This window comes from Micropterus salmoides, unplaced genomic scaffold (assembly GCF_014851395.1).
Source record: "Micropterus salmoides isolate LMB-PRFRI ecotype aquatic unplaced genomic scaffold, ASM1485139v1 Ms_hic_scaffold_11, whole genome shotgun sequence".
Lineage (NCBI taxonomy): Eukaryota > Metazoa > Chordata > Actinopteri > Centrarchiformes > Centrarchidae > Micropterus > Micropterus salmoides.
This window is the reverse complement of record NW_024040152.1, coordinates 9,692,406-9,754,328: the sequence shown is the minus strand read 5'-3', so window position 1 is coordinate 9,754,328 and position 61,923 is coordinate 9,692,406. Positions and strand designations below refer to the sequence as shown.

Genomic DNA, 61,923 nt, shown 5'->3' with positions numbered 1-61,923 from the left:
GATATAGGAAATCATACCGCACAATTAAAATATTAAGACAGTTCCCAGGTAACATACCTAGCAATTCAATGCTCTTCTGTCATTTGCTGTTTTTTTAACAGACAATGTGCATCACTTACATAAAATGTTGAATATTATTTGCCAACTTTCTGTGAAGGTTCTGAACTGTGCAGAACATCTCATTTTGCTGTTATGCATTTCATATGTTGCTAGTCCATGCAGCGTCTCAGTGTACAACCATTGCCCCTTTCCTTCCTTGTTGAAAGCCATTAAAGTGTAATTTTCCAGAAAGGGACTTCTGATCCAATTAAGGGATGGAGGTGAGAAAGGGCAGGAATAGTTTATGCTGCAGTTAGCCTGGAAAATTTCCCCATCCACTATTTGCTTCTGAATTGAGATTATAGGTGCTTTTCTCTCTGAAAGTCAAAACACAGTGATACACAAAAAAACATTTTTATAGAATAACAGTTATATAAAAAAATTATGATTTATATTACAGAAATGGTGTATGTGAATTTTATTTATGGGTTATAAGGTTTTCCCATTGCACTACATTAATCACAAATTCGATTTCCTAAATCACATGTACGTTTACAAATGCTTACCAACAAAGATAGTTACAGTTTGATCATAGAATTTCTGACTTGCTGCAGAGTCTGGGTTGATCCAAACATAAACTTGAATGTTGTTGTCTGCTGACTTCACATTATCAATCATCAGGGTGCAGTTACCCTCTGCAGCTTTACCAAGTACTGAAGTGCGTCCTCTGAACTGGTGGTCCACTGTATGACGGCTGTCATACACCACAGGGTAACATATTTTATCGTACTTGTACCAAGTGACCCGAGAATGAGGTTGTGTCTGACATGGTACTACAACACAGGTCCCCTCTACTGCAGTAACTGTTTTTGGCACTGTGATGCTCCAACTTCTCACCTCCTGGAGCACTGAGTGGGGTAAGGAGGAGGAGGGAAGGGTGACAGGGGTAGTATAGAAGCAAACAAATGTTAGTTGTGGTTGTTCTGCTTTTGTGTTTCCATTTTTTAGTGATGAATGAGAAAATGAAATACATGAAACAATATTTGTGCACAGAGAGATGTTACTGTCAAAGCTGATTAACCACAATTCTTTTTGTGGTTAATCAGCTTTCACAGTTGCTGCAGTATTTAGACCCATTCATTATTAGTGACATGAAAATACAATGACTTCTCAGAAACAAAGTTAACAAATTTATTGCTGTAACATACCATATTGAATGAAAGGTACAAGATTGTGATTTTTCTTCAAGAATATATTACATACAAGAACCATACATCACCATTTTTCTTATGTGCAAACACTACATTGCAAAAACTGTGGAACAATACTTTTTACAATATCAAAAAAGCTGCAAATACTTTAAAATACTTTTTTTTATCAATTACCATTTTATCAAACAATCTGCAGGTCCATGGTTACACAATTATGAATTTTTGTGTCAGGAAGTGAAAAGTATCCCCGTGAAAAAAAGGTACCTCATGGTTCTAATAGTTATGTTATGAGGTTATGAAGAGCGCCAGTAATTGATATATTGTTTGTATATGAGAATTATCCAGGTTTGAAACTGTTTCTTCTTTTATTTTTTCCTGTTCTAGGCCCAACTCTCAGAATTTTTTTATTGGGCTTTTTAAGATGACACTAAGATGTGAAACATTAGCATTTTCTTTTATATGTTTGAAATGTTACTCAGCAACAGAACCAGCAATACAAACAGATAACATTCAATATTACCAGTAAACAAGCTTAGCAGTCTAAGCAGATGAGCAGTCCCCATGAAGAAAGCAGTCGCTGTACACCATTCAGTAAGTCACAGTTTGACCTCTTAATTTCTGAAACACATCAGCTGTAACAATTTTACTACAGTTAGATTTTGGTGATCGTGTATTGAATAATCTTTACACATACCTATGCTCTTTTACACCGTGGCACAGGTGTTGAAAATACTGAACAGATGTTTAATGGCGAGTCATAATCTATCACTATACTACATATTTTTTTATATATTTTATATTTCTTAATTTCCAGTTAATACCAGCCACAGACCATTACTCTGTAACATTTCATCACAAAGTGAGTACTGTCGAAATAACTTTGAGAATGTGAAAAACACTCTGGATTCATATTTTTCTTTGACTGATATGGAGGAGGAAGAGGGCTTACCTTACCAGCTGAGCTGCAGCATGAACGTGTATGTGATGGCCCACTGGTCTGTTACTGTGGTCAAGTCTACTTTACCACCATCTAATCCCCTCTACACCTCCTCTGTTCTATTCAGTCAACAGGAAACTTGCTGAGCTCATTTAAAGCAGTCAGCCTGAACGTTGAAAAAGTCTGAAAGAGAGACTCTCTTGCTGTTTGTAAAAGCTGGTATTCTAAACAATCCACCACTTGTTGGACAGTACATGTTAGAAAGTGTAAAATACATTAAAAGATATATTAAATTAAAATTGAACATTGATGCAAACATTCAACTATTGTCTTGAAACAGATGCAATTCTAGAGATATACATTCTCTTTTGCTCTGTTTTCATGTTTATACATCTATAGCCAGTTTAGATTTAGCAAAAAGTAAGTGATAAAAAATATGTCACACAACCAAATAAATGTAAAACAGCAAGGACTCTCTCAATGTACACATTATATTTATTCATTTAGCTGACGCTTTTATCAATTGCTATGTACGTCAAAGGTCGCACACCTCTGGAGCTATGAGGGCTCAGGGAGACATTGGTGGATGTGTCACAGTGGGGAATTGAACCTGGGTCTTATACACTTTTTCCATCACGACCCCATATACCCCACATACCAAACATTATTATAAGTAAAAATAAATGTGAAACCACAATATATTATGCACTTAAAACAAAATTCTTAACAGACAAAAAATCTGTCAAGATCTTAAAAAACTTAACAAACAAACTGTTCATCTGAATGTCCATGTCATAGCTGAATTGAAAGCAACAACAAAAAAACAAACAGTTATTTTTCAAAATTAGACACAGCAAATAAAACTGATCTAATGTTTGTTTTTAAATTTAACACTGGCATATTCACATTCCACTTTCTTCTTCACATTTCCTTCACCATATAAGCTTCCCATCTCCAGCGCGCTGCTCACAAAATCTCTGCACGTGGCTCCCACCATGCACCTCTCCTCCAAAGAGGAGCTCCCAGGCTGATGCGTGTCCACATAGTTTTCTCTCTTCTTTTTTTTGCCCTTCCACGTCACAGTAGAATAAATCAGATTGCTGCCTTCCTCATTCTTCTCCTCTGAGCTTTTCTTGACTCCTGCATCGTTTGGCCCAGAGCTTGGCAAGTAGGTGCTGTTTGGCTCAGAGATAGTTGCCTGGTGGGCGACATCTGCCAGTCTCAGCACAGTGGTGTTGACATAAATGTCCTCTTCTGTTGCATAGGGTACCTGCAATTAAAGAGGAATGTCTGGTGTACATATACTCTGCTAAGCTGGTTTAAGAAAGTAGAAAACTGCATGGCTTTAAATCAAAGTACCTCATTTTCCTCTGTACTTGTTAGAAGTTGGTTCATAGAAGCTGTGCTCTTTGGAAGGTTATGGTGAGTCTTCTGAGCCCTGAAACGCACAACAGAAACCTTTTAATGAACATGGTTATATTTATATAACATCTCATGGGAATGGACTTACACCATGTTGCAACTTTCTTATCAAAAGCTGCTACAAAAGTGACAAAAGTCATATTAGGTTGTCAGTTATCAAAAGTAAATAAAGTCTGAGGTGATGGCACAATGGAGAAGACATATGCCTTTGGTGTGGGAGACCAGGGTTTGATTCCCACTGCGACACATCCACCAACGTGTCCTTGAGCAAGACACTTAACTCCTAGTTCCTCCAGAGGCGTGTGACCTCTGACATAGCAATTGTAGGTCACTTTGGACAGAGGTGTCAGCTAAATAGGTAAATGTGAAGTCTGGCAATCAGCAGCAACTGGTAAAAGTTTTAAGAAAATCATGTTAAGTCAGAGAATAGTCTTGAAAATCATGTTGTTTGATTTTGTTTGATTTTGAAACAACATATGGCAAACACAATCTGCAAGAACAGATTGACAAGAAATCTTATATTTCTTATCAGTTTAGTAGTGGTGATTTACCTAATTATTGATTAATTGATTAAAGTAACTTTGGGACCGGACCTGGTCCACTCATAGAACCGATATAACTCAACAATGTGAAGTGAAACAGTTTTCCTGATGGATGAAGAGCAAGCAACACTGTGTAGTGTCAGATTTTGCACTAACAGAGTTAAAAAAAATGAGTCAAAGTTAGTAAAACTATAATGGTGTCTATGTGGTGGGGTAGTCTGAACATTTTAGTGTCTCAAGCTGTTGCCCTACCTGATCACTGCAAGCAGAGCACACACTAGCACCAGTAGTGCGACAACTGTGGTGATGAACAATGTCAACATCCCAAGGTCTGAAACATACAGGGGACAATGTAACATTAGGATAAAGAAGTAATAAGGGATACTTCTGGTAAAAGTTTAAAAATACTGTGTAAAGAATTCAACTTGGTGAATTGTTTCTTCAGGTCATATTAAACACACTAAAACGTAGTAGAAGTTAAGACAACTTGTTCATTTATATTTTCTAAAAGAAACAGGTATACATGACTATATAGATATCAAAGAAAAGGAAAGAAAATCCAAATAAATATGCAGTGCATTCATTTTGTTTGAGTCATTTTAAAAGCAACATGTAAAACATGCACATAATGCTGTAGAAGACAGGATGCATTGCTCTCACAAATATATTTACACACATCTGCCGCACACAGTATTGATAATTGATGGATTTTGTCAATTTGTGTGTGAGAGTGTCCCGCTCCTATCTCATGTGTCACATCACATAGTTACTTAGCCATCCTGAAATAATGTAATAAACTGCTGGTACCACAAACCTTGCTACTAATTTAAGATGATTACATGGGCACTGGTGGTAAAGTTGCAGACATGAGCAGTCAGTAAAGAGAAGTAACTCTATTTGGTAGCTAATGCATCTATCGAAACACCCTGGCTGTTAAAGCCTTACTGAAGAACAAGCACCAGTTTAGCATTGTTGCTTTTTGATGTAAATTAGCAGTTGATCACTGTAACCCGTGATCACTATAAACTAATATAGTTTCCACTGTATTGGCAGTAGAAATCGAAATTTGTTATTCACTATTTGAAGCAAAAATATTATATAATGGAAACAAGTGTTTAAACCAACCCTGGTTTCCAGTACAGTACGTATATGAGCAGTGGCACCGCCAGAAACTTTGGGCCCCATGACAAAAAATCTAATTGGGCCCCCTCTGCGCAGCTGTTGTCACCACATCTCTAGGACCTAACTGTCCCATCAAAAGCTTTACATAACTCTAATTAAAGGCTTGCACCTGTCTTGCTTCTTGTTGTTCAATACTACTACTGGAACAATATTTACTGCTAGTGATTTGTACATGCATGTCTGCATACAGCAGGGGAGAGCCGGGACGATTGAAACACTTTTCAGATATACATCATTTTAAAATAACATTACAGACAGAAATCATTTGTTGTTGTCTTCAACAACTCACGTGTGTGCTCTGTCAATAACAGGTGTTATCTTAAGGTTTTATCTCTCTAAAATGTGGAACGACTTATGTATAATTTCACTTTGAACGAAAGGTGCGCATTGTTTCATTCGTCCCTACCGTGCGGGACGGAAGAAACACAATGATATACATTTAAATAGTTTAAGTTATTCTTGTTTTTATTTAGAAAGCTTGACACTGCCCTTCAAAATACATAATTGCAAACTCATATACTATAAACATAACTAGCTAGCTAACTAGAATATTCATCAGTTAATGTATCCCTGCACTGATTAAATGTTGATGAAATGTAGGCTAACACTAGTCTGTAGCTAGCTAGCTTATTTCACTGTGGACATTAAAGAGGTGGTATTATGCTCATTTTCAGGTTCAAAATCTCATTTAGAAGTAGTACCAGAACAGGTTTACATGGTTTAATTTTCAAAAAACACCATCTTTTTCTCATACTACACATTGCTGCAGCTCCTCTTTTCACCCTATGTGTTGTACGCTCCGTTCCCCTTCGAGGGAACTCGAACTGCGTCGGTGACAACACTGTGGGAACGTGTCTCTCTGGGCGTGGCAGGGCTGAACTATGAATGAAACTACTCCAATCCTACTGGTGTTACTAGAACGGTAGTGTGTGACGGCATAACCGGAGGGGTATATAAGCACGCCAGCACACAGGACACATTAGCTTCTTTCTATTCAGCAGGCACTCTGGCTATGTTTGGAAGCTCCATCATCTTACCTGAAGTCGAGACGAAGCAGCAGATCATGTCGAAGCGACAGTGTGTCTTTCCCTGTCCGTCTCATGCCTGGGGATGATGCACGCCCAGGCATCTCTCAAGGGGGCTGCCTGAGGCCCCTGAGGGGTCTGAGGTCTTGAGCGGCAGCAGTCCTGGCAGCAGCGTCCAGTATAATACCTTCCGGGCAACTGCACATGAGAGCCCTGCAGTGGTGGCTAAAATCCAAGGGATTCTCCCTGAGGGGAAATCCGCTCCGTCTGATACGGGTTACGAGCAGGTGCCTTCGTTCCCTGTCTGTATGGAGGAAATCTTGTTGTGTGCGTGTTGGGAGCAATCTGACGCCGAACAATTATTTCAACGCCTCACTCAGGGGATGGGGCTTCGCGAGAGACTCCTGGGAGGAGCATAATTTCTCTTGGCACATAAATTGCCTGGAAAGGGTTTTCAGAGCTCTGAGGAGTTTTCTGCCCGCCCTCTGCGGTCGCCACATCCTTGTCAGAACCGACAATACGGCAGTGGTGGCCTATTTCAAGTCAGTCTACTATTAGTAGCCCCGTTTTGGCCGGCACGAGTGTGGTTCTCAGATTTAATATCGCTCCTCGAGGGCCCGCACTGGCAGGTCCCTCTGAGGAGAGACCTGCTGTCCCAGGCGGAGGGCCGGATCTTTCACCCACACCCCGCCCTGTGGCAGCTATGGGTCTGGCCCTTGAGGGGGCGCAATTCCTAGAGGCGGGCCTGACGACAGGAGCAGTCGAGACGCTGCTCAGCTCCAGAGCCCCGTCCACGAGAAGGATGTACGGCCTAAAGTGGAATGTGTTCACCACCACGCTTAAAGTGTATGCGGCTGCCATTGCAGCATTCCACGTCCCTCTGAGCGATGGGCCCTTGGGGAGGCTTCCACTGGTCGTGCGCTTCCTCCGTGGAGCCAGGAGGATGAGACCCGTGACTCGTTCCAGGGTTCCCATCTGGGACCTGGCAGTGGTTCTCGAAGCTCTGGCTGAGGCCCCCTTCGAACCCCTGGAGTCGGCTGAGGCCAAGCACCTGACCCTTAAGATGACCTTTCTCCTCGCTATCACCTCTCTCAGGAGGGTGGGGGATCCAGGCACTTTCGATTTCTCCCCGATGCCTGGAGTTTGCCCGGGGAGGGTCAGGGTCGAGGGTGCGCTCTCCTCCTAGTCGTGTTGTCAGGTTCTGCACGCAGGCGGGGTTTCGGCGCGGCCTAAGTGGGTATCTCGTTCCCATAGTGTCGTTACGTATGTAACCCTTGTTCCCCAAGAAGGGGAACGAGACACTGCGTCGGTCCGCCACACCTCACCCCGCCTGCAGTGCCTTGCTTCATAGAAAGGGCTTATGTGTCCTGTGTGCTGGCATGCTTATATACCCCTCCGGTTACGCCGTCACACACTACTGTTCTAGTAATACCAATAGGATTGGAGTAGTTTCATTCATAGTTCAGCCCTGCCACGCCCAGAGGCGTTCCCATAGTGTCGTCACCGACGCAGTGTCTCGTTCCCCTTCTCGGGGAACAAGGGTTACATACATAACCCGAGACGTTCTTGAGTGATGCATCTTACTTGTACAAAATCTTTGTTGGGAGTTGCACATGCGCGGTTCCCATGGAAGGACTACTAGCCAATCAAAAGCAGAGAAGGGCGGGTCGTAAGAAACAAGGTAGTGTGATCCAAATCAAAGCCACTTCAGACTGCGACCTAACCTAGCAGATGGTGTAAGTTACATAAGTCCACAACTGTACATCATTTTTCCACATCTTACCATAAACCACTACAAAAATCACCATATTTCAACTCAATTTTACATAAAAATTGGCCAAACAATTAGATCGTTTGCTCAGTAGCTTTCACATCAGGTGTAACATTAACATTATAGCTATAACTTTAGCTGTGTTAGCCAACGTTTACACTTGAACAGTCTGTAAAGTTACATTGCCGTGTTTATTTTAAATATAATTCACAACCAATAAAGCAAATAATAAAGATAACAATAAAGAATAAATAAAGGTTGTGATTGTGAATTTCCAGGCAATCTATTCTGCCTTGCCGAAAAATGCTACCATAGCGCAAATCGATAGACTCGACTCTACTCGGCCCTGCTCCGTTTTCCGTTGCAGATAGTACCCAGAGATAGTATGTAGCTTGTCGTCATAGCGACGCCACACACAACTCCCGCAACGTAATGTTCAATGTGACACACACACCAGTGATCCACACAGCTTTCTCTTTTTTAAGTTAAAACGTTTCAACATTTCTCAGAATGTGAAGACATGTAAGCGGATTGAATTACTTTCCAGCTTTGTTTCCTCTGCCGTTGTTGCAGCGTAGTGTAGTTAGAGTCACAAATGACCTCCTCATATCATCCGATGCTGGCTCTCCATCCCTCCTCATCCTTCTTGACCTTTCTGCTGCATTGATACTGTCGAACATGGCATTCTTTTAAACCGGCTCCACCTCACACTGTCCACTGGACAGAATACATCTCCCTGGGCCACTCCAAATCAAATCCACACACAGTTACTTGTGGTGTCCCCCAGGGGTCAGTCCTTGGCCCCATCCTCTACCTTACCCCCTTGGCCAAATCATCAGCCGTCACAAAATTTAATTCCACTGCTATGCTGATGACATACAGCTCTATGTAAATGCTACAGCTGAAACCCCACCCACACAGTCATCCCCATCAAAACTCACCACCTGTCTAGAGTAGATAAAGGTATGGATGGAGCAAAACGTCATTCAACTCAATAGCTCCAAAACCAAAGCCATCCTGGTTGGAACTCCTCACCAGACCAAATCATCATCCATAATCAGCATCACCTTTTCTGGCACCAACATCCTCCTCTCATCAACAGCCACTAATCTTGGTGTTAAAATGGACTCCCAACTCACTTTTGAAGCCCATATAAATCACCTATGCAAGACCTCTTTCTACCACCTCTGTAACATCCAAACTCCGTCCCATTCTCTCCCTCCCAGATGCCGAAAAGCTGGTCCATGCCTTTGTCTCCTCCAGACTGGACTACTGTAGCGCACTTCTCATTGGGATTCCTAGAAAGAGTCTGCAGAGGCTTCAGTACATTCATTGAGTACAAGGTTTCCCTCCTCACACATCAATGCATCCATAGACATGCCCCCCCCCCCCCACCTCAAAGAAGTTATGAACCCACAAAACATAACCCGTTCCCTTCGCTCCACTCACTCAAGCCTCCTCCACATACCCAGAACCAGACTCAGGACAATGGGAGATAGGGCATTTTGTGCTGCTCCCCCACATCTGTGGAATGCCCTCCCTGACACCTTGAGGGCACCTCAATCCACTGACTGTTTTAAAAAAGGCCTTAAGACATATCTTTTTAGCAAAGCTTTTGGTCCCCTTTAGATGTTTTGTTTTCTAAAGAACTGCTCATTTTTGTTTTTTTCTAACCTGTAGCACTTAATAAAATGTATTATTATTATTATTACATTATCACATTTAGTATCCCCCAGCTCGCTTAGAACCTCGACAGAGGTGAGGTGATACGAAAAAAAGTACCTGGAAGCAGGTACAGGTACAACATTTCTACAATGGAAAACCAAACAAAGATGAGTCGAGCCAAAGGGCCTCCGCTCAGACTAGCTTGGTTTGAGGACGTGCCTGACCCCACTAGCTGCTTGGCAAGCTTTATGATGCTTTTTCATTGTGAGGTCACAAGTAAAGGAAGTGAAGGGCTGGACTACAAACGAGCTGTTTTCAAGCGGTTCAGATAATTGCTTTCTGTGGGAGATGGGAACTGCCTTTGGGCTGGACTTTGGGCTTTTTCACTTTGCAAACCTGTTACATGCACAAAGAAGAGATATAACTCAATAAAGCAGAGGGGAAAAGCCAAAAAGCATAATACCACCTCTTTGTTTAACACCACTCACAGACTAAAGGCTGCCCACCTTGGTGAAAAACGTGGTTACTGAGTGACATCCTTTCCTTTGTCTTTCCTCTCTCTCTCTTTTCTCTCTTTCTTTTTTTGAAAACCAGATTTTGGTTTACTATGCATCATTGTGATCACTGTATTTCTGGCGCATCTACTAACTGCAACTAAACACCTTCACTGATACAGTGCGCTAAGGCATAATCAAACCATTTCATTGTTGTGAACAAACATTGTGGATTTGTGCATTTTATATCAAATAAATTTGGACAACTCCAAATTCCTTATCGCTCCCTGGGAGAAAGAGGAGGGGGTTTGAGATATCAACCCTCAACAGACAGCTGAAGCGACCAAAGGAGGAGGTGAAAGGTTTGCTTTCCCTAAGTGCTGTTTCTGGGCAGTTCGATCGGAAAACTGGCCACCTTTGGCCTGCACTTTGACCTTGTACCTGACTGTTAAAATTACAAAGAAAGACTAACCTGCCCTCTCTTAGGCAGGAAACCCTAAACTGCCCCCCACACACGTAACCATGGCAATTGACCTCCCTCTTTGTTTAATTACCTCACATCAAAGGGTATTCTCTTCTTCACGCCCAGATCTGAATTCGTGAGAAACTCCAGGACACCAGAGGACAGCCCTGAACTCCTTTGTGTAAACACAGAGTACTGTCTCCTCAAAACTCATAGCATTACCTTGTTTAATTAAATAATCTTTAAGTTACTTACTAGGTCTCTCCACTCCATTTCAGTAGTTATGATACCATGTTGATGTTGATATTTGTTGCTGAAATCTAAATAAGTTAATTTTGCAGTGTTTTAATTTTCAGCAAGGATCCCTGACACTTGTTCCTTTTATGTTGTAATCAATGCTTTGTTCCCCACATTTTCTGACATTTCCTTTAGAAAGGATATGATAAAGAAATGTCATCCTATACTTAATATTAATATAATATAATTTTCCAGCTCAAATTTAATGTTAAATCACTAAACTCAGTTTAGGTCAAGTAAAGAAGCTCAAAGTTGAATATCTACTCCTCATGTAACCAGAGCTCCCCCAACTGGACAAAATAAGTATTACATGCCATCGTTCTGAAATGCCGTTTTAATGTTTAAATGTCACTCTGTCTTCAGCCAATATATCCAGAAAGCTAGTTAAGTTCCTCTCATCTGATGTGATTCTGAAATGCTAACCTTAAGGTTTAACTGACAGTTGTTTTCCTTTTTATCAAATGCTTAAAACTAAGAACGGTATACCCGTTTGACAATTAAGGTTTGATTGTGGGAAGATATTTGATTACAATACGTGCAAATTGGTTTTTGAATAGACATATTAAAAGTTAAAGAAAAGACGGTCTCCCAGGAAATCGGAAACAAGCCCTCAGGGGAACAAAGTACTGCCCTCTGGGAAACACGCCCCAACCAACAAAAGCAGCGATACACACTCGCTCTCTCTCTTCTCTTGTCCTCTTGACCTGCACTTCCGCACGCGCCTAGCATGCTCCCTCTCCCGGCAATGCCCAAAGAAGTTCGACCCGGCGCAGCGAAGGGTCTTTGTTCGTTCGTGCTGCAACCTCGACTTTTCCCTAGTTCACAGCAACTTACTTGCTTTTTATTTAATTTCCTTTTGTTTGTCAAAAGTTATCAGTCCGTTTCACAATTTTAATTCAAGAACAACCAAGTTCTTTTAAGCTTTATTCGTCGAGCTAACTTATGCTGCTCCCACCGACGCCCGGACCCAGCCACGTGGGCCCGCCAGCAGTAACCCAAAGGACATCCTAACAGAACAGCCTAATTGCCAGGCCGAGGACGGTCAACACTGGAGTGTTTTTCTTCATTCAGACACAGAGAACCCCCGGAAAATTCCATAGCAGAAAGCCAGGAATCGGGCAGCTAGCGTGGGGACCCGTGCAACAGGCCAAGGCAGGCCGTTGACCAGCAACTCGGCTGGGAGAAACGACAAGCAGTAACACCAAACCAAGGCATTCTGTGAACAGTGATGTCCAATAGTTGTTAATAGATTATCTTTAACTTTTAAAACTCATAGCTTGCGTTCATTAGATGCCCGTGTGAATCAAATTCTCCCCACAATAGAACTCCACAATCTCATTGTTTAGCCATTGCTTATTTCTTGGATGTGTATTTAACCACATTTATGTCACTTTAGTTAGTTAATAAATTTCACTGTAATCACAGGAATTGTGTGTGTGTTTTGCCTACCTCCAAGTCCGGAGACTCTGGGTGAATTAAATCTCCGGGTCTGTGCTGGTACTGGATTTGGATCAACTGTGCTTGTACTGGCTTATGATCCAGCATCTACTTTACCGATAAATTTAAGCATAGCCCCTGAAATTATAAATATCAATACTTGCTAGATATTAATGTTGCAGTGGCATCAGGCCCATTCAAGCTGGCTCCCAGTTTTCCTTTAACACTTTTTAAGCTAAAATACTATTTATACTAGGGCTGAGCGATATGGAAAAAAATGTTATCATCATAAAGATTTTCATATCATTCGATATTGAAAATGATCAGGATTAAATGTCACATCATTACTTCTATTGAGTTTAAAGTCTGATTTTGGATACTTTGGAAACCAGATGGTTAATTGATGTTTTCAACAAATGTACACAAGTAAAATTAAGTTAAATATATTTTGTGTTCCTTTTTCCTCAACAAAATATATCTTAACAGAAAAAGTAAGTGCTAATTCATTCATGATTCAGATGAATAAGAGCAAGCATTTATTGAATATTTATTGAACATTTGTTATATTGTTATTGAGGAAAATTATACTTAATTATTGTTATTGTTTTATTGTCCAGCTCTAATTTATACTATGACTTGACCGAATAAGTGATGTTTTTTATTTACTGAGAGATGTACATCCATAGCCTATTGCCCAGTCTGAGTTGCTAATAACATTTTAATAGTCAGTGTGAATCCACTGCTTTCCTTCTTGCATTAGTCCAGAGTTGTAACTAAACCTTCACTGAGAGACAGATAATCATTGTTTTAAAATGATGTGAGCCATCACATCTGTGAGCTGTCTGGACTGGTCCCACTAATGTTACTGCTGGAATGCAATAAGGTCGAGTTTAATTTCGTGCACACACTTACGAGCGCATGTTCACGCGTTTCATCATTTCCTTGCTGCAGTTTATAAACATTGCCCGTTGCCGTTTATCAAGCTTAATAATTAGTACTGTTTCACTCTAAAATTGTTCAGCTACAGTCTGGCAAGCTACCAAGACACAGACTGACGTAGCTGCACTGCCCAGTTGGGTTAGCAGGACAGACAGAGAAAGATTCACTGCAGCTGCACATGAACCTGCTCACATCAGACTTTCAGAAAAGAGGACACAAGTTTACGTGACTGCTGTTCACAAAAGTCACGCTCATTGGGTTTTTTTTCTCTTCTTGTGCACAGAAGGATAGTCCCCGTTTGTCCTCTCATCACTGTTATAAACACCCGCTTTCAACAATGACTCGTTTTTTGCGACGTTTCATTTCGTTAACTGGCTTACCCTCTGCTTCACATTAACCAGTAGTTTTATTTTGAAAGTGTAACCGGACGTTGCAGATGCAGCCAATTGTTGCTAACTTGACCGCAGAGCACTACACGTACAAAACCAACGCCAAGGGGTCTTGACAATTTCACTGGGGCACAGCACATAGAGACAGGGGCTCGGGCCCCAGGAAAAAGGGTCCAGCAACACCTATGGTATAAAGTGTGATCGTATTTAGTTTTTGTAAGAGTGCTCAGGGAAACTTGATCAAAGAAAATTGCTTTATAGCAAATACACTGTAAGTTTCGGAATGAAATAAAATGTCATGGTTTGTCTGTCAAACTTGCTATTTCTGTATGCATTGTGTGTCTGCAGACTGTATTCGCCTGCTTCACGTAACACATTATCTAGTTTGGCTAAAACTTGGTGAAATGGTTTCACTGTCTATCAGTACTTTTCGACATTTTCAGCACATTTGAACAATACCACCATAATACTGATGAGAGTGATAATTTTGGTCACCATAATCATGATGGGAAATTTTCAAACTGTTTCATCTCTAGTAGTCATTAGCTAAATTATTTATACATTTTTAGTTCTGACAGCTTCCAGCTAACCAATAACATTTACAATCCGTACACATAAGATGGATCCTGACCTTCTGCAGATGTTTGAAGTTGAAGGATGTAGACATAAAATCGCTGAGTAGCAGATCCCAGGGAGTTGGAGCTGCAGCAGAGCAAGGTGGAAAGATTTGGCTGACTCACAGTGATGAAGCTCCTCAGGCTTGTGTCATTTAGAAATTCATTGCTGACTGCAATCTTGTCAGAGTGATTGACATGTAATCCATCCAAATACCACTGTAAAGTGGGAGAGGGGTTCCCTGAAGTCTCACAGGAACAGTTGAACTGACTTGCAGTTTTGGTTTTAGTGCAATCAGATGAGGGCAGGATCTGTGGTGCAACTGTAATGAGAGGACAGACACGTTAAAGGTGCAGTGTGTAAATGAGATTACTCTGAATTCTAACTCCAAAAAAATAAGGGGCAGCATATCACATATCTATTACTGCTGCAAACCGCCATTCGCTAGTTATCTCAGCTGAGCAGCTAACTTAGCAGCCCTAACACTACATGTCTAAATTACTGTAAGTAATGAGTAGATAAAATTAAGAGCTTTACTTGACTATAAATACCTGAATGATGTGATACTTAAGCTGATGATACACAGAGCAACTTTTAGAGCAGTGGTGCTGGGCAATGGTAATGGGTAAAGATTACTACCATAATCCCCTTCCCACAGCACTCCGCCACCCGCCCCGCGGATCCATTCAAAACATAGTGGGACTTGCCACCAGCGAGATTGCCCAGCAACATTGCCCAGTGGAAATTTCCAACATCAAAGTGTTCCAGGTTCCAGGTGTATGAGGCCAAACGTAACAAAATACATTGCTGATGTGACAAACTGATGTTTCTTTGTCAACACACAATTGAACCCTCAGCAGTGCTTTTGGTGTTAATTTAAAAGATGACAAGTGATAAAAATATATGTAACTGTTTTCCCATCTAGTTACATTGGCTGTTAATCTGAAAAAGTGTTGAAGGCCTATATTTCCTAATGTTTTGACATTTCTTGTCATCTTTAATGTTTTATGAATAACTTGTGTGCAGAGAAGATGACTTTCAGAGATTGTTTACTGTAATCAGCATCCTAAGAACATTTATGACATATGTTGATACCAATTTACCTAAAGAACAGGTTTTAATATATGATAGTGTTTATCTTAATTAATGCAAATAAATTTTGTTGCCTTTTAGTTGATGGTTTACCATTTACACTATTCAATTTTATTTATATAGCGCCAAATCACAACAACAGTTATCTCACAGCGCTTTTCATAAAGAGCAGGTCTAGACCGTACTCTGTGATGTTATTTACAGAAGCCCAACAATTCCCACCAAGAGCAGCACTAGGCGACAGAGGCAAGGAAAAACTTCCTTTTAAGAGGCAGAAACCTCGAGCAGAACCATGGCTCAGGGTGGGCGGCCATCTGCCTCGACTGGTTGGGGGTGAAGGAGAGAGAGAGAGAGAGAGGGAGAGGGCAAGAGAGGAACAGAGAGAAAAGAGAGGGACGCAAGGAGAGAGGGAGGCAGCCTACACAATACACACACAGAGGTACAGACAGTAAAGGTGATGTTGCTATAGACTAAATGAAAAATGGTACAGATATTTATAGTAGTGTTAATGATAACAGTCGTAATATTAATGATTATAATAACAATAATAACAATAGGACTAGTAACAATAGTCGTTGCAGCAGAGGGTGTTGAGCAGGAACACGGGGGCAGCAGGTGACCCGCAGCCACAGATCCAGACTCCACAGCTCCAGAGCCAGAAAACCTGCAGGAAGTGATAGGAGGAGAGAGGAGAGGGACGAGAAAGCACAAGACTACCGGAAAGGGGAGAAGTTGTGTTAGTAACATGCAATAATGGGATGAGGTTGCATACAGAGGGAGAGAAAGTAGAGGAGAGAGGAGCTCAGTGCATCATGGGAAATCCCCCGGCAGTCTAGGCCTATAGCAGCATAACGAAGGGATGGTTCAGGACTCACCTGAGCCAGCCCTAACTATAAGCTTTATTAGAGGAAAGTCTTAAGCCTACTCTTAAATGTGGAGATGGTGTCTGCCTCCTGAACCCAAACTGGAACCTGGTTCCACAGGAGAGGAGCTTGATAGCTGAACGCTCTGGCTCCTAGTCTACTTTTGGAGACTCTAGGAACCACAAGTAACCCTGCATTCTGGGAGCGCAGTGCTCTGGTGGGGTAGTAAGGTACTGTGAGCTCTTTAAGATAAGATGGTGCCTGACCATTAAGAGCTTTGTAGGTAAGAAGAATGATTTTAAATTCTATTCTGGATTTTACTGGAAGCCAATGCAGAGAAGCTAAAACAGGAGAAATGTGATCTCTTTTCCTGGTTCCTGTCAGAACACGTTCTGCAGCATTCTGGATCAGCTGAAGAGTCTTAATGCACTTCTTTTTCGAGCAGCCTGATAATAAAGAATTGCAGTAATCCAGCCTAGAAGTAACAAATGCATGGACTAGTTTTTCTGCATCATTTTTAGACAGGATGTTCCTGATTTTCGCAATATTACGTAGGTGAAAAAAGGCAGTTCTTGAAATTTTCTTAATGTGAGACTTAAACGACATGTCCTGATCAAAGATAACTCCAAGTTTCCTCACAGTGTTGCTGGAGGCCAGGACGATGCCATCAAGGGAAACTATATCTTTAGATAATGCGTCACGGAGGTGTTTGGGCCCCAGAACAATAACTTCAGTTTTATCTGAGTTTAACATTAGAAAATTACAGGTCATCCAGGTTTTAACATCCCGAAGGCACATTTGAAGTTTAGCTACACTATGCGTTTCCATGGATGCTGCCATTGTTGTTTGATGTCAGACAACTGCCTTTTCATGAAGTCAGGGTAGATGGATTTATTAATTTTTACCATCTATCTTGTAAAAAATTACCATGACCGCTTATCAGAAGTTGATCGACTAATGAATTAATCGACTAATTCAACCCTAATTCAAACTAAGTCAAGAAAACTAAGATCAATCATAATTTTTATAATTATAATGAAAGAGGAACTCACATGAAATATCAGCTGTTAATCTTGTGGTAACAGATGACTCAGTGCTGCCATCTTGTTTGTTGTATACTGCGGTACAGGAGATTTCTTGTCTGTGACGGAGGTGAGAGGCAGTGAAGGTCAGAACAGAGGTCTTGAATTTAGTTTTGTCCTGATTCTCCTGCAGTGTCTCATGAATGTCACCAAGGCTGGGGGTCCATGTCAGAGTTGGAGGATGAGACAGACAGGGAGCTGGAGCAGAACACGTCACATTCACTGAGGTTCCCTCCTTCACCTTCAGTGTGGACGGAGTCAGAGTTGGTCTGGGAGGACCATCTGGTGGGAAGGTACATTTTGACCTGTCAAAAAAATCTTTAATACTATTTTCAAAATGCAATAAATGCAAATCAAGGCAAGTAATTACGGAAGTGTGAGTATTTACCTTGGACTGCAATTTCCAATTTTTGGAGAAAACCATATTTTAGGGCGTTGTTGCATTCCACTCTGAAGGAATATTTCTTGCTGTGTTCAGGTTGCATGTTATTCAGAGTTGTGGTGCAGTCTTTTTTTATTAGGTCTCCTGTCAATTCTCCTTTTATTGTAGTTTGTTGTGGAGCACTGCTATTAAACACAACAGTGTCTTGATCATTTTTCCATAATGCTTTACATGTGTTATCCAAGTTTGATTCATAGTTGTTCTCTACATCAAAAGAGCAGGGGATGGTCACACAGGATCCTCTCAGAACCTGTATAGTCTGCGGCACAGTGACCCCAAACTGTCCACACAAGGCACCTGAAACACAAAACACAAATCTTTGAATAAGAACAAGTGAATACTACTTTACAGTGATGAGGACATTTTACTGTTAAGTTGTTTGCTAAATTCTTAGCACAGTACCTTATTAATTAAATAATTCAAAATGATGACTGTAAACATTCTGATTTGTTTGTTTTCTAAATGTTTAGATTAAAATAACAAACTTAAAACCCATCAAATTAAAGTTTTAATAAAAAGTCTGCTGAACACTTCTTCTCACTGTGTACTTCATGCTACAGTATGTATTACAGATATTGTAGTACTATGGAGTGAATGCTTGACAAACATTGTGTTGTTTTTAATAGTCATTACTCTAAATGTTATTAAACGTCAACTCACTTTGCAGCAGACAGCCAATGAGATGGAGAGTCAGACCTGCAGCCATCTATGTGTTAGGAAAGGCAGAAACTATGGAGGTTACACATGGAACAATTCAGGTTTTGTGCATTTCGTCTGTAATTAATTCTCATTTTAAGAGAATGGTTTATTTGGAGGCCACTATCTAATTCAATATTTGCAGCCCTTAGTAACATTCACTTTGTTAAAACATGCTGCTTTTCTTACACTAGACAAAGAAGATGAAATGGTGATAAAAAGATAAAACAGCAAGCTTTACTGTTTGCTAAAGACAAAAGTGAGAAACATGGTGTCTTTCATTTGTTTATTTTCTATTTATTTACAAAGCTATATTTAGTTTTAGGCAACTGATATATGCAACAGTAATAATGCCCAAACACCTTAAAATTTCTAAAGTTTTAAATAGTCAAATGACTTATTGTTTACGTTTTGCAGAAGTGTGTATTATGTATTCAAAATAAATGTTTATGATTTCATATAAAAGTTATGATGACTTACATTTTGTTCAGGTCTTTTGAGCAGATGAAAGATGAAAGTGTAGAGAGGTGAAGTTCCTTCAAAGTTGTGCTGCTTTTTCCAACAGCCTGCAAGAAATAACTTGTAAATGAGGAAGTCACAAAAGTGTACACGCATGTCACAATGAAATGTACTTTTATCAGAAACTGTTTTCAACAGGTTGGTTCCGTAGTCTGTTTGTGAGTCTGCCTGAGGGGAGGGTGGTGAAGAAGGGGTTTCCGGGGTGTGAGGAGTCCTGCTGGATGTTTTTTTGTTATATATTATATTATATGTATTATATAAAGATCTCAGGGTCCTCAGAAAGAACAGCATTTAAACGTTGTTAAAGAGTAACACCTATTTCCAGGGAATTGGCAATAATAGATTTCTTGAATATCAACAGGTTAAATCCATAATGGGTACTAGGGGCTTTGTGCGTCTGGTGGCCTCCTGGGGCTGGGGGCTGTTGCTGCTGTTGTGGGGTGGCTGCTGTTCCTTTCCTTTGGGGGGTGGAGGGTGTGTGTGTGGGGGGTGCTTTTTCACTGCTGGGGCGGAAGGGGAGCATGGGTTGGGGTTGGCGGGCTTCTGGCCTGGGCTGGGTGGCCTTGCTTCCTGGGTTTGGGCGGGGCTGCAGGTCTGGGCCCTGGGGGCTGTTGGGACACTCTGTCCCTGGGCGGGGTTCCTGCCTCTCCGGGCCTTTTCCTTTGTGGAGGGGCTCGTGCCTGCCCCGATAGTCTAGTGGTAGTGCTCCGGGGTGTGCTGGCATGCCTGCAGATTGTGTGGGGAGGTAGGGTGGGGGGCTGACTGACTGTCGGGGGGGGGCCCTGGCGAAAGGGGAGGTTGGTTGGCTTCAGGTGTGGGGCTGTGCTGAGCTGCCTCGGGGATGTGTGGGGTCCATTTGTTCGGGGCTTTGGATCTCTAGGTCTGCACACTGGGGGGCTGGGATCCCCTGGACCTACCCTATAGGGCTCGGCAGGGTTGTCGCTGGCTCATGTTAGCGGTGTTCAAGGGGCTCGTGCTACAAGCCCTGGGCTGGAGGGACCTGGCATCCTCTTGCATAGGGGTGTGGGGGATGGGGCTGAATGCTGGGGCCAATCAGGAACCTGGTCCCTGTGGGGAGGACCAGTCTAGCCTCCCTATGACCTCCTCCACCTTACACCTTTGGTTATGTCGCAGGCTGTGAGGCGGTCGGTGGGCGGGGCAGTTGGGGGCTGCTGGCTTTGCCTGCACTGGGCCTCTGGCTGGGTGGAGGGGCTGTCGTCCCTGGTTCTCCCGCATTCTTGCTCCCTGGTGAATGGGGAGGAGCTCCTCATTACAGCTCTCTGCTGTTCTCCCTTGGGGCAGGGTATAGCTGTCTCCAGGACATGTGGTCTCGGGTCCTTTGCACTTTCGGAGGATCCCAGGGTGCCCTGGCTACTGGATGCGGAGCTGTTGTGGCTTCCTATTCTCACTAACAACTACATTCTGCGACAGGTTTATGCGCACACACACACACACACACAAACAAATTTAGGTTGTCCATGGCTGTCACAGGCAGAACACTATTGTGTTTGTAAGAAAACATGTCTATACAACCACGTTATAAATAACATAAAGTATCCAAAATATTAATAAATACAACATTGATCAACATTCCTATGACCAAAGAACTCCCATGGTTTACAGGCCAAGAACTTCCAAGAACCGAACATCCATTAGTGTTGGATATTCATCTTGAGCAGAGTTTTCATTTGGTATATTGCATGTCTGTGTAACTACTACAAGTCGGCCACCAGACAGCAATAAAGACTGTGTGTTCCAAAGCAAAACATGGAAGCTGGCAGAGCTCAGAGAGGTATTGTGCTATACTAAAATGGCGTGGCGGCAGCGATTTTGTAAACAACAGTGCAGTTTTTGGACTGACAACGGCAAAAGTAAATCAGCGGTTATGTGTATTGTATTATTATTATACAATTATTATTTTTATATAATAGTATATGTATTTGGTGCATTTGTTGTAATGGCTGTCCGGCTAATTACTGATATGATGAGTTACACAGCTCATCTCAGGAGGCTCTAAGCTTTAAAATGACTGGTCAGAAGTGAGTGCAAGATGAGATGAGATATGTCTGGATGGTTATAACTACAGGCATGTGCAGTGTTCACAGAGCGAAATATGTTGTGATATAAGCTCATTTAGATGCTTGCGGTTTGATGTGTGTGGATAGGGTGGATAGATACTAGATTAGAGCATGATATTCATGAACAGTATTTTGCACGAAAATCACTCGTTGACTTTAGGGCTCAAGATTGCAGTTTTTTACAACTGCTTATACACGTTTTCAAAACTATGTCTCCTTATTTCAAAACTCTACACACAATTCCCAAAACTGCTCACACAAAATGTAAAATGACTCATATATCCTTCAAAATGAAACACAGCATTCAAAATGCCATAAATACAGCCCAAAATTAAGCACTTTTATCAGATTATCAGAATTATTGGGTATACCATTTACACACTGTTGTTCTAAATCTAAATCTCTTTTGTCTTTCATAGGCTTCCTACAGTGTTTATATATATAGTGTACTTAAATTATGTTTTATAGTTGGTCATTCATGTAATTCATGACCATTCTCATCACAAGTACAAACACAGTGAAAATAGAAAAAAATACTCCTTTGATTTATAGATTGTGTAAATAAGATGTTTTATATTACAAAAATGGTGTATGTGAATTTGATTTGATAGATCACAGCTTGGGTAAGGTGCAGATCAAATGTGCAAATGTGACTGTGTAGCTTTCAGTTGTAGTCAACAACTTAATAATGTGACAGTTCATGTTCACGTATAGAGGAAAATTAACGGTAGTATGTTAACTGTCTACATGCTGTAGCTGTGTGTAGCAGTAATGTAGGGAACTGAGTTACAGTGGTCTTTTCTATGGTACACATTTCTCTGCATGCAGGCTTGGATTTCCTTAGTCACATGTAAGTTCACAAACACTTACCAACACAGATAGTTACAGTTTAATCATATAATTTGTGACTTGCAGCAGAGTCTGGGTTGATCCAAACTTGAATGTTAATGTCTACTGTCTTCACAATATCAATCATCAGGGCGCAGTTACTCTCTGCAGCTTTACCAAGTACTGAAGTGCGTCCTCTGGACTGGTGGTCCACTGTAAAAGGGTGAAGTCTGTCATACACCACAGGGTAATATATTTTATCGTACTTGTATCAGATGACCTGAGAATGAGGTTGTGTCTGACATGGCACCACAACACAGGTCCCCTCAACTGCAGTAACTGTTGTGGGTACAGTGATGCTCCAGATTCTCACCTCCAAGATGTGGTGGTGAGGAGGAGGGAAGGGTGGGAGGCATAGTATAGAAGCAAACAAATGTTAGTGTTGTGAATCCATGTATCGTTCGTTCTTTGATTGTTCTATTTCAAAACTGAATCGGAAAAAGTACACACGGTAGCTCCGCTTTAATCTTGAGAATCATGAGAAGCAGTCTCTATTCATCCAATTTACACTGTAAATTTCCTGCTAAACTGAGGCTTTTTGAAGACCCTTTTCTCTCTCTCGCCTATCATTCACCGGTCTTGCGCAGAGTTGCGTGTATGCCGTGCTGCCAACAAGTGCATGCACATCGCAGTTCCTTGTGGATCTATTTCAAGGAGCTGGCGATAAAATACTCTTTATGTGGTTCATCAACGGTGATAAATCCGATCTGATAACTCTGCACAACACCGCTGAAGCTGGGGCTCGGTCTCTTCAGCAAGTGTTCCTCTTCTGCTGCTACATACACGCTACGCACTTTAAAAACATTTATTGGAAGTTTTATTCTTTTTACATGTTTATTTACAGCATTAAATGTTGAAATGTACATTGTAATAGGCTGTATATTCACTTATTGGGAGAAATCTGGTAGTTCTATGTAAAATCAGACATTGAGCACCACCATAACTATGCCATCCAAAATGGCATGATCCTTGTTTCGCTGCCAAGCTTTGACTGTAAGATTGACAGCCGAATCAAGCTCCACCTATCGAAGCATCGAATCTTTGACTATTCGGGGTCAGCTCTACTGCACATAAAAGGATGGATCAAATTACGCGTTCTGTAATACCTCTTTTGTCCTCAGGAGAGCACTGTGACTCCATGAAGAGAATTTGGCAATAAATTTAATTAGTTTTATCATTCATATCTCATTCAATTCTTGGACTAGAAAATGAATAATGGCTCCAATGAGATCTGTAGAACAGTATTTAAACAGGTTTAACATTTGCACTTTTGTTACTATAGATTTTAGGTTTGCTAGATGAAAGAACCTAGAAGTATCTTCTTCAAAGCACAAGGCCTGTAGAGTTTTTGACCATATCTGCTGGCCTAATCAGTTTGACACTCTGATGCAAGGAGAGAACAAAGGACTCTTTCTTTGGTGTGTGTGTGTGTGTGTGTGTGTGTGTGTGTGTGTGTGTGTAGGTCAATTTTGAAGGCATTTGTTTATGGTGGTTCTGTCAACCCAGAGGCTGTTAAACCTGTAGTTCATGGGAAGGTTAGGATGCCTGGATAGTGTTATACTAGCCTTAAAGTAAAGCCAGTTACTTTAAATGCGCCGGAGGTTCAGATTATCTGGATGATTTCTTTGCAACCAGCACTAAGGAGTCTTTCATGTAGCAGACCTTGTTACAACCCCTAACTACTTCGGATTTGGGGTTGGAGGGCCTTAAGTCAGGCAGGGATCTTGGTGTGAAAGACTCTGAAAAGCTGTCTGTGATGCTACAGAAACAAAGTTAACAAAAATATTGCTGTAACATACCATACTGAATGAAAGATCAATCTTCAAGAATCTATTGCAACATATAAGGAACATACATCCCCCTTTTTGTTATAGATACACTACAATGCAAAACATGTTGCGTCAGAAAAGTTGTTTTTATTGATTATCATATTATCAAACAAAGTACAGTTCCATGGTTACACAATTATTACGTTGTTATAGAAAGTGAAAAGTAACCTCACAAATAGGGTACAACAATTTTCAAATAAGTATGTTAGTAATAATTAAGAGTGAGTAATTGCTATATGTTCTATTTATGCAGGTTTAAAACAATTTTTTTATTTCCATCCACAAGGCCAAACTCTCAAATGCTTTGTACTTTTTTAAGATGACACTAACATTTCAATATTAGCTTATCTTTTTTATGTTTAAAATATTACTTAGCAACAGAACCAGAGACAGCTCAATATTACCAGTAAACAAGCTTAGCAGTCTAAGCAGATGGGTAGTCCCCATGAAGAAAGTAGTCGCTGTACACCACTGTGCACCATTCAGTAAGTCACCGTTTGACAATGTCACTCCAGTGAAATTATGGTGATTTTGTATTATATGATTTATGCACATTAAGATCTTTTAGACTATGGCATAGGTGTTGACAATACTGAGCAGATATTTAATGGTGAGTCATAGATCTGAGTCACTATATGTCACTACATATTTTTGACATATACATGCCTCTAACACCTCAGGTTTTTCTTATATGTCTGTGAAGGCCCACCGATCTGTTACTTTACCACCACTACTAACTAATATACCTTTTTCTTTTATCAAGAAAATGTTTTAAATCCTCAGGTTGTCTCAACAGATGTGATGGCCCACTGATCTGTTACTGTACTCAAGTCTACTTTACCACCACCTTATCCTCTCTACACCCCCCTTATCCTCTGCTCTTTATTATGTACACATAATATTTACTTTTGCTTGCCCAAATGCATATATGTTGTCAGTGACTTCTTTTCTGAATGTTTGATTGATCGTAGTTGTTCTGTTTTTGTCTTGTCTTATGTGACTGGCAGAAACTGAATTGCCCTACAAGGATAAATGAAGTTGTTTGAATTGAACAACAAATCAAAAACATACATACAAGAGAACTAGACATTTTTCTAAATTAAACTGTGATCTAATCGTGCATATAGCCCTTGTTTTAAAAATTAACCAGGGTGTAGTCACATTCCACTTCCTCATTCATATTGGGCGGCTGTGGCTCAGGAGGTAGAGCGGGTTGGCCGTTAATCGGAAGGTCGGCGGTTCAATGCCTGGCTCCCCCTGGTTGCGTGTCGAAGTGTCCTTGGGCAAGATACTGAACCCCGAATTGCCCCTGGCGGCTATTCCGCCAGTGTACGAATGAGTGTGAATGTTAGTTTCCGTTTGAGCACTTAGGCTCAGTGTATGAATGTGTGTGACTGGTGAATGCAGATGTAGTGTAAAAGCGCTTTGAGTGGTCGAAAAGACTAGAAAGGCGCTATACAAGTACGGTACATTTACATATTTCTAGGCTCCATTTTATTTATCCAAGGTGCCAACCAGCAGTTAAAGGTTCAGTGTCTTGCTCAAGGCCAATTCAACACTCTCTCTAGAGGAGCCCGGGATGAAAATTACAATTACCAGACGTCCACTCTACTTCAAGAACCAGGGCTCGACAGTGTTGACATAAATGTCCTCTTCTGTTGCTTTGGGCCCCTGCAATTAAAGAGAAAACATCTGTGGTAAAGATACTCTGCTAATTGGGTTTAATTACCTGAAGTAGAAAACTGCTTGACTCTAAATCTAAGTACCTCAATTCCCTCTCCACTGGTTACATGTTGGTTCACTGCAAGTGTGCTCTTAAGAAGGTAATGGCGAGTCTTCTGAGCCCTGGAAAATGCAATGGAACATTTAATGTACATGGGTATATTTGATTCATCTTTGTTTTTCCTCTTCTCATTTTAATAAATTTATGAAACGTCAAGTAAGAAAATAGGAAACAAAATCTTATGGGAATGGATTCTACTGTAACTTTCATAACAAAACACTATAACAAAGGTGACTCATTAAGCGATTGCCTTACCTGATAACTAACAGCAGAGCACACACTACTACCAGTAGTATGACAACTATTGTGATGAAGACTGCCAACGTTACGAGGTCTGAAACATACAAGGGACAATGGAACTCTAGGATAAAGAAGTTATTCAGACAAGAGATACTTTTTCTGGTCAAAATGTAGACATAATTTAGCTAGGTGAGATATTACTTCAGGCCATACTAGCCACATAAAAAAATCATAGTCGTCTGTATCACTACTAACTAATATATATCTTTTTCTTTTATCAAGAAAATATTTTAAAACCTCAGGTTGTCACAACATGTACAGTATTTAGCACACTCAAGCACACACACTAAAGTTTGACAGATTCCTCAAAAATTTGTGTATGTGTGAGTGAGAAATTGAACAACAAACTACTAATGTAAGATGATGACAGGGGCGCTAATGGTAAAGTTGCAGAGATGAGCAGTTAGTAAAGAGAAGTAACACTATTTGGTAGATAACTCTTCTATCTACTCACCCTGGCCATTTTATTGACAAGAACAACAGCGTTGTTAAAAATACAAATTTTAGATGGATGATGCTGATCCTGTGACCCAGGTAGACCGAGGTCCATTTTGACAAAAATCATCCTACTTGGGTACCGGTTACAGTGTATCTCCTCCCATGTTTAAAATGATTAGTGTCTCAGTAGAAATAAATTTTTTGAGCAGTTCTTATTCAGATTTGAAAATAGAGGAAATGCAGCAGTATGCATATGGATAGTCATTAGCTAAATAAATACACAAATAAATTGTTCAAGAAGTCCTGATAAAAACTTGTATTCAGCGCAAAGACAAACCATAAGGCTGAAGGATGTAGACATAAAATCGTTGAGTAGCAGATCCCAGAGAGTTGGAGCTGTGGCAGAGCAAGGTGGGAACACCCCTCCCCTGTGGGTCACTCACAATGATGAAGCTCCTCAGACTTGTCTCATTTACAGTCTCATTGCTGATTGCAAACTTGTCAGAGTTATTGACAGGAAACCCATCCAAATACCACTGTAAAGTGGGAGAGGGTTTTCCCACACTCTCACAGGAACAGTTAAACTGGCCGGCAGATTTGGTGCAATCAGATGAGGGCAGGATCTGTGGAGCAACTGTAATAAATGTAGAGAGGACAGACAAGTTAAGAGTCAAGTGAAGTCAGTTCGAGTTATAACAAATGAAATAATGGTAAATTATGTCACACTATTTTTCTGAAGTAAGTGCTGACACCATTTGGAACATCGAACTCCAAGGGAAAATTGTCTTTTTCTACTTTTGCGATGGGAATCCTATCCACTAATGCACAGGATAGGACATGTTGCAGAATCAATGGAGAGAGAAAGAGAAATTTCTGCCTTTCACAAGCTGACTTGTTTTTATCATTGATCAACCCACTGTAGGCTACAGACAAAATTAACATTCACTTTAATTGTGCTTTACAACAGCTTACTTTCTTCTGCATTTCTACCTTCCGGTTGGTTTTGAGGCCCATGCTAATTAGCTTTATTTAATATTAGCATTGTCTAATGGAAATGCATAAACATTATTATAATAATAAAGGCTGCATTAAAGCTGGGTTAGGCAATTATTTTCAGAAGCATTGTTTGTTAGATTTTTTGAAATTCTTTACATTCTTTACATCCCAACAGCGATCGATAAATCAAAGGCTCTGACACAAAATTAATAAAATCCGGCGTCACAGGATTGTAAGCATGGCCAATCATTTTTGAGGTGCATTTTCTCCACTATATTTTATGAGCGTTGTTGATTTGCAAATTAGGAGTGATTGGAGATTAACTCACATAAAATATCAGCTGTTAATCTTGTGGTAACAGATGACTCAGTGCTGCCATCTTGTTTGTTGTATACAGCGGTACAGGAGATTTCTTGTCTGTGACGGAGGTGAGAGGCAGTGAAGGTCAGAACAGAGGTCTTGAATTTAGTTTTGTCCTGATTCTCCTGCAGTGTCTCATGAATGTCACCAAGGCTGGGGGTCCATGTCAGAGTTGGAGGATGAGACAGACAGGGAGCTGGAGCAGAACACGTCACATTCACTGAGGTTCCCTCCTTCACCTTCAGTGTGGACGGAGTCAGAGTTGGTCTGGGAGGACCATCTGGTGGGAAGGTACATTTTGACCAGTCAAAAAAATCTTTAATACTATTTTCAAAATGCAATAAATGCAAATCAAGGCAATTAATGACGGAAGTGTGAGTATCTACCTTTGACTGAAATTTCCAATTTTTGGTCAGGAAAATTATGTCTCAGGACGTTGTTGCATTGCACTCTTAAGAAATATTTCTTGCTGTGTTCAGGTTGCATGTTATTCAGAGTTGTGGTGCAGTCTTTTTTTGTCAAGTTGCCTGTAAATGCTCCTTTTATTGTAGTTTGTTGTGGAGCACTGCTATTAAACACAACAGTGTCTTGATCATTTTTCCATAATGCTTTACATGTGTTATCCAAGTTTGATTCATATTTGTTCTCTACGTCAAAAGAGCAGGGGATGGTCACACAGGATCCTCTCAGAACCTCTATAGTCTGCGGCACAGTGACCTCAAACTGTCCACACAAGGCACCTGAAACACAAAAATAGATCTTTTATCAAGAACAAGTGAACACTTTGCTTTACTCCACTGTATTTTATTTTTTGGTCACCTTGCTAAAATATTAGCACTAAACCGTATTCACAAAAATCCATAATGACAACTGTAAACCAAAATCGGTTAGATACCCCTCACCAATACACCATGCTTCCATGTGTTGTGAACAAACAATGTGGATTTGTGCATTTTATATTAAATAATTTGGAGACTCAAAATTACTCCTCTCTCTCTCTCATTCTGGGGGGGGATATCAACTCTCAACAGACGGCTGAAGAGACCCCAAAGGAAGAGGGGAAAGGTTTGCTTTCCCTAAGTGCTGTTTCTGGGCTTTCATAAAACTGGCCACCTTTGGCAGCAGCCAAGATAAGACTGGGTGCCTTACTGTTAAAATGACAAAGACTAACCAGAGATTAGCTTTCTCCTGAACAGCCTATCAAAACTCTTTTGGAAAGAGGGCAGGAAACCCCAAACTGCCCCCCACACACGTAACCATGGCAACTGACCTCCCTCTTTGTTTAATTACCTCACAAAGGATATTCTCCTCTTCACACCCAGTTGTAAACTGGTAAGACTCCAGGACACAGGAGGACAGCCCTCCTTTGTGTAAACAAAAGAGTACTGCCTCCTCAAAACTCAAAGCATTACCTTGTTTAATTAAATAATCTTTTAGTTACTTAACTAGGTCTCCTCACTCCATTTTAGTTATGTTACCATGTTGTTGTTGTTATTTGTTGTTTGAAAAGAATCTAAATAAGTAAATTTTGCAGCGTTTTAATTTTCAGCAAGCATTCATTTTGGTGAATCAAAGCTATCCATCTGTAACCCGAGTTCCCCCAAGTGGACCAAATAAGTATTACATGCCATTGTCTGAAATGCAGTTTAATGTATAAATATCACCCTGTATTTATCTCGTCCATAATCTGATGTCATTCGTGTATCTTGCTTATATTCTCTAAGAACGTGTAACAGCCAATATATCCAGAAAGCTAGTTAAGTTCCTCTCATCTGTGATTCCTATGAAATGCTAACGTTTTAAGGTCTAACTACTGTCAATTGTTTTCCTTTTTATCAAGTGCTTAAAACTAAGAACGGTATACCCGTTTGATAATTAAGATTTGATTACAATACACGCAAATAAAAAAAAAAGATTAATTAAGATTGATTAGACATATTAAAAGTTAAAGAAAAGACAAGCCCTCCCTCAGGGGAACAAAGGACTGCCCTCTGTGAACCACGCCCAAAAGACAAAACAGCGATACACGTTCTTGTTCGCTCTCTTGTCCTCTGCTTGTTCCTGGCTCTCCTACTGCACTTCGGCACGCGCCCAGCGTGCCCCCTCTCCTGGCAACACCCTAAGAACTTTGGCCCGGCTCAACAAAGTCTTTGCTCGTTTTCACGCGAAGCGCCGCAACATCGATTTCTCCCTCGTTTCCAACAACTTTACTTGCTTTTTATTTTATTTTATTTTATTTGTTAAAAGTTATCAGACCGCTAAGTTACACTAGTTTAATTCAAGAACGACCAAGTTCTTTTAAGCTTTATTCTTATGAGTGAAATTACACTAGCCGGAGCAATTCCCTGGCAGAGAAAGCGACTGGCCGACGGCTTTAAGCTGTCCTAACTGAGAATGCACGGATCTCTGCCAGTGTAAGGCCGTTTAACAGCAACCGGCTGGGAGAAACGACATTCAGTAAGACCAAAACCCTGCATTCTGTGATCAGTGATGTCCCATAGTTGTTAATAGATTACCTTTAACTCTTAAAACTCATAGCTTGTGTTCATTAGCTACCCGTATGAGTCAAATGCTCCCCACAATAGAAACCCACATTCTCATTGTTTAGCCATTGTTTATTTCTTGGATGTACATTTTAACCGCATTTTTTTATTCACCTTGATTAGTTAATAAATTTCACTGTAACCAAAGGAGTTGTGTGTATATTACCTAACTCCAAGTCCCTGTCACGAGAATTTACCCCTTTGATATGAGACTGACTGACTGATTTAAGATAATTGAGCGATTATTAACTAACTGATCACTAGTGAATAATTGTCTAATTATTAGCCTTAGTCAGGGAATCCCGAGACCCTGGGCGAATGGAAACTCAGGCGGTGCCCCGCGAAACGAGAGCTTTATGAATGATTATTCAAATTCATAATTTTAATTCTCATAAATGTATTAAAAACAATGTAGTCATGCTACACATGTAACATGTGTACCTACTGTAATATTCTCCAAAACCAGCTGATTGGTATGTGCTGTGGATAAGTGTACTCATTTACTGACTCCATCAGAGGTGGTCATGGAGTACACAACCCATGCTCAAGTACAAGTAGCCTACAAGGAATTTTCACAGCAGTGTGGGATTAGCCAACATGATGCTGACAAAATAAACTCATTTTAGCCATTAGAACAGTTAGCCACAGGTAATGTGTGTAATATTTCTGAGGATCTATCGACAGAAATGCAATATATGATCCATAACTAAGTTTTCAGTGGTGTGTAAAGACCTTATATAATAAACCATTATGTTTTTATAACCTTAAAATGAGCCATTTATCTGCATAACCGCGGGTCTCCCCTTTCAATGGACGTCACCACGTTGCACCGTCATGTTTCTACAGTAGCTGAAAACGGGCAAACAGAGCTACAGAGTGCTTTTCTTCACTACGTTCTTGACAGTGAAGACACTCATCACTGTGTTGAATATGTACGTTAGGAGAAGAAGAAGAATAAGTAGTAATAATTTACAGCAGGTGTCAGTAAATAAGTTTTGTATCGGAGCAAAATTTTCAAGCATTAGATGGTGGATGATTGGTGACCTGTCCAGGGTGTACCCTGCCTATCGCCCGATGTCAGCTGGGATTGTATCAGCCCCCCACAACCCTGTACGCAGGATAAGCAGTTGACGATGGATGGATGGATATTGACCTACACTGACATGTTGTTTGGTTAGCTCAGTTGGTAAGGCACAGGACTTGTAAAGGTTGAGTGTTTGATCCCACTCTGGGACAACTTTTTTTCCCCCTTTCTTCAGCAAATGGATTCTGCAGAAAACGTTTTTTAGATCACGGCATGTGCTGCACTGTTTTTGTTTCGGTGTGTGATACACATCCATCAACCTAGTGACACTTTTGCATTTCCTCAAAATCTCAGGATCAGGATGTTTTGGCGATGGTCCATAATCACAGAGACAATGAATGTGATTCCCTTGTCAATGTTTATATATACTTTATCTGATGTGTGGTTTATAATGGACTGTAGTGCAGAAACAGTGACAGTGTTACACACTCTTTGCTTACATTTCCTATCTGTCAGTGGTCAAGTCACAGTAACATATGGTTTTATTGAATAATTAACTAAATGTAATTTCTTAATAAATATACCACAGAAACCTCATTTCTTGACTGGCTGTGCTGTCTCAGAAGAGACACCTTTTGTGCTGTGTCAGCCACCGTAGCTATCCAACACTCTGAAAGGGTAGAAGGCAGTGGTAGACTTGACAGATGGTTGCAATTCACAACCCTCACCACTAGATGCCAGTAAATCTTACATACTGAACCTTTAAGACTGTTTCAGAAATCTATGCTAGCTACAAAAAAATATATCAAATAGCTTATGCAGCTTTATAATAGCATTATGATTATATTATTATCATTGATCATTTAATTAAAGTAATCATCATCATGGTCACATGCATGGCACACACCCTACCCAAGGGTCTCACTTTGTGCTGAAAAGTGGTGGGGACATTTAAGGGCTTAGATTAGGGTTGTGACGAAACACTTCACACATCATGCCTCCTCATCTGCCTGGCAGTGGCTCTCCTTTACTCCTTCAAGTGTCTATGCCTGCACTACGTTGGGTACTACAGCTGATGTTAAAACTACTGCAGACCGGTAGCAGACATATCGGTTATTTTCGTGGTGTCTGACTGAAGACTCTTTTTTTGGGCCCGCAATGTAAAAAACAGAGGCCACAGGGAGCAGGGGCCACTTCACAGTCTGTGGTATATTACAACGGCCCCACATTTGCCAGATTACCAGTCCACTCCTAGTTATTAGATTTATGGTCATTGATTCAAATGTGAATGAAGATCAACTCACTTTGCAGCAGCCAGCCAATGAGAAGGAGATCCAGAGCTGCAGCCATATTTGTGTCAGGAGAGGCAGCAACTCTGGAGACAATACAGAAGTTACAGATGGATAAATGTTTTGCTGACCCTCTATTTCCTTTTCAGGGCACCTATTTATCATTCATAGAAGGCAAGGGGACATTTTAAACAATGTCTCTTCGTTCTCTCCAGTTAAATATTCTTAGGACCCATTTTGTTTTCCTTGTATCTGCTTCACCTTGGACATATTATCCATAAACATGATATTTCTTTTCATATTTATGCTGATGACACACAAATGTTCACTTAACAACTGCCTTTGTGAAAATGAAAAAATGGATGTCAAATAATTTCCTCCAGCTGAACTCAGACAAAACAGAAATCCGCATCCCAGCAGATGGCAAATCAAATACTGCCATCTGCTGGTTCCTTAGTAAATCACATTAAGCCTGTTGCAAAGAACCTTGGTGTTTATGGAGGACTGATCCTGACAAATTCAGAAATAAATACAGAAATATATAAATGCTCAATAAATAAATAAATAAATAAACATCCGATTAAATGCACAAAAAATAAAGTAAATAAATAAATGTAGGTAGTAATGAAATTATACAAGGAGACATAAATGTATATATCTATTTTAATTCGCTTCTTTATTCATTCACATTTGTAATAAGTTCCTTATTTATTTAGTTATAATCTTCAACTTTATTTAGTAATTACTTATTTATTATTATTTTCTACCCTATTTATTTTCACCCATGGTATTTATTTCTGCCTGTCCTTTTTACATTTCTCTATGCATTTCTGGCTCATTATGCAAATGAGGAGGGGCTGTGTTTCAAGGGGTGAACTTCTCTCCTATTGGTGGATCAGTCAGACAGGAGAGCTCTAGGCCTACTGGATCTGCACACATCAGATGCTTATTTATTTATTGAGCATTTATTTATTTCTGTATTTATTTTCAGTCCTCCATGTTTGGTTTGACCATAGAGCAGCACACCACAAAGCTTGTTCAATCATGTTTTTATCAACTTAGAAATATAGCAAAATTCGATCTATGTTAACTTTTAAGGACACCGAGACCATTTTACACGCCTTCATCTCATCACGCCTGGATTATTGCAACAGCCTTTTCACTTGTTTAACCCAAAAATCTACTGATCGACTCCAGACTGTCCAGAACTCAGCTGCCAGGCTTTTAACCAGAACAAAGAAATATGACCACATTACTCCTATTTTAGCTTCATTACACTGGCTCCCAGTATGTTTTAGAATTGACTAAAAAAATGTATTGATCATTTTTAAAGCTCTTCATGGCCTCTCGCCTTGTTATATTTCTGACCTTTTAGTCCCATACACACCAGCACGTACCTTGAGATCCTCGGGCAGAGGTCTGTTGTCTGTTCCAGAGTCTCGACTGAAAACTAAAGGGGACAGAGCGTTTGCTGTCAGGGCCCCGAGAATCTGGAACAGCCTGCCCGAGGAAATCAGGTCGGCTGAGTCAGTGAACTCTTTTAAGTCCCTTCTTAAAACATACTTTTATAGGAGAGCCTTTCCCGATCTTATTTGACTTTATTTTATTCTATTTTACTTATTTTATATTTATCTTAAACGTGTATTTTGGTCTTTTCAATGTTTTCTTGCTTGTATTATTGTCTTTGCACTTGTTGAAGCACTTTGTAACTTGTTTTTGAAAAGTGCTCCACAAATAAAGATTATTATTATTATTTTACTGATAAAAATCAGTTTGTTGTGGTGGCAGCCCGGCTGACGGTGAGTGTCCTGTTTATTTTTTCCTACCGTTCTGTTTTCCCCTGTGTTTTGCCTGCCTCTCTGTGTCTCCTCCTCTCCCCCTGTGTGTTTTCCCTCTCTCTCTCCGCTCCTGAGCCCAGCTGATGATCCACTCCTGCACCTCATCAGCAATCTCCTCTGCCAGCAGTCACTCCCCAGGTTCACTCACCTCCGTCGTGTCGGCTGGGCTCGCCTACCTGCCCTATCCTCTTTGGCTTCCGCCACGGCGGCCTTCCTGCTCTTCCTTGTGCCTCGCAGTCAGCCTGCCACCACACTCCTCCACCGACTCCCCGGGTCAGTTCTCCCGTGCCTCTTCTCTTCCTCGGTCCCCCCGTGCCACTTGGCTCCCTTGTCTCAGCCTCCTCTGCCCTACTAGCTCTTCGGTTCCCCTGGCCGTGTCCCCCGGTATCCACCACTCCGTCAGCCCTTTTTTTCCCCCTTAATAAAACCTGTTTAATCCTGAGTGTTGCGTTTGGGTCTTTCTGTCCTGACTCACAACCGTTACAAACAAGACATAAAAGATGAAAGAATGTCTTGTTGAAGCGAGCAAAAACAGACACACAGACTCAGCTGCACACAACATGATGGAAACTCATTTAAACTCCAACTGCAATTTTACAGTAATATTTTTATCAACTTGAGGTTAAAATTATCCATGCTCTCCACTGATACATTGGCATTAGTTTGCCTGCTGCTTTTCAGCAACGGTTATTTGTGTTGTGTTGGGAGCAGGTCAGTTTGTGGCGTTTGTGGCGACCCGACCTGATTTCTTCACATAAGAAGCAGAATAATTGCTGTTCCAAGCAACAGAGAAATCAGGCCTGTGGTTCTTTTCTGAGGTTACAGCCCGTTGCCAAATAGGCAGTAAAAGTTTTATGTTAGTGAATATAAAAATACAATTGTAGCTTTCTACTGACTCAGGAAATAACTATTGAATAAGTGTCAACGTTTTTAACATTTTTCCATCTTTTTTTCTCTGTACCTTTTGTTCTTTGATTTTAAATGTGTCATATAGAAGTTATGATGACTTACATTTTCTTCAGGTCTTGCGAGCAGATATAGAAGTGAAGTTCCTTTAAAGTTACAAGAATTGACTTGAAAATGAGGAAGTGGCATGCATGCATATGAACACACACACATCTCTATCTATAGGCCATTCATAGGGCTGCCCCATGGTGAAATCATCAACACAGACACAAGCACAAAACACACCTAACCAACCCTGTGACAAGTCCATCACCTCTAAATATTAATATTGCTTACTGGAGCTAATTCTGCACATTGGTAAATTAGCCACAAAGCTAATGCCATGTTTATCAGAGGAGGAGCACTAACATTAATGAGTGGTTAAACTATAGTCCTAGAGTTTAACATATTCTAAATATGTCTGCAAGACGTTTGTCTGAAGTTCCACACGGTGTCTGAAATGATTAAACCAGAGCGGACATGTAAATAAACGTGAGATGAAAAAGTATCTAACACGGCTTCCTGACAGACAAAGTTATCTACCGGCAAGTTTGCTCTTTTTTCAAATGTAAAATGTTAGTGTGAATGTTGCAAGTACTGGTTGTAGACAGTCATGAAGTATTAGCTGCATTCAACAGCAGATCACTGTAGACAGCATGTTTTAGAGCCAGATAGTGGTTGAGAAATGGGTTCTTGTAGATTTGGTTAGAATTATAGAATGCTGGTAAAGAGATAACTAGATGTGAATTTGCTACATTGAAAGTAATTATTATGGCAGATTATGTGTAAAGTAAAATACACGTTTATTCTCTCTTACTCTCTCTGTTTACAGATGGCTGAAAAAGTTGCACCTTCTAGCAGCACATATTTTTTGGTGTGCAATTGTTTACATGTTAAGTTGTTGAGACTGTAATCTATTTTATTAACATAATCCATTTAGGAAAAGGTATTATAGCCCACATACAGAACATACAGGTTTTAATATTGGCCTGTTCTAAGTGTAGTTTATACAGGATAGGGGTCTACTATCCAAATAATTTTCAAAATCAAAAAATCAGCTCATAAATTGACTCTTTTTCACTTTAATATTGGCATCGGTCCCCAAAAACCCAAATCAGTCGGGCTTTAACATATATACACACATACATACACACACAGGAAGTAACAAGTATTTGTGTGTTTTTCACACCCATAAGCTTAAGCAAACAAGTTTATTTATGTAGCAGCTTTCACAGACACCAGTCATAAAGTACTTCAAAGTAAAAAAAAAACAAAGACAAAACACTAGATCAAATATTCAAGGAGAAGAGACATTAAACATACATTAATTAATTCCAAGAGGGTTTTTGGTACATCTGAACATGATACGTGCCACAGAAATTTCATACATGTAGGTGAAACATGCCACTGGGGCTGCTTTGTTGACAATGGGTGAATTTTGGCATGCACATGTGTTCAGTACAAGACACTTGTTGCATGTACAGTCAAGTTACAAAAACTTCCTGTTTCATGGCGAAGAGTTTAACTTTGCCGCCACGCCACCGCCACGCTGTTAACCGAAAACTCAAGTTTTACAACATGGCCTCATCTATATGTTAAGCGTTTTCTGGGACAGTTTTGAAGTTCAGATGTCCAACCTGCTAGGAGTAGTACATTACAGCATGAATCGTGTCATTTCCGGTTGCCAGCAGGTCGCGCAATGACTGAGTGAATATTGGTATGTGGATGTGTTCAGGGCGGGACTCTTATAATGCACCCCAAATTTGGTGCAGTGAGCATGTAGACTGAACTTACAAAAAAATTCCTTGGCGAATTATTGATTTTCAATGAAAACTCACCGTTTGTACAACTTTTAATCGTCAGTGGGTTTAGACTGCACAGTCTAGGATGAGTTTTAAGTACAGAGTGTGTAAATCATCTGAAAACAACCAATAAATACGAAATGTCTGACTTCCTGTTGGGTGTCGGGCATCACTCCAAGAGGCTTTGTTGTACGTCTGAACATGATACATGTACCACAGAAATTTTGTACATGTAGGTGGGGCAAAACAAAATTTTTCACCCTGCCTGAAAATCTCTTCAGTTTTCAATAGGAGTGTATACACTACAATGACCAGACAGGAAATGAACAGAAACACCAAACATTTATACAAAGGGACAAACAGGGCTAACGAGGCAGACAGAGAGACACTTACAGATGCAAGACACCATACATTAACAACAAGGACCACAGGCTGAAGCAAAGACGAAACAGAACTCAGATTAGACATTGGCAAAATAACACATAAGAACACAGACCAGAAGTAAACACTAAGACATGAACTGAGACACAAAACTAGGAGCTAAGACACAGAGCTAAGATGCAGGGAACAATCTGTAGTACATGACAGACCGGTACAAAGAGAGCTAAACAGAACCAGTAAATGAACAAGGGAATACACAAAGCTAAACAGAGAACACAAGACCAGGAACCGAACCTCAAACAGGAAACAACTGACTAACAGAATGAAGTAGGGGACAGAGATGGAACCAACTGGAAAACAGGACACCACAAAACACAGACATAAACTAGGTTACTGGACTCAGGACAGAAACCAAAACCCAACATGCTATTAGACAGATGCTGAACTGATCAAAATATCCAAATACCCACAGAGAGCTAAACTTAAACATAGCCGACAGGCAGAACGTGACAGGTCCAAGAACCTCCGAGACACATTAATATATAGTTACTCTGGATGACTTCGCCCTGGCCTCCAGCACCACTTTAAAGGTTCAGTGTGTTATGTTTCTGAGGATCTATTGACAGAAATGCAATATAATTGCAATGTGAGAACTTTTGGACTCAAAGGCAGACTCGGAATGGCTCAAAAGGGGTAACAAAGGATTTTATTGAGTTGTGCAACAGAAGGCTGGGTGATATGTTTCAACAAGACAGAGCGAGATGTGAGCAGAGCGGGGCGTGGCATTCAGCAGAATCTCCAGAGGAAGAGTGATTCTGAGCACAGAGAAATACAGGTTTATCCAGGGGGCACACAGAAAGCACAAAGAATCTTACTTCAGTTGATGGCAGGCCTTGACGCATGTACCACATGTGGTTAACTGACGATCAGGCGAAGAATGACGAGGAAGACTGGGGTTGATATACTGCAGGAGCTTGATTAGTGGGATGAGGACCAGGCGTGTAGCTGGAGCTTGGCTGCAGGGGCCAGAGAGTGTAGCCACGCCCAGGCAGACACAGAGACAGAAAGCACAGGGAAGGGGCGAACAAAAGAATACAAGGTAGTGGAGAGATACAGCAGTACCACAACAATAATATCCTTAACTAAGTTTTCAATGGTGAAAGACCTTACATAATGAACCATTATGTTTTTATTACCTTAGAATGAGACATTTTTATCTACATAACCACATGCACCCCCTGATCAGCTGATCAGTAATGTTAATTGGCAATAAAACCATAACATTAGCTTAGAGCATGGAATCATCAGTCAGCTGAACTTTTACTGCGCTGGTAGAAAAAATATGCAGTTGGATTGTAATTTCATGTAATTCTTCTCCAGTTTGTTATGGCTTTGTTACGTGGACAGAAATGTGCCCTTACCTTCCTGAGACAAACAGATGATGGATATTATTGGCAATTAAACGGTAACAGCAGTGGAGCTCAGATCAGCAGCTAAACTTCACATTTTACTGCCCTGGTGAAAAACTTGTATTTCTTTTTACTGCTAATGCTGATATATGAAAAGACTGTGTGCCTATCAAGTGACCAATAATGAATACTTTACAAATTTGCGTTACAAAAACGTGTTTTTTTGGATATTGCGTCCCACTGTGCACACAAATGTGTAATTTGTACTTTCACATGCTAAATGCCCATTAAAACGTTGCACCGTTTTACCACAAGCTGAAATTATGGCTGTCAGTACTACTTTGTGTTTCTGTTGTATTTTAAAAAATTAAAAAAGACATTTTGGTAATATTTGCAGATTGCTTATCTAATTAAGCAAGAGAGGAACCTTGATTCTCACCAGCCAATGCCTTTGTAAACTTCATGTATTATGTGGTGTATAATGGACTGTGGTGCAGAAACAGTGAGGCTTACATTGTCCTGTCATCCGTCAGTGGTCATACTTGATGCACTAGATGTGATAGTTTTTGAAATGTTCATCATTTACTTTGGTATGTTAGTCCAGATGAGCCAACCCTCCCAAGATGTAAAATACTGTATTACAGGAGTATGAGACATCATGTAGCACTTCATTTCTTGATGTGGCTGTTGTTTATTAATGAACTAGTAATAATAATATTAAAAAAACATATAGTTTTACTGAATAATTAAATAAATATAATTTCTTAATATATCTATCTAAAGAAACCTGAATTCTTGACTGGCAAATCTCTGCTATCTCATAGATGACATCTTTTGTCCTGTCTCAGGCACTGTAGCTATACTACTCGCTTGGATAGGGGAGGGGGTGGGTGCAATTCGCACTCCTCACTACTAGATAACACTAAAACTTACACACTGAACCTTTAAGACATCTCTGAGTTATCTTTGATCAGGATATGTCCTTGAACTCTCACATTAAGGAAACTTCAAGGACCACCTTTTTTCAACTTCGTAATATTGCGAAAATCAGCAACATCCTGTTGTTAATTCTAGGCTAGATCACTGCAATTCCTTATTATCAGGCAGGGTTACATGTGGTTTCTAGAGTCTCCAAAAGTAGAATGGGAGCCAGAGTGTTCAGCTATCAATCTCCTCTCCTGTGGAACCAGTGCTGTGTCTCAATTCAGGGACCGCATCCTTCAAAGGCTGCATTTGAAGACCGAATACGTCACAGTTGATGCGACTAGGCTGTCCCATTTCGAAGGCTCCTTCAAATGCGGCCGACAAATAAAGCCTTCTTTTCCTCCATTTCCACAGCCCCAGGTATCCCGACATTCATTGTGCGCCAGTAGATTGTCCCAGCGTAAATAATGGCGTTGGCTGTGGCTGTGGAGTTGAGCCACCCGGATTTTACCTATGAATGTAAGTATTGGATTTCAACTCTCTTCAAAAGTAGTGATGGGCAAAGCGAGGCTTTGTGAAACATTGAAACGTTTGTGAAGCAATTGTGCCGGAATTGTGTCGAGGCTTCGAAACACTTCGACACCCGTCTCCACGGTGACACCTACTGGTCACTTTTGATATCGACACATCTTGGTAGAGGTTTCATTAAAACAATGACTGAGCAGTGTTTACAATTCTAAACGTTTTATCAATACATAACCAACAGGATTTCGGAGAAATCTCCATACAACAAACACACAAACGCTTTCAAATTCTCAGAGACAGCAGATGGGGATTGCAATAAAAGTGTGTTTAAGAAAACACATCTGTGTGTTGTTTCATAAGTAATCACTCATTTAGCCGACGCTTTTCTCAAGCCAATCACAGTTGCTATGTCAGAGGGCGCAGCTTTGGATCAACTAGTGGACGCATGTAACACAGTGGGAATCGCACCCACGTCTGTCACACTAAAGGCATGTGTCTTAACCACTACCCTATCCATTTTCAGAATCAGAATACTTTATTGATCTATGAGGGTGAATTCTTTGTTGCAGATACTCGCAAGGCATAAAACAAATGGAAATACTAGGTAGTTGAAGTAAGTGAGTAGAGAATATAATAAATCTAAGAATATATAATAAATGTGGACATCTACAGTATTATACAGTAGCTTATTAACAGAGGTGTAATGATAATTAGCAGGAAAGATATAGGCCCTAGTGTAATAATAAATAATAATGAGTGCTGGCAGTGATGAGGTGTAATGGATTAAAAATCCGTAACTGAGTAAAGTTGAAGTTGTTTCAAGAATGATAAATGAAAAGCAGAACAATGTCTCACATTTGTTATATGTCAAGAGTTTTATTCAGAAATATTCAGCTGTTTTGGGGCTGAGTCAGGTTTTTTTCATAAATGACATCCCCAGCCTTTGAAAAGTTTGGTCACATGGAACATTTGTTGCTGGCAGAGATAAATATTTTTTGCCATCATAGGCTTAATGTTAGATTAATTTAACGTTAGACGGCTTGTGAACCCTGCTTGGTTTTCAGACAGTTAACGTTAGTAACGGTTACAAAAACCTTGGGATATAGTACACGGTTAATGTAACTAGGTTATTTTGCGATTTATGCTGCTTACTGTTTGGTGATGTGAAGCCAAAAACTTACTTGAACATATCGTTTTGATTTGGGGAGCAAGGAGCAAACTGCCCTCTTTATTAAATTGAGGGGGAGAGCGACCACCTCTTCACCGGGGCAAAATTTTCTGCCAACGTGGCTTGGAAGTAATTAAAGTATCAATAGCCCTTTTGTAATATCTAAATGTCCTACTTGATGAGTATCAAGCCAAACGTCACAATTTGTCGGCCAGTGTTCTTTGTGGTGCAAGATGGCCTGTCAGATGTGTGACAGCATGCCAAGGCAGTGTAACTACTTAATAAAGCGTAGGCCTACTCATTTTCTGATTGATCAGGCTGGATTTCATATGCTGCCTATTTGTTAAGAAACATTGTTACAATGTAAATGAACCACATCCCTACATGGTGTGAGTTGTTTTTTAAGGTTGAGGTATACAGTCAGACACATCAGCATTAATTTAATAGAGATAAGAGAGAAAAATAGGCTATTTAATACACATATAATTATCAAAATATAGTACCTATGTGAAGAATATAAACTATGTGTTATGCTTAATCTATAGAATTGCATGATTCAATAGGCCTACTATAGAATTAACAATAATCTGAATAAAAACTGAAAAAATAAATATAGAAATATATTTACTGACCAATCATAAAAATGGTGTTGAAATAAACTGAGAAATGTTTGTAGATGGATTATTTATGTGTGGTTTCATTGTTTGGATAGTATTATTGCAAACAATGACAAATTGTAAAAATTTGTCACACAAATTTGTGTTCACACCAGCCTTTACAATTACTCAAGTTCATTAGCAATTTCTCAGCAAGGTGCTCTGTGGAACTTTTTCTGTTCATAGTTTTACTGTAGAAGTTCGAAAGGCAAACAGCTCCTCAGTGCTGCAAGACTACTGTACTTCTGACCACAAAACACTTATAAAAGGAAGTAGGCCTAGCATGCTCTAATACTGCAAACAAGGCATACTACTTCTGGTCCACATGATATTCATGGAAAACCCTTTGCAACAGATCCCCGAGGGGTGTGGCCCCAGCTCCAGCAGGCATCCCTTATTTTTCTCTATTGAAGGTGGCAACCCTATAGAGCACTGAAATGCCTTTGTGGGTGAGGAGAAGGGAAGGGTGAGCGGGACAAAACTTTTTTTTTGTTGTGGTTACTCTATTTTTAGTGATGGATGAGAAAAAGAAATAACTGATGTAAGGGCAGAAAATTGTTTTCTTCCTACACTTATCATCTTTCATGCAAGTACTTATAAGAGTGCTATTTTTCTCCTTTTATTATGTCTTATATATTGTTTTAAATCTTAAACCTGTTCCATCTTTATTATTGTTCTTCTTATTCCAGTCTGTCCACATGTGTGGGGTTTAGGTCAGGGATGTGGGGCTGTTGATTGTTTTCCTCACTAGCTTTTCTTCTCCTTCCTTTTGCTCCCCAAAACATAGATGCTCAGACTGTGCAATTGTTTGCTCTGGGCCAGACGTTAGTGACTGTCTTAGGAGACAGAACCTCTGGTCCAGCTGATTCTGTTGTAGTACTTCTCTTTTGTTAAATAAATTCTTCAAAGACAACGGTTCGTTGTAACTCAATTATTACCTCTCACCAGGAATACAATTTCTACAACAACTGACACAAAATTTTCTGAGATGTTAGTATGAAGGCTTTTTAACCACAATGTGTGCTGCAGTATTCAGATCCATTCGCCATATCAGTGTAACATGAAAAAACAATGACTTCTCAGAAACAAAGTTAACAAAACTATTGTAACATACCATATTGAATGAAAGATACAAGATTGTCAGTTTTCTTCAAGAACATATTACAACATATAAGGACCATACATCACCCTTTTTCTTGTGTTCAGACCCACTACATTTCAAAACATGTCAGAAAAGTTTTTATTGATTTCCATATTTTAAACATTTCATACAGTTTCATGGTTACACAATTATTACTTTGTTATAGAAAGTGAAATTATGTTAGAAATAATGAAGTGTGTGAGTAATAGCCGCGTTCTATTGTTTGCATGTGAAAATTATGTCGGTTTGAAGCATTTTTTTGTTAATCTAAAAAAACAACCTTTTCTTCACTTCTCATCTACAAGGCTAAACTGTCAGATGATTTGTATTTTTTAAGATGACACTAACATTTTAAATACTACCTTATTATCTTTTTATGTTTAAAATTTTACTCATCAACAGAACCAGAGATGCAAACAGATAAAGTTACCAGTAAACAAGCTTAGCAGTCTAAGCAGATGAGAAGTCCCCATGAAGAAAGTTGTTGCTGTACACCATTCAGTAAGTCACTGTTTGACAATGTTGCTACAGTTAAATTAACGTGATTGTGCATTGTATCATTTCTGCACTTTACTAAGCTCTTTTACACCGTACAAGTGTTGAAAATACTGAGCAGATTTGTAGATGTTTGTTTGGTGAGTCATATATCTGAGTCAATATGTCACTACATATTTTTTTGACACTTCCTCTAGTCTTAGGAAACAGGAAACTTGCAGAGTTTATTTAAAGCAGTAAGCCTGAACAATGAGGAAGCCTGAAAGAGAGGCTCTCTTGCGGTAAATAAAATGTGGTATACAAAACCCTTCACCAATTGTTGGACAGTACATGTTAAACACTGTGGCAAGGGTAATATGCATTAAAAGATTTATTAAAGTAGAAGTGGAGATTGATGGGAACGTTAAGCTATTCTCTTGAAAGAATTGTGTAAGAATGTCTCATCTATGTTTTATTCTTTGTTTATATTTTTCTGAAAACTGTATAAGAATATATCACCTATATATTGTTCTGTGTTTCACATTATTCTGAGAACATTTGGGCTGTAACCTATGTACTGAACTTTAAGTCACCAGTCTGTACTCTGTGAGAGGCCCCAATTACAGTGGGTACGGAAAGTATTCAGACCCCTTTAAATTTTCCACTCTTTGTTTCATTGCAGCCATTTTCCAAAAATCTAAAAAGTTCATTTTATTTCTCAGTAATGTACACTCAGCACCCCATCTTGACAGAAAAAAACAGAAATGTAGAAATTTTTGCAAATTTATTAAAAAAGAAAAACTGAAATATCACATGGTCATAAGTATTCAGACCCTTTGCTCAGTATTTAGTAGAAGCACCCTTTTGATCTAATACAGCCATGAGTCGTTTTGGGAAAGATGCAACAAGTTTTTCACATCTGGATTTGGGTATCCTCTGCCATTCCTCCTTGCAGATCCTCTCCAGTTCTGTCAGGTTGGATGGTAAACGTTGGTGGACAGCCATTTTCAGGTCTCTCCAGAGATGCTCAATTGGGTTTAAGTCAGGGCTCTGGCTGGGCCATTCAAGAACAGCCACGGAGTTGTTGTGAAGCCACTCCTTCGTTATTTTAGCGGTGCGCTTAGGGTGATTGTCTTGTTGGAAGGTAAACCTTCGGCCCAGTCTGAGGTCCAGAGCACTCTGGAAAAGGTTTTCGTCCAGGATATCCCTGTACTTGGCCGCATTCATCTTTCCCTCGATTGCAACCAGTCGTCCTGTCCCTGCAGCTGAAAAACACCCCCACAGCATGATGCTGCCACCACCATGCTTCACTGTTGAGACTGCATTGGACAGGTGATGAGCAGTGCCTGGTTTTCTCCACACATACCGCTTAGAATTAAGGCCAAAAAGTTCTATCTTGGTCTCATCAGACCAGAGGATCTTATTTATCACCATCTTGGAGTCCTTCAGGTGTTTTTTAGCAAACTCCATGCGGGCTTTCATGTGTCTTGCACTGAGGAGAGGCTTCCGTCGGGCCACTCTGCCATAAAGCCCCGACTGGTGGATTGCTGCAGCGATGGTTGACTTACTACAACTTCCTCCCATCTCCTGACTGCATCTCTGGAGCTCAGCCACAGTGACCTTTGGGTTCTTCTTTACCTCTCTCACCAAGGCTCTTCTCCCCCGATAGCTCAGTTTGGCCGGACGGCCAGCTCTAGGAAGGGTTCTGGTCGTCCCAAACGTCTTCCATTTGAGGATTATGGAGGCCACTGTGCTCTTAGGAACCTTAAGTGCAGCAGAAATTTTTTTGTAACCTTGGCCAGATCTGTGCCTTGCCACAATTCTGTCTCTGAGCTCTTCAGGCAGTTCCTTTGACCTCATGATTCTCATTTGCTCTGACATGCACTGTGAGCTGTAAGGTCTTATATAGACAGGTGTGTGGCTTTCCTAATCTAGTCCAATCAGTATAATCAAACACCGCTGGACTGGAATGAAGTTGTAGAACCATCTCAAGGATGATCAGAAGAAATAGACAGCACCTGAGTTAAATATGAGTGTCACGGCAAAGGGTCTGAATACTTATGACCATGTGATATTTCAGTTTTTCTTTTTTAATACATTTGCAAAAATTTCTACATTTCTGTTTTTTTCTGTCAAGATGGGGTGCTGAGTGTACATTACTGAGAAATAAAATGAACTTTTTTGATTTTTGGAAAATGGCTGCAATGAAACAAAGAGTGACAAATTTAAAGGGGTCTGAATACTTTCCGCACCCACTGTACATTCAGTGAGAAAACAATAAGGCCATGCACTTACAGTGTATTTCTAGCCAAGAACGTATGTGTGGAAAAATGAGGCCGTGTAACCAAGTGCCTATGTTAAAAACCTGTTTTTAAATGCAGTTTGACTACCTGTTGCGGGGTTCTCTTCCAAACTCCTCAAAATAGGAGAAAACACAGGCGTAGTCGAAAAATAGTGGCGTGATTTTTATTATGCCGGCCTCCAAAGTGCAAACAGTGGGGAAAAAAAAAACGAAACAAAAATTAATTATTTGAAAAAAGAATTTATAACTTACTCAATAATAAAGTTACACAAAACCCAACATACAACTCACTAGTTACCTCCTCTGTAACCAGGCCAAGACTGCCCTCACAGGCCAAAGCTGCGACTTTTAAAGACAGTAGCCCCTCCCACTAGGCTTAACCATTATTTATACCATATAATGAATAGATTTTACTACCTTCAGAAAAGGATTTATATCTATTACACTTCGATATATTTTCAACAATAATTATATCCAACATTTTCCTTCCCCTGGAACAGTTACTTACATCACAAATTATTACTACAACCAAAAACCATAATTTTGCAGTTCACATGACCATGAAAGCGCGCGAGAACATGCTATTTAACTGAATGGAAAACAGAGCAGCGATGCATCTCGACACATAGTAAGTGTTTGATGTTTGTTTAAATGTATGCTTAAAGAAGAGTAGAACTACCAAGTGTGCACCCCTGATCGCGCTACTTAAACAATAGAAGAAATATGCATACTAGCGAGGTTTATGACCGGCTTAATTGAGGCTGTAAGGGAGCGGGGAGTGAGTGTGTATGTGCGTGTGTGTGTGTGTGCGCGCCACGCACTCAGTGACGCTCCGTCACACTTCCCTAGAAGATAATGGCGTACGATATGAACATTTCAGGGGGTCCATGGCCTGAGAAAAGCCTGTTTAAATATTCTACTGGTGTCTCAGAGCACATTCAGTGTCTAAAAATATATACATCCCCAGAATTAACTCCTGGTAATGATGTGGTTAATGAAGCGCAGGTTAAAATAAAGATAAAATGTTTTTAAGGAAAATGTGGGAACCAGAACATAAGAGTAAAATATTATAGGAACTGTGGTGGCAGAACATTGGTCTGTCTTATATTCATGCGGATATTTATATCTAACATTATGTACTTGTCACTTTCTCTGACATTATACTGTCCACTAGGACACATTAGGATTTGTGTGTGTGTGTGTATGAAATTGCTATGTCTTATGGAGTTTTCAAGGCCACTGTGCGTGTGCTTTAAATGTTTGTCTGCTGCTCAGGGCCAGATGTCTGATACTGACCTGTAATTTTCTAATGTTAAACTCAGATAAAACTGAAGTTATTGCTCTGGGGCCTAAGCACCTCCGTGACGCATTATCTAAAGATATAGTTTCCCTTGATGGCATTGCCCTGGCCTCCAGCACCACTGTGAGGAATCTTGGAGTTATCTTTGATCAGGACATGTCGTTTAAGTCTCACATTAAGAAAATTTCAAGCACCGCCTTTTTTCACCTACGTAATATTGCGAAAATCAGCCTGTCTAAAAATGATGCAGAAAAACTAGTCCATGCATTTGTTACTTCTAGGCTGGATTACTGCAATTCTTTATTATCAGGCTGCTCGAAAAAGTCCATTAAGACTCTTCAGCTGATCCAGAATGCTGCAGAACGTGTTCTGACAGGAACCAGGAAAAGAGATCACATTTCTCCTGTTTTAGCTTCTCTGCATTGGCTTCCAGTAAAATCCAGAATAGAATTTAAAATCATCCTTAGTTATGCTGCTATAGGCCCAAACTGCGGGGGGATTTCCCATGATGCACTGAGCTCCTCTCTCCTCTACTTTCTCTCCCTCTGTATGCAACCTCATCCCATTATTGCATGTTACTAACACAACTTCTCCCCTTCCTGGTAGTCTTGTGCTTTCTCGTCCCTCTCCTCTCTCCTCCTATCACTTCCTGCAGGTTTTCTGGCTCTGGAGCTGTGGAGTCTGGATCTGTGGCTGCGAGTCACCTGCTGCCCCCGTGTTCCTGCTCAACACCCTCTGCTGCAACGACTATTGTTATTATAATCATTAACATTACAATTGTTATCATTAACACTACTATAAATATCTGTACCATTTTTCATTTAGTCTATAGCAACATCACCTTTACTGTCTGTACCTCTGTGTGTATATTGTGTAGGCTGCCTCCCTCCCCTCTCTCTCCTTCCATCTCTCTCTCTCTCTCTCTCTCTCTCTCTCTCTCTCTCTCTCCCCTTTACCCCCAACCGGTCGAGGCAGATGGCCGCCCACCCTGAGCCATGGTTCTGCTCGAGGTTTCTGCCTCTTAAAAGGAAGTTTTTCCTTGCCTCTGTCGCCTAGTGCTGCTCTTGGTGGGAACTGTTGGGCTTCTGTAAATAACATCACAGAGTACGGTCTAGACCTGCTCTTTATGAAAAGCGCTGTGAGATAACTGTTGTTGTGGTTTGGCGCTATATAAATAAAACTGAATTGAATTGCCCTAGGTGGTAGATGTCTGACCCAGCTGCTTTGTTTTATGTCATGATCCTGTCCTGGGCTTGTCTGGGTTATATTATTTTGGCCATGTCTTATTTGTGTTTTGATTTTGTTTTCTGTGTCTGGGTTTTGGGTTTCAGTCCTGTCTGTGTGTCTTGTTGGGGAGTCTGTTTTTTTTTTTTTTACGTGGGTTTCTGTTATTGTCTGAGTTAGATTCTTGTCTGGTATTTTGTTACATGTGTTCTGTCTGTGTTGGTTATTAATTTTGCCCCATGTCTGCCAGTGCAAGTGTTCTGTTCCCTCAGTTATTACTCTGTCTGCCTGCCTCTCTGTTTCCTCCAGTAATCTGCCTGCCATCCAGTCTCTCTGTTTTCCCCTTCTGTCTCTCTGCCTCGTTAACCTTGATCCCAGTCACCTGTGTTGCTCCCACCCTGCTCGTTAGTCCCTGTGTATAAATGTTTGGTGTTTCTGTTCATTCTCTGTCTGGTCATTGTCATGTGTAGTGTGATGTGCCGCGCCGCGCTGCGCGCTTGCAACTACCTGTTCATCATTTTGGATGTACCTGTCTCTGCAACCTGTAAGCTTTAATGCTTGTTTTGGTTTGGATTAAAATCCTGAACTTGACGTCGGCTCTCTAGTGTCTTGCGTTCCTGCGTGCACTCATCAGGATCCTGACATTTTATATACTTACTATATATAAATCAACCAAAAGACTACGGTTTCTTGTAATCCATTTATTTGTTCAACTCTGCACTAGGAAATATTTTCCATGACAGAAACGATGACAAATAAGGCCGTTAGGGGGTGTCTAAAGGTACAAACAAGAATAAAATTACAACAGTAGAAACCTCAGAATACTGCGATGAATTTAGAAAGTAGGCGTGCGCCTCAGAGACCCCACCTGACGTAGGGGGAGACATGGGCTATTGGTCTTCTAAGGCATACTCAATCTAGACTTTTGTTCCCCCAAAAGAATAAACAAATTCAACTATAGACATAAAGAGAGAATTTTATACATCTACAGCCAGTTCAGTTTTTGCAAAAAGTAAACTTTAAAAATAAGAATTTAAAAATAAAGTCAGGTGGATTGGCCATCGGGGCATTCTGCCCATTTCAGGCCGAACCAGCCAGTGGTCAAAAGTTTATATTGTACAGGTTTGTGTGTTTAACTTTGTCTTGACCAGGTCAAAATAGGCAAATGAGAATATGTTCTCAATCGGCTTACCTGGTTAAATAAAGGTTAAATAATAAAACAAAATAAAGAATTCACTTTGGTAAGTTGTTACTACAAGTTGTATTAACCACGCTAAAAAGTCGTAGAGTCATTTTAACTCACTTAAACCTTTTTCTTATCAAGAAAATCTTATAACACCGCAGGTAGTTACACCAGATCTTTCCTCACACTATTAATATATGACATATCATTTTCAGGAGCACTTCTTTTTCAGTATTTGAACTAAAAAATTAAGGAAATACTACTGTATGAGTATGGGTAGTCATTAGATAAATAAATACACAAATATTTCAAGTATTTTTCAAGAAGTCCTGATACTTCCCAACTTACGAATAAATATTGTATTCAGCACAAAGACAAACCGTAACTTTCTGCAGATGTTTGAGGCTGAAGGACGTAGACATAAAATAACCGAGTAAGAAGATCACAGAGAGCTCTGGCAGAGCAAGGTGGAAGATTCCTCCCCTGTGGGTGACTCACAGTGATGAAGCTTCTCAGACATGTGTCATTTAGATTCTCATTGCTGACAGCATACTTGTCAGAGTAATTGACTGGTAACCCATCCAAATACCACTGTAAAGTGGGAGAGGGGTTTCCCACAGTCTCACAGGAACAGTAAAGCTGGCCTGCAGATTTAATGCAATCAGATGAGGGCAGGATCTGTGGAGCAACTGTAATGAATGGAGACAGGATGGACAAGTTAAAAGCCAAGTAAAGCTGAAACAGGTTTCGAAAAATGAAAGATGACATGTACTGATATAACCAAGTAATTGCAAGTGAAGACTATCATAATGCAAAGTGAAATCAAAGTCCATCATTTTCACACATGTTGGTGACCTTTATTATGCTTATTCCATGTCTCATTACCACAAGAATAAACAAATTGTCTGTAGCCATTTTTAACCCAGAGTTAGCTTTACCAGTAGTAGGGTAACTTAACGTAATGTAAAATATCTTTATTTGTCTGTGTGTTTAAATAATTGTGTCACATAATGCATTCTATTCAGATGAGGACATGTGGTAACAAACTAAATAAGTAAAATTGTGTAAAAATTGTATAATGACCGATATCAATTAGAGACCGATCACAGCGGTAATAGGTCAAAGTAATTGACCAGAAGTCAGTGGATGGATAGAGAAAGATCAGGGAGGCCATTCAAATCAGTCACTAAAGACCTTTCTTGACCATCACCTGTTCTCACTTGACCAAATTTCCATCCCATTTGGTCGACAGCTTTTGTGAGGGTCTCCATTTAATGAATAACCTTTTTAAAATTTTAAATTAGATGTATGTATTGAATGTCACATTTAGTCTTCAATAAGAGACTGATTCATAAAATGTCAAAATTTGTGTAATAAGTAATCAGATCAAATTAGGAGCTTTATGAAAAAGTAAATGAAACATTACATTAGATAAACTGATAAATATGTAGCACAGAGACAAAATAAATGTGGGAGAGATTTAGCGAAAGAGGGGGAGAGAGAAAGAGAGAGAGGTAAAGGGCCAAGAGTTGGACTCTAAGCAGATCCAATTAAGAGCTTTATTAAAAAGTAAATTAAACATTAGATATATAAACTGATAAATAGGCCTAATACAAAGAGGTAAAGGAAATGTGGGAGGGCTAGAGAAAGCAAAGGGCTGGGGGCGGCTCGGCGGTGCAGTGGTTTGTGCTGTCGCCTCACAGCAAGAAGGTCGCATGTTCAAACGTCTGTGTGGAGTTTGCATGTTCTCCCCATGTCTGCGTGGGCTATCTCCGGGTGTTCCGGCTTCCTCCCACTGTCCAATGACATGCAGACTAGGTTGACTGGTGACCCTAAATTGTCCTTAGGTGTGAGTGTTAGTGGTTGTGTGTCTATGTGTAGCCCTGCGATGGATTGGCAGAGTTGAACCCAGTAGCACAACCAGGGCCTTGCAGGATTGGCTACAGCCCCCCGCGACCCTGTACACAGGATAAGTGGTTGGCAATGGATGGATGAAAGTTTTTCTAACTTAAAACTACTGACTCATGTGATACTTACACTGAAAATCTATTTTGATACCAGGGGAAAATTGTTTTTTTCCATTTACAATCGGGATTCTACCCACTCCACGTTGATTACTCAGCACAAGATCAAGCTTGTTGTAAAATCCATGGAGAGAAAGCACAGTTCTGCCTTTTGCAAAATGACTTGTTTTATGATGGAACAGACCATTATGGCAACAGACTACCTTAACATTTACTTTATTTGTGCAGTTAAAGCCTCAATTTCAAGCTCTTTCACAGAGTTATCAATATTAGCTAACTCATTGGGCCTCAATGAAATGATTGGCTGGCCTATCTGCCTGTCTACCTACCTGCCTATCTGTGTGCATTGCACATGAAAATGTGTTTTGGGCACATTGTGCACATTGCAGCTTCGCAGTCAAGACAATACATACACAGACAAAACCAGACATGCCAGCCCAGATAGTAGGCACTGATGTACCTGGCAGCAAATACAGCAGTAAATACAAGACATTTATTCATTTAGCTGACCAGAAGAGAAGAGATAACAATCGTTTCTACATGTATAAAATAAATATGTTAAGTGTAAACCAAACGCTACTTCATACACAAGTGCCAGAACAAACTGGACCAGAGGCTACTATATCAGTATAGGAATGTAAATTTTATTTGTTACATCAAAACAAAAGAAGAAACAAAATTCAGGACTAGACTGCATTACCATGGAAACTGATGTAGAATTTAGCACCGACAAATTATAACCAAACTGATAGACAAATAAGGAAATAACCCACACACTCAAACCAATTAAACCAAATACTATGGATAAACACTATCTGCATGCTGCACACTAATTACACAAAACACCCATGCATTCAAAACACTTTAAAAGAAACATTTCACGAAACATAAGCAAATGTAACAATTATCATACCTTGCTTGGCTTAGAAACACATTCCCCTCCCGCCGTTGAAGACATGCAGGTGACTGGGATCTATATTTTCAAATATTCCTGTTACATTCATATAAAAAAAGGCTAAAATCTTGTTTAAAACCATCTTACACATACCTGTGCTTTAGCTGATGTGTTTAAACAATCACTCCAAGCTTTGGACCCTCACCACCACAAAGTCTAATAAATAACAGGTTTTTAACAATTATTCAACTTGTCTTTAATAAAATCAACTACAAATTATTCTGAGATCTAGTTCTGGACATGCATTATTAGCCTTAGATTTTTAAACATTATTTTTTAAAAGTAAAACCTATTTAAAAATAAAGCCTACCCAATCAAGCACCAAACAAAGGCTGGCCTCAGCTGCTCTCTCAGGTGTGTGACTGCAGAAAGAAAGGACCAGGTGATCTTCACTTGTTCTCCAGAATAGATAGATAAATAATAAGGCAATGCAATCCACTTCTTAGTTAAAAAATTTAACAAAGCAGTCAGACAGGATCATCTAATTCACTTAATATACTGATTATACATCAATGCATCAGTAAAGTAACAGTCTGCAGGAAACAATTCTTCACAGTTTAGTGAAGTCTGGAGCATTTTTGTATGGAGGTTGCTGTGAAAATGTCCATCACAATATGCCAGGGGCTACTGTATGTCTTCAAAGAGCCCGCTGTCCTATCAACAGTCTATAAAAGACTAACAAAATTATAAAAATTTCTGCCAACTGACTTATGAATGGGTTAAATAAATCTTCAGCTAGAATTCAAACTAAGTCAAGAAAATTAAGATCAATCATAATATTATTAATGGTATTGAATTTCAACAAAGGACCAATCAACTCACATGAAATATCAGCTGCCAGTCTTGTGCAAATAGATGACTCAATGCTGCCATCTTGTTTGTTGTATACAGCGGTACAGGAGATTTCTTGTCTGTGATGGAGGTGAGAGGCAGTGAAGGTCAGAACAGAGGTCTTGACTTTAGTTTTGTCCTGATTCTCCTGCAGTGTCTCATGAATGTCACCAAGGCTGGGGGTCCATGTCAGAGCTGGAGGATGAGACAGACAGGGAGCTGGAGCAGAACACGTCACTTTCACTGAGGTTCCCTCCTTCACCTCCAGTGTGGACGGAGTCAGAGTCGGTCTGGGAGGACCATCTGGTGGGAAGGTACATTTTGACCTGTCACTAGATAAACAGTCAATCCTCTCTATTTTTATACTGTTTGCTAAATGCAATAAATGCAAAACTGACTGTGTCAGAATCTATATGAAATTACTGATATTTCCAAATTTTGTTCATCAAAATTATACTTTAGGGGGATGCATTCCAGTCTGAAGAAATACTTATTGCTGTGTTCAGTTTGCATGTTATTCAGGGTTGTAGTGTCTTTTTTTTTATTCTCCATTTATTGAAGTTTGTTGTGGAGTACTGCTATCAAACAACTGCTATATAACAACAGTTTCTAGATTAATTATCCATAATGTTTTGTGTTATCCAAGTTTGATTTATATTTGTTCTACACATTTAAAGAGCATTGGATGGTCACACAGGCCTTTCAGAACCTCTATAGTCTGCGGTACAGTGACCCCAAACTTTCCATACAGACCACCTGAAACACAACCATTTGACCTGAATCCTATGCACAATTGTATAAATTAGGCCCCAAGTCTCTCAGTTAGCTCAGTACAGTATCAATTGCAGAACTTCACTAGCACATAAAAAAAGGGATATATTAAAGCTATTAAATAAATTATTTCAAAAACAAATAAACATGTTGCTTTTGTTAAACAGGACGTAGAAGATGAACTGATTATAAAAAATAAACATGAAGCTATATACTAAAGGCAAAAGTGAGAAATATATGGTTTCTTTTATTAATGCATTTATTCATTTTAGGCAACTAGTACAGTAACAATGTCCAAAACCATGAACAAATGACAGCAAGTTTTTAAATGTTGCCATCTTTAACAACTCTTTTTTTCTTTGAAACTTGTTCCTTGATCTAAAGTCAAGTGACTTAATGTTTACGTTTGTAGACTTTTGTATTATATTGTTGATAATTTGAGATGTATCATATAGAAGTTATAATGACTTACATTTTCTTTAGGTCTTTCGAGCAGATAGATGAAATATGTGGGGAAGCAAAGTTGTGCTGCTTTTTCAAACAGTCTGCAAGAATTGACTTGACAATGAGGAAGTCACAGAAGTTCTTATGAATGAGACAATGTAATGTACCATTTATCAGAAACAGTTTTAGACACTCCCACATCTGTCCTGACCCTAGTTTTCATTTGTACTTTACCTATGAGGAATGACTGGAAACAGATCCACCTGTCCTTGTCTTTCCATTACTTTGATATCTGCAACAGTAAAAAAACTGTTCTCACTCAGTGTCTCACCTTTTGACTCCTTCCCTACTCGTTTGCCCTATATTTTATTGTGTCCCTGATTGTCTTCCTGTTTGCCTCTGCTGAATTATTCTATTATATATATTCTTTGTATTCCCTTGCCTTGGTTTGGACTGTGGTTCTGCATGTAAATTTCAGTATTTCAGTTTGTTTTAGGATTAAAGATCATAAACTGTACCTGTGTATCCAGTTTCTGCGTTTGGGCCCTACTGTCTGTTTCTGCCTGAGTGCACGGCAATACCTGACAGCCTGGGATACTTGTTTTTCCAATTATTTTTATGGAGAATTCTAATAAAGCAGGCTGCAGTGTTTTTCTCCATGACCATCAATACCCACTGACGGACCCGGCGGTGGCTCTGCTGTGGATGGGTGGATTAGCTATTCCAGAGCTGCTCGTGGCTGTTTGTGTGTCAATGTGTTCACGTTTTGCTGGCTAGTGGTAACCAAATCCCCAACTCTCATGTTACACTGTTGCCTGCAGACACTCATTCTTTAGTGAACAAACTACTCAAAAGCCAAATATTTTACATTTTGACTTATCATTCCAGAGTACTATTTTCTGTACCCTAGTTTGTGTGTTTCTGTGCATAGCTAAGTCACTTAATCTTGTTTCCATGTCTGAGGTATGACTTTTTGGCTGCAAGTCTTCCATGATGGCCACTTACAGTCAGGTCCATAAATATTGGGCCATCGACACAATTAAAATCTTTTTGGCTCCATACACCACCACAGTGGATTTGAAATGAAACGAAGAATGAAACTGCAGACTTTCAGCTTTAATTTGAGGGTATTTACATCCAAATCAGGTGAACAGTGTAGGAATTACAACAGTTTGTATATGTGCCTCCCACTTTTTAAGGGACCAAAACTAATGGGACAATTGGCTGCTCAGCTGTTCCATGGCCAGGTGTGTGTTATTCCCTTATTATCCCATTTACAAGGAGCAGATAAAAGGTCTAGAGTTAATTTCAAGTGTGCTATTTGCATTTGGAATCTGTTGCTGTCAACTCTCAATATGAGATCCAAAGAGCTGTCACTATCAGTGAAGCAAGCCATCATTAGGCTGAAAAATCAAAATAAACCCATCAGAGAGATAGCAAAAACATTAGGTGTGGCCAAATCAACTGTTTGGAACATTCTTAAAAAGAAAGAACGCACCGGTGAGCTCAGCAACACCAAAAGACCCGGAAGACCACAGAAAACAACTGTGGTGGATGACCGAAGAATTCTTTCCCTGGTGAAGAAAACACCCTTCACAACAGTTGGCCAGATCAAGAACACTCTCCAGGAGGTAGATGTATGTGTGTCAAAGTCAACAATCAACAGAAGACTTCACCAGAGTGAATACAGAGGGCTCACCACAAAATGTAAACCATTGGTGAGCCTCAAACAGGAAGGCCAGATTAGAATTTGCCAAACAACATCTAAAAAAGCCTTCACAGTTCTGGAACAGCATCCTATGGACGGATGAGAAAAAGATCAACTTGTACCAGAGTGATGGGAAGAGAAGAGTATGGAGAAGGAAAGGAACTGCTCATGATCCAATGCATACCACCTCATCAGTGAAGCATGTTGGTAGTAGTGTCATGGCGTGGGCATGTATGGCTGCCAATGGAACTGGTTCTCTTGTATTTATTGATGATGTGACTGCTGACAAAAGCAGCAGGATGAATTCTGAAGTGTTTTGGACAATATTATCTGCTCATATTCAGCCAAATGCTTCAGAACTCATTGGACGGCGCTTCACAGTGCAGATGGACAATGACCCGAAGCATACTGCGAAAGCAACCAAAGAGTTTTTTTAAGGGAAAGGCAATGGCCAAGTCAATCACCTGACCTGAATCCGATTGAGCATGCGTTTCACTTGCTGAAGACAAAACTGAAGGGAAAATGCCCCAAGAACAAACTGAAGACAATTGCAGTAGAGGCCTGGCAGAGCATCACCAGGGATGAAACCCAGCGTCTGGTGATGTCTATGCGTTCCAGACTTCAGGCTGTAATTGACTGCAAAGGATTTGCAACCAAGTATTACACAGTGAAAGTTTGATTTATGATTGTTAATCTGTCCCATTACTTTTGGTCCCTTAAAAAGTGTGAGGCACACTGTTCACCTGATTTGGATGTAAATACCCTCAAATTAAAGCTGAAAGTCTGCAGTTAAAGCACATCTTGTTCGTTTCATTTCAAATCCATTGTGGTGGTGTATGGAACCAAAAAGATTATAATTGTGTCGATGTCCCAATATTTATGGACCTGACTGTATAACCAGACTTCTCTGGACAGTAGATCGGTGTACCAAGATCCCACTGTTTTCTGCCAGTTCTGAGCTGAGGGCACTGCCGGACATCTTCTAATTGCAAAGAGAAGTAAGCATGACGTGTCTTTCATCTGCTACAGTGACTTTCTTTGGCTGCCCGCTGCATCAGGGGTACTCAATGTTGTCCGTTTCTTTGTACTTCTTCATGAGAGCTTGGACAGCACATCTGGAAATCCCTGTCTGCCTTGAAATTTGCAGTGTAACTACTCACTTTGTATTTTGTTACCTGATAAATATAACCTATTAACATGTACATTTTTGAAAGCATTATTACTTGACCGCATTTTTTCACACCTGACTATGCCTAAAATTTGCACAGAACTGTGTAATTTCTATCACTGAAATAACAAACAAATTAGTGCAGAGTTGGAAAGTAAAACATTTCTATTAGTGAATATAAAAAACGAAATGTACCCTTCCATTGACACAGGAAGTAATAATTATTCACTGTCTCTCACACCCATACTGAAGTCTAAGATCAAGAAAGTGTAACATGTAGCAGCTTTCAAAGACAGTGAAAGTCACAAAGTGCTTCACAGTAGAAGTAAAACAAAGAAATGACACCAGATAAAATATTTTAGAAGAAAAGACAAGTTAACACTTAATATACAACATGCTACTATGAGGGCTCAGTGACAAATAGATTTTTTTGAGGACTACTTTGCGTTCCCTTGCAACACTTTCTTCTTTCGTTACTTCCGAGCCATAGCTCTGTATGCTCAGCTGTTCTCAGCGCAACACTCCAGTTTATTGAATTTTACTTTGAACTGAGCATTTCCTGTTGATATAGTAGCCTACTACTGCTCAATAGACATATTTATGTAGGCTTTAATCAAAAAGGACCAGGCACCACACTGGGTTTGTTGTTAATAATATAGTTAAAGGATTCTGCTGGGGAACAGGCCACACCAAATGCTCGGACCAGATGTTGACAATTTAAAACAATCTTTAATTTTCAGAAGAACTAACACGTAAAAATAATTGTCTCTAAAATGGACAAATACTCAGCATGGCTCCGGGCCGGTGCGCTCACTAAGAACGGAATAACTGTTTGACAGTAAAGGTTTGATTGTGGGAAGATATTTGATTAAAATATGCGCATATAGTCTTTAGGACGATATTAAAAGTTAATACACCAAAGCCTCCTCCTGTGGCCAGAAGCCAAGCCCCTTGGGGACACGGCCCAAGGGGCAAGACAACCAAAACAGCGGAGCTCTTTGTTGCGCTCTCTCTCTTTTTGTACTTTGGCTCTAAAGCAGCTCTCAGCACGCGCTCAGCGTGTTCCCATCTCCTAGCAACCTAAGGGTCCGACCCGGCCGTGCCATGATTTCTAAAGCTCTCTTTGTCTTCCAGCAAACTTTCGTTGAATTTACCTTTTCTTTTGCTTGTAAAGTCATCTTATTTTCTTTTTGTTGAAGTTATCAGACCGTTAAGTCACACAATTTTAATTCAAGAACGACCAAGTTCTTTTAAGCTTTATTTCGTCGAGTTAACTCACTCCTCCCCACGACAACAGAGTCGGGAGGCCAGCCGCGTGGTTAGTTACACGAGCAGTAACAAAGGACAATCAAACCGACAACCCGAGCCAAGGTTAGCAGCCTATCCCTGCAAGTTTTCAAATTTAACCGAATTACTATCATATAACGTGCGCTTATTAGTTCTCATTCTATCTATGAATCAAATTCTCCCCACAATAGAACAATTTACATTGAACTCCTCTACATTCTCATTGTTTGCATTCTGTCTGTTTAACCATTGTTTATTTCTTTGATGTATATTTAACCGCATTTATATCCACCTTTTAGTTAGCTAATAAATTTCCCCTAAATCACAGGAACTGTGTGTATGTGTATTGTTTAGCTCCAGATCACTGTAACGGAGGATTTACGCCTTCGATATGAGACTGACTGACTGATTTTATAGAAATGATTAAGCAATTACTACTAACTAGGAATAATTGTGTAATTATTAAACCCATAACATCACCTAGGGAGTCCGGAGACCCTGGGCGAACTGACTTTCCCGGTGGGAAAAAACCCCCCGAAGATTTACGAGTTAATATTTCTGAAATATTAGTATTCATAATTTGTATTAAAAACCATACGTAGACATGCTACAATAGGCAGGACTTGATGATTCTGATTCGACTATGTAAATCCTTAGTCCCTCCGACAGCCCTTATTTCCTTCTGTAATACCAAATTGAGAAAAATCCTATCTTAGACTCTTCCTATCTTAACTTATCACTTAAGAGAGTAACTTTCTGTAATATGGCCATAGGAGCTTAAGCTATAGGCTACATCATTACATAGCCTGGAGGACGGCGTTCGATAACGTCTCTGACGGCGCTAACCACAACTCCGACCCCGTCCTCTCAAGTCAAGCAACTAACATCCAAGACGGAAGATCTAGAGTCAAGGCAACGCAGAGATAATTGCAATATTATCGTTGTGGACGAAAGCCTCGGGAATATTCACACCGAAAGATCAGCGGCTAACGTTAAGCTACTACTAACGTAGACTAACCATGTTCCGTACACTTTGCGCACTTGACTGCACTCCACTGACCACCACGCTGTTGTTGAGAGCCTGACAAGCATGTTTGTATGCTCATTCCCTGGGGGAATACCTATTGGATGGTTTACTCTTTGATTGATGTCTTTTGAACCAATAGTATTTGAGATAAGTGGGGAAAAGTACCTCCTCCGCACGTATACGGTTGTTCATTAGGGTTAACGGTGTTCCGTACCGGCTATCAAAGGTGTTCCGTACAGACCGAATAACTTGATTCATAACTTGATCAATGGCGAAAATGGACGTTATTACATGTACCATATGTGAGTTATTAATTTATTTTAACAGAGAGGAAGTTATTTAAATTATTAATAAAGGTCAGGACATTTAATTTGTTGAAAACACAAGTTAATTACTGCTTTAATAAGCTAGAAGGCACGTGAGTTAAGCATGAACCATTTAAATTGATAGTGAACAACATTACCATATCTTTCTGAAGAACAAGAATAAGGGCAAACAATGTGCATTTGTTAAAATTTTGTTAACCTTATCTTAATCCTTTATAAATATAAACATCATTGCGCACAGGGTTGCCTTGCAAACAGCGTCTGTGTCGACAGACGTGCTGCGTCTTTGCTGCCTGTCTCAGTGTGAGAGTGGCGCCAAGCGGTCATTGCCTGGAATTGATGTTTAAAAAATCCTATTTCAAAGAATTTATTCAACAAAATGTAATATATTTAATGATTTGTGATAAAATAATAATCATTTCATGAAGACTATAGTACTGTGAGAATCATTAATTCAAACTAAATGTACATTTTCGCTGCTGTAGTAGTCTCCCCACCCAAGCTGCTTTTTGGACTGTAGCTTGCCCACCTTCCATTTTCAAGCGCAGTGGGCGCACCTAGCAAACTTACAGAAATCACACTGAAACAAGCGGTTTTTGGTCGGGAATAAAAGAGGGGGAAATTATGATTACACACATATATAGTTTATGTATAACCTGGAAGTATTTATTCAGCGATCGGCGGGAAAAGCACATCTGTACGGAATATCGTTGTGTAGGGAACATGGTTAGTCTACGTTAGATTCACTTGGGCTGGACTACACTCCGACACTTGACCGTGCTCACAGAAGTCTGCTGCCTAAACCCAAACAGGGGAACCCTGAATGTTTTGAATGTGTGCATCAACCATGATGTCAGTATCTATCTAGGCAGGTGGGGTTACTTGTAATCAGAGGACAATGGCCAAAATATGAGGTATTAAGGTGCAGATAGACTTTCTCTTTGTTTGTTTATTTATTTATCATTTTATTTTATAATCTATTTTATGACACACACACACACACACACACACACATATATATACAAGAAAAATCTTGTAGCACCTGTCGCTTTTTGTGCACATCAAAAGAAACACCAATCCTCTCCCCAATCACCAAACATTTTCAGTAATACCATCGCACCAGACTGCACAATAATTGGATCGGGCAGATCTATCATTCCAACTTTAACCACAACTCAAGAGGTGTGGCAATCCTCTTTAGGAAGGGAGTCCACTTCAATCATACTAGAACAATCCAAGACCCCAATGGCAGATTTGTTATATTAATTGGCAAGCTCTATAACTCTCCAACTATCCTGGTTAATGTTTACGGTCCAAACTGGGATGACCTACTAAAGTAATAGCATCCTTACCTGATAACTCTGTTAACTCCCATCAACTCATTATAGCTGGAGACCTGAACTGAGTACTACATCCACAATTAGACAGATCCAACCCCAAACCAGACAGCTAACTGTCCA

General features: G+C 40.0%; 2 protein-coding genes across 2 annotated transcripts; both read right to left on the bottom strand.

Moving 5' to 3' along the window:
* Nucleotides 1-1,215: 1,215 nt before the first annotated feature.
* On the bottom strand, nucleotides 1,216-19,201 carry LOC119897225 (myelin-associated glycoprotein-like). Its single transcript, XM_038710813.1, has 8 exons — nucleotides 19,084-19,201; nucleotides 18,568-18,613; nucleotides 17,854-18,204; nucleotides 17,436-17,747; nucleotides 14,445-14,750; nucleotides 4,404-4,482; nucleotides 3,547-3,625; nucleotides 1,216-3,457 (listed from the first exon to the last, which is right to left on the bottom strand). Exons 2-8 carry the CDS (start codon nucleotides 18,611-18,613, stop codon nucleotides 3,056-3,058), a joined length of 1,575 nt encoding a protein of 524 aa, XP_038566741.1. The 5' UTR covers nucleotides 19,084-19,201; the 3' UTR covers nucleotides 1,216-3,055.
* Nucleotides 19,202-25,299: 6,098 nt separating this feature from the next.
* On the bottom strand, nucleotides 25,300-32,750 carry LOC119896852 (sialic acid-binding Ig-like lectin 13). The gene is made up of 7 exons (XM_038710283.1): nucleotides 32,666-32,750; nucleotides 28,181-28,534; nucleotides 27,763-28,074; nucleotides 26,776-27,072; nucleotides 25,956-26,034; nucleotides 25,684-25,762; nucleotides 25,300-25,588 (listed from the first exon to the last, which is right to left on the bottom strand). Exons 1-7 carry the CDS (start codon nucleotides 32,709-32,711, stop codon nucleotides 25,526-25,528), a joined length of 1,230 nt encoding a protein of 409 aa, XP_038566211.1. The 5' UTR covers nucleotides 32,712-32,750; the 3' UTR covers nucleotides 25,300-25,525.
* Between the last annotated feature and the right edge of the window lie 29,173 nt (nucleotides 32,751-61,923).

Excerpts from the sequence above, each read along its gene's own strand:
- LOC119896852 (XM_038710283.1), bottom strand. The coding sequence starts at position 32,711 with ATGGCTGCAGCTCTGGATCTCCTTCTCATTGGCTGGCTGCTGCAAA. Across the intron at positions 28,535-32,665 it reads CATTGGCTGGCTGCTGCAAA|GTGCCTTGTGTGGACAGTTT; the intron begins GTGAGTTGATCT and ends TTTGTGTTTCAG. Across the intron at positions 25,763-25,955 it reads GCTCTGCTGTTAGTTATCAG|GGCTCAGAAGACTCGCCATT; the intron begins GTAAGGCAATCG and ends TGCATTTTCCAG.
- LOC119897225 (XM_038710813.1), bottom strand. The coding sequence starts at position 18,613 with ATGGCTGCAGGTCTGACTCTCCATCTCATTGGCTGTCTGCTGCAAA. Across the intron at positions 4,483-14,444 it reads ACTTCAAACATCTGCAGAAG|ACCTTGGGATGTTGACATTG; the intron begins GTCAGGATCCAT and ends TGTATGTTTCAG. Across the intron at positions 3,458-3,546 it reads CAAGTACAGAGGAAAATGAG|GTACCCTATGCAACAGAAGA; the intron begins GTACTTTGATTT and ends CTTTAATTGCAG.